This window comes from Argiope bruennichi, chromosome 2, assembly GCF_947563725.1.
Source record: "Argiope bruennichi chromosome 2, qqArgBrue1.1, whole genome shotgun sequence".
Taxonomy (NCBI): domain Eukaryota; kingdom Metazoa; phylum Arthropoda; class Arachnida; order Araneae; family Araneidae; genus Argiope; species Argiope bruennichi.
In genome coordinates, this window is record NC_079152.1 from 37,403,239 (window position 1) to 37,475,327 (window position 72,089).

Genomic DNA, 72,089 nt, shown 5'->3' on the forward strand with positions numbered 1-72,089 from the left:
ATATTGAAAAATACGGTTAATGAGTTTTAATTAATGAAACCAGAGTTTTGCCATAAATATCCTAAAAATTTCATCCAAAAAATAAATATTAAGATATTTTTACCTTCCATTGCTTTATTTTTATTTTTCAAACCAAAGACTTTAAATCATCTCAAACTATTTCTCAGATAAAAGTAGATTTTTAGTTCAAAAAAAGTTATCTATTTATAGATTCATTTTAAAAGTACTCCTGCAAATTTTGCGCATTCTTTTAAAAAGTTCTGCATCTATTTTTAAAAAGTGCTTTTACTTTCTTTCGAATATTGATTATACTTTCTCTGTCAAAGCTATCTAGTTGACTCACTCGATATAAGAATTTCTGAGTCTTTTCGAAGAATGCAACAGAATTTTGGGTACAGAATTTCCACTCATCCTCGGGGGAATCCAATCAGAAGATAAAAATTTGAAAGCAAGAACTCCAACTCGAAACAACAACGGTGACAAACGAAGGATCTCCTCGGAATCCGATTGGGACACGAACTTCCTCCTCGAATTCTTGTGAAAGGGACGATTTCCTGGAAAGTCGTTTTGAGAGAACTTCTTCGCAGAAAAGGGACTTTCATTTTCTAAACATAAGAAATAAAATGTAAATGATAAATTTAGGGAAATGAAGGAATTGGCTCGGATTTATTTAAAATCAGTCTTTATATCGTAAAATAGATGAAATAGATGGCAACAAATATTTTCGGGAAAAGAATTTTTTTGTTTATTTGGTTCGAGCAAATTTTACCCGCTACAAAAGAATAAATGGGAATTAAAAATAAAATGGACTATAGGGGACCATAAAATATTAAGCAGAAAAAAGGCAGAGTTATGAAAAAATATTAAACAAAAAAGGTTAAAAAAATTTAAAAAAAAATCTGGTGGAAAGCAAAACAAAAAATCATGCACTCGATTTCAAAATACACTCAATGATAATGTATAGAACGCAGTTACGTGGTTTTCAAATAGGATGTTATTATTCAAATAGGATGTTATTCTCAAGTAAGTAATTGTAATAGAGTAATTTTTTAGTAATTGAGTAATTTTTTTTTCACATTCTTGGGCATGTATCTTTTGCCAAGTGCCAATTTTTATTGTGTAACGTAATATTTTGGAACATAGCATAGAAATCCTCAACCGCCTTTTTTTCTTTATAATTCATATATAAAAAAATGTAATTTTTTCAAAAATTCTGGAAAAAATTATACGTTTACATACACACACACATACATACACTACTGTATATATATATATATATATATATATATATATATATATATATATATATATAAGGAACCAATCTAATGTAGGAAATATTTTGAAAACGAAACTGAAATGAAAACGAAACGAAATAGTTTCGGAATCGCAACTAAAAATTACTTCTTATTCAAACTAAAACCAAAAAAGGAACAGGAAAAACTTCATAGTATTATGAGAGCGCAAATGCAGCTACTTCTAAAACACGGATGAATTGAGACAAAAGTATTAAAATCAAGTTAATAGGAAAATCAAATAAACCAAATGCAATAAGAATCCGGCCTGAACTCCTTTTTCAAGGGTCACCCTCAGGCAGGGATTCAAAAAAAGGGATTTTTTCTGTGAGGGAATGCAGACAAGAAAGTCTAATAATGATTCTTCGTGACCCGAAAATCCCCTGAAATTAGGTCTAAGTGATATACCATTTTAACAAAAAGGACAATAGAAAACAACAAATTAGAAGTAAATAACCACTAATAAGTAAAAATACAATAACAAAATAACAATAAACACTAAAAGACTTAAACCACTAAAGAAAAAACAAACCCTTTATCAAAAGAGAAAATCAACAAGAATACAGACAAATGCAGAGCAAAATACAAAATTTCTCACATCGAAACGAGAGTATTCAATAACTGAAATTGTACAATTGGAAAGGAAAAGAAATAGGATTGAAATAAGACTTTCAAAATACACACACACACACACACACACACACACACACACACACACACACACACACACACACAAACACCACCAGCTATTATAATATCTTTAACCATGATGATTTCAGTTACACAATAGGTATATCATGTCTTCTAATGGCAATATTTGGAATATTTTTGAAAATCACAAAAAAAGTGTTAATTAATAGCAATTAATGATCCGAAAGAAAAGTTCAGAAGTGATGAATCCAATCAACGGTTTTCTTAAATATTTAGTCATTATTAATCATAGTGCTTTTAGTTTTTTCAAAATTATTTTCTCTGATTAAACCACCTTGTATCTTACAAGTAAGTTTAATTATGTTAACGCCCCGTTTTAAAGCAAAACTAGGGCTATTTTGGAACGGACCTCGTCATTTTGAACCGCGATTGGATGAAGGACTATACCTGAGCTGTCATCCCTTCTCCAACCTTCCACACCAGTGGGTGGACGTTCAGCCCCGAATGATTCAACGTGCAAAAGACAAGCTTACGAGACGGTTCTTTAGTGTAATCAAGAACCTGAAACCATCCACTTTCTATGCCGAAACGTTACCACCCGGCTCTCTTCTGTTTAACAATGGGGGCTAGTGTTTGAAAAACTTGGTTCTTTACATGTATTCGACCAGGGCCTTGTAATTTTGTTTATTTTACTCAATATTCACATTTATTTGGCCATTGCAACGCTTTAGAAATTACGAAAAGAGTGACAATTTGCAAAATGGAGCATATACATATAATGATGCGCTGAACACAGTTAAATAATATAAAGAATAAATATTATATTAATACTATTATTTTTAGCTCGTCAGTGGGCTTGTAAAAGTGCCCCAAGTAACAACAAAACAACATTATTTTTTTAAAATTTTTACTTCCAATCACAGTAAGTATGGAAAAGAGTATTATTAGTTATTAAACAATAGGAATAAGCTTAGTTATCTGGATGATTGCAAATTTCAATTGCCAAAAATCAATACGATAAATTTAGATACTGTTTCTATTTCCATGTCTTCACGTATCGCAAACATTTATGTAAAAAATTTCTAATTTAAATGCCACTATTGCATTAAAACATCCTAAGCAAAATGATGATAAGTTTTTCTGTGCATGTTCAGTATCCACAAGTCATTAAACTTCGTAATCAGCTTCAAAGCAAAAATCTGCGGGTATTTGATGATGAAAATTTACGAATAACATGTTGGCATCAATTTTCTTTTGCACGTTGACATTTGCAGATTTTTTTAAAGTGAGATAAACTAAACTAGTCTTGCAGCCTGGGAATATGATCCCATCCATCTTTATGAAAACTTAAGCACGTGTGAACTGAAAAAGGAAAGATGATTACGTTTATTTTCCTCTCAAAGCAAAATAAAAATGAATCGAGTTCGTACGTTCTTGACGTCAGAAAGAGTTTCACTTTTCCATTAGTTCGTTATGATGTTTTTCTAGCTGAAATTATTTTTTTTAACAAAATTTCGTTTAATTTATATCCTTTGTATGTGGAAAAACTTATTTCCTGTTATTAGAATATGGATATTTTTCCGTTTGCAAGTATGTTTTCTTTCATCTACGTTGAATTCTCGAGTTCAAGAATTTTTTAGTTAGTTTAAAGACGGTTTCAGCTTATAGTTTATGATGATATTAGGTTATGATTTGTAATGGTTTTAGGTTTTTCTATCTTGTATTTTGTGGCATTGGCAATAAACCTGACAATTGTCAAATACTTTATTATGAGGGAAAGTATGTGAACAAAAGGATTAAACTTCGTTAATGGGTATGTCTCTACCTCCATAAATGACCCCCCCAGGGGGCAACTCAAATTGAGGATGAGATGCTTCCGGCACGGTGGTTGAATCTCGCCATCTTGAAGGTTTCACGAAAAGGTGGGATCATGCGTTGGTGGAGCTCAAGCGTTTGCTGAATTGAGCTGTGTGCCGAGTCCTGGAATTTATTGTAGTCGTAACATCGGCTTGGCCTGAAACCCGATTCCATTAAAGATTCGTTGCATATGTAAATCTGCTGCAAGATAAATATGTTGGAAATAAACAAATGTTTTCCTGTTGTTATGATGAAATCTTGGAGAAAGGAGTGAGTGCTCTACTGATGTACTTATCCTCTGAACACAATTCCAAATTGCGAGGTCATCCGAAAATAGCTTTTGTATTGTTTAAAAACTGGGCTTTAATATAACTAAACCATGATAAGGCCACATTTTGGTTTTGTTAGTTGCCCCTGCAATTCCCCGGGGGGCAACTCGAATTGAGGATGAGAGGCTTCCAGTATGGTGGTTGGATCTCGCCTCCCTGGAGGGTACACAAAAAGGTGGGGGGCTGGCTCCTCCCATCGATGACTAGATGTATTTCCTTAGGGAATGGTTGTACCGTGATCGCTGATGGCATTTAGGACTCAACCACAGCTCCCGCCAGTATTGCTGTTTCGGCGGTCCGGTCATTCATTATTTTTTATCAGTGTGCTTTCTGACGGGTCGAAGAGTCAATGATACGACTTACCACTATAAATGAACATACATTTTTTTGAAGTAGTTTATTGCAAAACTTAACTAATTTATATAATAATTTGATTAATACAAACAAAATTATGAATGAAATTATAAAACTGCACTCTTAAGTCACATTCTTGCTTAACAGGAAGTAAATAAGAACAATAATCCTCGATAGGAGGATTTCATCTCTGGTTTAGCACATGAGTATCTATCCCGAGGACCAGCTTGAAAGAAAACCCAGTTTTGAATTGAGGGGTTTTCTTGTTCGTCCTCCTCCTCTCCCAAACTCAAGGTGACTGGAGCTGCAAGTGAGCTTAACTCTGGAGAAGAAAGAAAATGTATAGAAAAAAAAATACTTTCTCTGTTTGTTTTTTTCCTCATTTTTAAAATTAATGAGTGCAACTTCTTAGTTTTCTGTTACTTTTTATTAATCATATAATCGATGAAAAAGCAAACCACTCATATGTGTTTAATTCAACGATATGAATTCGTCTTTTATAATTTAAAGTAGTATCGATTATACAGAATACAGACAGTAGGTGGTTCATTATTCCACCCTTTCACTCCAACTTACGGACCCCCCCCCCTTTACTAAAATCCATTCGGTTCATATTTATGTAGCTTTATTAATTGTAATTGAAGGTGTCATATTGTAGCATTTCGTATTTATAGACTTTGGGTAAGTCCGTGAATGCTTTGAATGTTCAAACTTTTATTTTTACACGACATTGAGATTCGTGGTATAGCAAAGAAAACAGATGCTTATGTACCAACTACATGACATTGGAAAAAACGTTTCTAAATATCGATCTGTCGTGAACTTTGGAATTTTTACTGAATCTAGAGTGAGAGTTTTTTTGGGTTCTTTTTTTGTCATTTAAGTACTGATATGTTGTTTTTATATACAAGTATAAAAGAATTTAATATATATTTTGTACGCATTTTCACCAAAAGATTAAACTAAAATTTAACAAAGTACTACAACGTTTGTCACGAAACTGAAAGTAGGCACAAGATCTCATATCAAATTTTATTGATTGATTGATTGAGTTGAGTAATTGCGTTTACATGGATGCAAAAGTAATAACCGACAGTCGACAAGTGTTTTATCAGATTTGTATCCAGATTGATACGGATGTACTTTATTAGATTCCAAATTTGTGCGTTGTATGGTATCTATTTATATCTTTACGTTTTAATTGAATCGGTTTTGTTAATACTGAGACGACAGACACAGTTCCTCTAAATTGAATTCAATCAAAATTTGACAGAAATTTACAGGTGTAAAGATCGTATACCAAATTTCATCCGTCAAGCTCAAAATGTTTTTGAGATATCTTGTTCAAAGATAGACAAACATAATACTAAAAATGTGTTTTTCGGATTTAGATGGGTCTGGAATATGGAGATTCTTAAGAATCTCGAGTTTAAATTTTTGAAGATTACGGTACTTTCACCATGAGTATTTGATATACCAGGAAGAAAAAATGATTTATTAAAAATCCCAGGAATAGGTAATTCTTTCATTTTTCTAGTATAAAACCAAATTTTATTTTTACTTTCTTGTATGCGCATTATTTAAAAAGAAATATTGGTATTGTCAAAAAATCCAAATTTAAGAATTTGATAAATCTTTACGTTTTAGAACTCACTGAGTTCGAGAAACACATTTTTGGAATTATGCCTGTCTGTGAACAGGGTAAGTCACTCTGCTTTGAGCTGGATGAATGAAAATTGGTGTACGGATAGGTCCAGCAGAAAGTGTTGGACCCAATGTTTTTCCCGTGGCATAAAGAAGATGCTGAAAACATGAAAAATTGTTACATCATAAGTCAAAAAACATCACTTTGATAAAGCAATAGCTATGAGCGTAACAAATTCTATTAACGGTAATGCTTTGTAAATATGTGACAAATATTGAAACATAACCAAAAGAAAATGTCTTAAGATAATTTTCTTATAAAAAGCATGCATTATAAATAATAAATTATATTATTATAAATTTATTTCATAATTTTTTTCGGATTGGAATGCATTATCCTAATTTACATGGATTACAAGGAAAGCCTTTCCCCTTAAAAATTGCTTTCCATTGTGAATAAGATTCCTCAACAAATTATATTTTTAAGTGAATGAAAGTTAAATATACTATGAAATGCTAATGGAATAAAACTTTAAATTGTTATTAGCAGCATTTGATGGCTGCTGTTATTTAGACAATCAGTTGTTGAATTTCTTTCATTAAGATGCGATTATATGTTGGGGACTTAGTTAAAAGAGTCATTATTATATAACTTGCCATAAACAAATAATTTAAAGAGCTTTCACCTAATGGTTTACTTCATTCTTTAAAAAACTGTAAAAAATTTTACAAAATATAAAGACGATGTTTTTTCGCTCGTCATGTTTGAAATTAATTATAAATTAATTATTGCAGGAAACTTGCGGTTCCTTTTATATAACTGAGGCTCAGTTGTCTGTTATCATGTTAATATGTGGTAAAATATCGATATCAGAAACAAGTTCTCGCATGTGTGACTGTGTCTTGAAAAAAAGAAACGATTTTTAAAACGATCCTATAATTGCAGGTGACATGCAAAATAATGCATACATCGGCAACCTTAGAATGAGTCAACAAAACTCGTGTCACGAGATGTGTTTTGAAAGCAGATAATGGGATTATGATATTGGATGGCAACATAATTTGTTTTGAAAAAATTTTAAAAGGATAAATATTCAGGAAAAGTGATGACGTTGTTATATTAACGATACAAATATTGGCTAAATCCTAGGAACGGGTACCGCCAAATTTGGAGCCAAACTTTAAAGATAAAGTTGCCAGCGTCTCTTGAAAATAGTCATAATATTAAGAAATAAAATTATGAAGATTACAGCGTTCGCGGGCTTGGAGAGAAAAATTTGGCGGAAAATCGCCAAATGGTACCTGTCCCTAGAACTGTACCCAAATATTTATAAACATAATATAATTTTAGTCCATTAAACATAATAATTTGGATTTAAAAAATAATAATTTGTAAAAATAATAATTTGGATCCTGAAATTATTATCCCTTCTTCTTTAATAAAAGGTATATGTTTTTACATTTATCGTTATTGATGAAAATCGAATAATTATATTAAAATAATTGTAAGCAAAATAAATTTTATTTACTTTAGAAATGTAATTTCAGAACTTCTTTAGACAAGAAGAATTAAATTATATTTATTCTAATTTTTATCTAATTACTTATCATAATTTTCATTCCATTTCTTACGGGGAACCTAGGCCTGTTTGTTTTCTTGATGATAAGCGAAGAATGTGGTATTTGTCATACTCCAGCTTGTAATAAATACATTCACTGTTGCAACTAATTAGGTATATTTTTCCGAGGACGAAATTTAGTGCTGTATTCATGAAATACGAATAAAAAAAATTATCAACACAAGCAATTCTAGCCATTCAAAACAAACCATTTTTCTTAATTATTTCTTATCTAATCTAGCAAAGACCGCTTCCATGAAAGACACGACGTTCTGTAACCATCATAATTGCCACTTGGTAAGAAAAAAAATCATTGTCTTTAATAGTGAATATTTTGAGTAAGATAAAAAACAAATTTTTAGAAAAGACATGCTCTTTAGACTATTCAAAAAGAGCAATATAGTTGATCTTAAAAATAGCTTTAGTCTTAAAGAGCATGATAACAATTCTAATAAATTGAAAATATTACACAAAATTATCTCTTATTAAATATGTAGACGTAATAATGTATAAAGCATAACAATTCTTAAAGCAAATAAATATATAATTTCATTGTATAACTTTTAAAATAGTTACATTGGTGACCATTTTGATAGTATATCATAATTATGAACCACATTTGTCAAAGAATTTTATGTTGAAGTACAAAATTTAACTTATTGTAAGTTTAATTGTATTGTATTGTAAAATTTGCTACGATATTTGAGGGCAAATTTATAGATTATCTTTTTCACATCTCTAACCAGTAACTGAACGTGTATATGATGAAAAATTATTAAAGTAGTCGAACTAGAAAATAATAACTTATTTATTAAGCTTCATTAAATTAAAAAAAAAGAGGCTTTAAGTACTTAAAAACTTGATCACACATGTGATCGATTGCATCACTTGTGACTAAAATAGAGGCTTCTTGAATTCTCGACAAAGATCTGAAAAACATATGTTGCTAAAACCAATTCATCCCTTAATTCAAATATAATGTCAACTAAAGCTAATTAAATATATCGATCACTATTGAGCATATTGTTATGCGAAATGGAACCAAACAAGAGATTCTGAAAACGCCACATAACTTATTAACAGAAAATTGCCATAGAGGACAACTCTAGTCCAAAGAATGGAATTTTTTACCGTTCTGAAAGTGATAAGTTTGAATATTAATGATACTTTCTCTATTAAACAGACATTCGTTGGTTCAAATTACAATTTTGTGGAAAGAAGCATTTAATTTCACCTGAAATGGGACCCTATTGTGGAATTCTAGATTTCAATCGTGCAATTAAACATATAATGTTTAACAGACCATGGACTCAAAAAATACTATATGAAGTTATTATTATTGAAATATTCTTTTCACTGTTAGATTTGAAGTATTGAACTCTGGCTTGATTGCCCTTACATTAGGAATAACTTGAAAAATCAGCTCAAACATCTATTTTTGTATCACGCCTGTTTTCCCGGGAAAGAAAGGAACCTTTAATTGTAATAGTTTAACCGTTCTGTAAATACACTTCCTGGATGCCGGAAATTTGAAAAAAGATGTTTATATTCCTCTATAACTGTTCAATGCTGTATAAATATTTGCTTATGACAATTTATGGTATTACTTGCATCATAAATTGTCAGCAGATTCAAACATTCCCTGTTATTGAAATTTGTCACTGTTTTTAAAAAGCACATAAGTGCTAACAAAGAATTTTGTTTTTTAGCTCTGCATGCAGGTACATCTCGAAGATATCTCAAAAGTTCAGTTTCTCAAATTTCTCTTCCCTTCGTTATAATATTGAAGCTGCAACTGCTGATCAATAAGAGTACACAATATTAAGCATGATCAGAAAATTTCTTTGAAATTATTATGATTGGATAACGCACGGATAGACAAATATTTTCCTATGACAATTTTTTTTGTATTACTTAAATCTGCGTTTCTGAAATAACTATTTCCATCTAAATTCGTGAGAAGTCAGTTTAAATTTAAAAATAAGAATGTTTATAGATATAAATGTGAAATTTGTATGCGCATAGATGAATGTAAAATAAACCCTTTTATTAATCAATACTTTTACACAATTGGATGTTAAAAGATGTGTAAAACGTTTTACTATTAGCTGCCATAGTAACCAGGTGACATTTTACAATTGCCTTTACTTTTGTGAACTTAAGAAGCGGAAGTATATGCTAGGTACAATATTTAGAGAAATAAAAGTTTGCTCCACTTTTTTGGAACATTCAATGTATCGATTTGGAAATAAGACTGTAAATCTATTTTAAGGAAGCGATGCATATTAGTAAGAATGAATATCTTTAGAGGTAGGGGAGGGGGTGAGTTTGGCTAAGAAGTGGTTTCACTTAAGAGACAGATTCTCTCTTTCCATGGGCGGGGGGAGGTGCCATCGCTATAAAGCTCACACTTCGATTACTTCAATACTATAATTGTAGTTAAGTCATCGGCGATGACAGAACAATGAATAGGGCAATAACGGCTATTTTGTAGCAGACCTCAATACTTTTATATCTATTTAGGGTGACCTAGTTATTCAGATTCAGTTAAAGGCCTAGACCGTTGTTTTAGCGAATTTGATGCATATTCTTTTGTTTATTTGTAGTAGGTAATGTGTGAAATGAGTAATAAAAGCAATCGACCAGAAGGAAAACGATAAAGTTTAATTTTATTTCTGATTTTGAGGTATCAGAACCATCTGTTTACTCGATGTATTTACTTTTGGTACATTAACATATATTTATAATACAAAAAAGAATCAAGAAAGTCTCTTTTGGTTTTATAAGTCTTATATAATTCTTAATCCATTTTTTTATTTGATAAGCCAACATTTCAGAACAATCTCTTTTAATATTATCCGAATCGTAGAGTTTATTTAAATCAAAAACACTGAAAAAAAAACTGAAGAAAAAGAAAGACAAGTTATGTAAAGATTTTCATCAATATTCTCCGAGGAAAAAAAGTTATTCTGATTGAAATTATCATCAAAATGAATTAATATAAAAATTTGCATGATTTCTTCGTTTAATTATAAGATTATAGTTTTAGTCTTTAAATAATATATGAAAAAGTAAATAACAAAAGTATTCTATGCAAATCTTCTTGAAGTATATTTTGATAAACAAAATCTATTTCAGAGTGGAAAAGACATATCTCAGAAATTTATTTTGCAGAGAATGCACCGCACTCCTGCATTTTGATACGGCTTCTATTCTCATAAAAAGTTACTTCAAATAGAACAGAAATAATCTTACAGTATTTGCTCGACGAGTTACATTTTCGGCGATCGAATTTTTCAAATAGTTAAAATATCAGCAATAGTTTCGATGAAGTTGTAATTCTAAAAATGCAACTTATTATAAAGAAGAAATGGAGAAAAATTGAAGGAACATTGGTACATAATTTTCTTTATTCCACTTTATGAGAGAGCATACGATTTTTTTATATTTCATACAAAAACAGGAATTCGCTTTAAGAAATAATATTGAATTACAAAGAGAGCAAACAAATGTGAAACATGTAGTCAAGAAGACCTTTTCACGAGATCATTTCTTATTCCTATATATTCGGCAGAAGCATAAGGTTTCTATTTGTATTTTAAAAAAGCGTAAGGAAAAATAAGGAAGGTATGGTATTTTTGTGTTTTTTATTTAATTCTTTTTAAATGGAATTTTTTAAATTTTGATTGCCAGTTGCCAGAGAAGTCTTTATTTTTCTCTAAAGAAACGATTCCATACAAGCTTTTCCAATTAACGCTCTAAAACTTAAGGAATGAGTTGATTATTCTACGATGAAATGTCCAACAAATTAAGTAGCGAATAACCACACTTTAATCTACACGAAAACACAAAACACAGGGAATAAAATACAAAAGTGCACGCGAAACTGCACCCACAGAAATCAATAACATATAAATAGCAAATTGTTACTAAACAACTGCAACAACACTAAGGGCACAGAAACACCTCGCTGGAGAGACTTCGCTTAATTACTCACTTGGATTCAACTCAACGGATTCTTCCCTTTTTCGATTAGGCTATTCCTCTCTCCAGCTACGTCTCTTGGTATTTTATTATTTCATAAAATCTTATGATAGAATATCGAATCTTCGTTCTAATTGAAATATCGCCAAAATTGCAACAGTTTCATGAATTTTCCGTTTTTTTTTTTACCTAAATTTCCAAATTTGATGCTAAAAGGTTACCAAATTTATAACAAAAGTCAGGGGTCTTTCGTGCAATAAATCGATTCAGAAGCCATTAAAGCCATCTGTAAATCTGCTATATATGAAGAAATCATATCAGACCATATCAGGAAATCTACTGCCATGGGAAACAATATTACAAATTTTTAACGGTATGCATAGAAAGAGAAAGCGTTAAAAATTTTCAATTAAAATTTGTTAAAAATTTTGGTATTGATTAATCCCAATTTTGATATTCTTAACCACGCTCATATTCCTAAAATACATATTATTAAAAACTTGTTAGAAATCAGCCTTTATCTTCGTTTATGTTCCTTGGTGATGAGTTAAAAGGCGAAACAAGCCATTCAGTGGAAATTTGATATTCCGTGCTAACGTATAATTTATAAATCTTTATAAAAATTTGTTTTAAATTTTCCTGAGTGAAATCTGTTTTTCTCTTGTCAGTGAGCACGATAGGTTTGCTTAATTTAATAATATTAAAATTTATTTTAGAAATAATATGAGAGCGCTTCAGGGAATGATTTTGTAGTTTTGAATCGTGTTCTTATGTCGAAGACGATATTTAAGCCCCTACTTCTCCCTCTAAAATTCAACATCACATCAACGATAGTATAAAAACGCGGCTGACTAGACTAATGAAATTTGTAAATGATCGTGTTACCTAAATTATAGACATGTTTAAATTTTCAATCAAGATTATTTCTAATGAAATATAAGAATTAAATTTATTGAGTGCAACACACACAACGAGAGGTCAAACTATTTTTTCGATGTTGTGCTTCAACTAGTTCACTGAAAAACAACGAAATTAAACTGAAAGGAAATGAAATTTCTTATTTTATTATAGAAAGAATTTATTAAATATATTTCTTTTTTTTTTCCCTTAAAAATTTTTACGACTTGAGGTCAAAAAAAAAAAATACCGTTTATTACCATTGTCATCTTCAAACTGCATGATCCAAATGTTTCTTTGAAATAACATGTAAAATTTCTTTGCTTCTGAATGCAACATTAGCTACGTTTATAAATAACAGAGGCATTTATATTCTAATAATATGTTATTCATTTTTTGGAAACATTCTTTTCCACTCTCGGAGGATGTTATTGAAATAAATAGAATATTAAAAAAATCTAAATAAAAAAAGTATCGAATCGGCAAAAAAAAAATCAATGCAATATTCTTTTCTTTTGCAGTTCACATTTGGTTGAGTTTTCATAATGAATGCGATATGATTTTTAATCCCCAGACTTATTTCTTCCTTGCTTAAAAAAAGAAATATTAGATTATCAACATACAAATGAAATTCAATACAAACCTGTTATGTATGGATTCTCATTTTTAAATATACATCAGTTTTTATTTTGCAACTAAATCTGAAATTAAACGAGTTAGGTATACTTACGATCAAGTAAACAAATTAATATTCATTCAGCTATAAATGCCTTTAAAAGTTTCATATTTCTAAGAAATGTGAAATATATTTATTAAAACTAATTTTTCTTCACTTAAATATATTCACAGAACTTTTATTTTACATATAAGACTAAAAAAAAATCTTCCTATTTAGCAATTCGCAATCAGTCTGCGAAATCTGATTAAAATCTATGTATTCGGATGTGTTTTATTGACATTTAGGACGATTCTTTGCAAAGGAAAGCATGAATAAACCAAAACACATAAATCTAAAATTAAAGAAAATCGTTTACAAATTTGAAATCTTAGATTTCGGTTAGAACAGCGTTAGATAAGCCATATACTTTTTGCAGAACTATATCGAGAGATAATTCATCTTCTAAAAGCTGATAATCCCTTCAAACGATCATTTTGAAACGGAAACAGTCAAGAGAGAAAGGGGCATCACAAAGATAAAGGATTGATTTCTTTGAGAAGTCTCAAGGTGTAATCTATTGATTTTAGAATGGATTCCGAACTAATGGAGGCTTTTGTAGAAGATGAAGTCCTAGTATTAGGCAGGCAGTAACACTTGTAGTAAATATTTATCAACCCATAAAAGCTTACTGAATTTATTAATTTTCAACAACCTTACTGGTCTAAAGAACGAGACATGTCGAGACGAACCATATAAAATGGATTTCATCAGTGTGGGTTATATGAATACAAACATTCTGTTAGCCTTCTTTTAACCAAAAGATAAGGATTTTTGATTGGATTAGCCTAAGATTGAGATTCTTGATTGGATTAGCCTAAAATTCCTTGCGAGTTTTTGAACATAGACGATCCGATATTGTGCTGTATCCCAGTTGAAAGTCGTATTATCATGTAATAAAAAAATGGTAAGATAATTAAATCGTATTCTATGCGTAAAAGATCACAAAGTAGACCTGATGGTTTGGGCAAACGAACAGATTTGGTTGTCATCCTAATGGTAACTAAAAGAATCAGTGAATAGACATTTGAAATCTTTGCTTTACTTTATACAGGAATCAGCATCTATATGCTAATTTTGGAGAACAATACGTTCATTTAGTAAAAAACTGGTAAGAGAATTAAATCATATTCTATGCGTAAAAGAGCACAAAGTAGAGCTGATGGTTTGGGCAGGTACAAGCATTAATGAACGAACAGATTTGACAATCATCCAAATGGCAACTAAAAGAGTCAGTGAAGAGACGTTTGAAATTTTTGCTTTATATTATACAGGAATCAGCATCTATATGTTGATTTTGGAGAACAATACGCTCATTTAGTAAAAAATGGCAAGATAATTAAATCGTATTCTATGCGTAAAAGATCACAAAGTAGACCTGATGGTTTGGGCAAACCAACAGATTTGGTTGTCATCCAAATGGCAACTAAAAGAATCAGTGAAGAGACATTTGAAATTTATGCTTTACATTATACAGGAATCAGCATCTATATTTTAATTTTGGAGAACAATGCCGTTCGTTGTCTCAGAGCTCGTTTGGTGAATATTAGTCTTTGGAATAAGATATTGAGCTTATGGGACGATTATCGTGTACAGGTTCTTTCAGTCAAGGCTTCCTCAGACAATTTGAGAGCTAAGGACTAATCTTAAAGAGAACTGAGGAAAGATGTTTCAGATTTTGAAGATCATTTTATAAATTCTATGCAAAGTCAATGTTCAATAATTTTAACAACTTGAAGTTATTATATGTTCTATTGATATTAAATTAAATTCTAAAAAAAACAATGTAATTATATTACTTTTAACAAATATCGCTTTTAAAAATCACTTCAAGAGGTTGAGAAAACTGCTTATTACTTAAACTCAAAAATAATTTTATAAGCCAACTTTTATTAAACTTTCCTCATAAGTTTTAATTTCTTTTTCTAAAAATGAGGACGAGGAAGTTTGCATTTATTAAGAAAGAATATAGTGCAGTTTAATTTTTGCATAACTGATTATATCAATACCAGTTATAGAGCAGTATATAACTGATATTGATTTTTGACTTCTTGAAAACAATCCAAGAACCAGATGTATTTTCATTGTTCAATAATAATGCGTTTCACCATGGTTACTGTTATGCAAAACATAAAAATTCATGGGAGGATAAATAATAAATAATTTTCTTATCAAGTTAATTCTCTAGCTATCATTATGCTATTGAACAACATTTTGCAGATGGACATTCTGACATACACTTTTTAAACCTGATTGATGGCAAAATCGCCTTTGTTGCTAAAATAAAAATGGTGTTTCAAGAAAATGATCGAAAAATTACAAACTGGATTGAATAGTTTTGATCAATATTACGTTTAGCATCAAAGCGGGAGATATATTTGAAATTGATTATTTTGAATATTTGAATCTAAATTTAATCTAATTTTATATATATAATCTCATCCTAATTTTATATCTCATTATTGTGTAAAGTTGAAAGCAGAGAAATTATATGTCAAATTATTATATCTTTATCTATTATATTCATTATTTTTATCTTTATATAATTATAAGTCAAATCTTTATATATAGTATTTTTTTTTATTCAAACTCAGTCCAGAAATTTTAACTCAATCATAACACATTGTAGAATTGCAAGTTTGAAAATTTGTTTCTGAAAATTGCTATATTTCTATTCAATAATTTTTTATTAAATAATTTTTCTCATTCCATTTTCTCATTAATCTTTTGAAATACACATTTTCATACCTCCAAAAATAATGCTTATTTTTATTTACTATTTTTATTTCTTCATATGTGAAGTATACAAAGAATGACAAACTAGGCAATAATGAAAGTAGATAGATTAGGCAGCTTCCTAGAGCTACTAGGTATTATAGACCGCAAGCAGGTCTATTAAAAATTTATTTTCGTAGTCATCAAATAAATAATTTTTTAAAACATACAAAGTTTCTAAATGGTAAAATATTAGGCTAACATTAGCACTTTATCAAGAATAACTCAACGTATTACTTTATATTTCATTTTTGCCTAGTTATTAGAATAGTTTTATAACCGAACATCTGTTTCAATAGTATTGTATACAGAAATAGATACCAAGCAGTATGGAATCATGTTAGATGAATGAAAACAATTATATTCAGAATGTCAATGAAATAAAGAAATGCTAATTTGGAATAAACTTTTCAAAATTTGCTGAATTGTCTATCTTAATGGAAAACGGGCCACGTTATGTGCACTGCATAAGCCCGCAAAATACTGAAATCAGTTCTGCATGTAAAGAGAAAATATTATATTTTCTAAATATTCTACTTACACCTTTGATGGGAACTCCTCATTTCTGACTTCTTTGAGTTTGTATAGTTTTAAAAAAATGCTGGTCTGTCTGCTTACCAGATAAACAAATTTGCGGGAATGGTCTCCTTAAAGCTTTCTCGCATACTTTCTAATAAAAGGGAAAATGTGTTTCAGAAGCGTTTTTTCCAAATCTCTTTAAATCAATATTTGATACAAAACTGCAGTTACTGTCATAAAATACATATCAAATTCGATATATTTAAGTAATTTCGTTTCTGATATCGTGTTTACATACTTTTGAAAGTACAGACCGACAGACATTCAACTCTTTGTTGGGTTTGGTTCAAAATTTGATAGATGCCTATAATATACATGTTAAGTATATGTGAACCAAATTTTTTTTCCATTAACACTCTCCATTTTGTAGTTATCGTGTTAAATTAAATTCGAATAAAGGACAGATAGATTTCATTTGAATAGATTTTGCTGAAAATTTGATAAAGATCAACAAAGTTGAAGTAAAGGTCAAATACCAAATTTCATCCGTTTAGCACAAAGCCTTTTTGAATGATTTTTGTCACCAACAGACATTTTCTAAAAATGTGTTTTTCGAACTCAGGGAAAATTCAAGAGTTTTCTAAAACATGATGATGCGGCAAAATTTCAAGTTAGAATGTTTTGGTGATTGCAATATATAATTTATGTATTCTGCGGCGTCCTGACATAGGGGCAGCGCGTCTTCCCTGTGATCTGGGCGTCCCGGGTTCGTGTCTCGGCTCGAGCATGGTTGTTCTTCTTTTGTATTCTATCTGTGAGGTGTGTGAATGTTCCCCCTTGAAAAAAGGGGTTGTGCGAGCGAATGTGACTCATGAAGTAGCTAAGTCGCACTCTTAGACCTAATTGGCGCTACCGAAAAAACAGGTGACGCACTCGGCTTAAATCGATGACAGATAACTGTCAGCGGGTTTGTAAAGGGCCATAAGTCGCAACAACATTTATGTATTTAATATTTTACTAATATTAATTATAAGTTGTCTTAAGCTTTCTTAATAAAAATTGCCTTTATTCTGAATATATTCTTATCTTTTATTTTTTTTAATAGAAAAGAGGGGTATCAATAAAAATTTGTAAAAGCATGAGATTTTGATATAAATACTCTAAGTTAGCTAAAATTTTTAATAAGATTTATAATGTATTTTAACTATTGATGAAAAATTGGCCATTTCAACCGTGTTTTTCATTCCCTCTTGATTTTTTTTTATAATTGTGCTACATTTTCGATGGAAATTTTTATATCCTACGTTTTATTTTACTAATATAAGACATTTAAAAACTCTTTCAATTTAATTATTTTATATTTTTACTTTTTAATGCATCTCATCATCTATGATTATAAATATTATAAAATATAAACATTAATATTTCACAAATTAATTACTAAATGATGTCGCCTCTGTGAAATCAATTTTTAGATAAATTAATGTGTCAATTGATAAGCAAGAGTTACAGGTTCAGCTCTCTAGTGAATGAGGAATCGAACGCAAAATCGATTGCAGATTTGATTTGATTTCCGTATTTTCTGAATTTCCTTTTTTATTACGGAACATTCAAAGTGAAGCAAAAATGAGTAATAAAAAGTCAACAATGGAAACTGCAGTTAGTTAAAATGATTGACGAATGAATATTGTTTTAGTAAATATGCCAAAATCCGTAAGTCGAACATTTGTGTCTGGAGATACTTGTACCATCACTATTCTTGAGCGCTATATTCCTAGTACGTCAGCTCACATCCATTAATAGAGTATATATCACTCTTGATCTGTTTGGGGAGGATGTGAAGTGAAATAAGGAAGTCTCTCACAGTCAGTGTACAGCGTATGAGCAAAATCTATAAAGTGCTTGCATGGGAACTAATAATGATTATACTGTTTATCGCATTACATTACTAAATGCTGTTGACGAGCAGCTGGTTCATTAGGAATATAGATTGTGTTTGCTTTCATCAAATCCTTTACTCATGAATTAATACAAACTTTAAATATAAATACAACTAAGTTTTAATTTTTTTAAATAAAAGATTACCTTATGTTGATAATAATGATTATGATATCCATCACATTACATTGCTAGACGCTTTTGGCGAGCAGATGATTCATCGGCAATATAGGTTGCATTTATTTTAAATCAAATCTTTTACTCGGGAATTAATACAAACTTTAAATGTATATATACAACTAAGTTTAAATTTTTTTTTATAAAAAACACCTTATGTTAATAATAATGATTATGATGTCCATCGCATTACATTACTAGATGCCTTTATTGAGCAGTTGATTATTCGGGAATATAGGTTGAATTTACTTTAAATATATATACAACTAAGTTTAATCTTTTAAAATAAAAGAATACCTTATATTGATAATAATGATTATGATGTCCATCGCATTACATTTTTAGAATGCTTTTGGCGAGCAGATGATTCATCGGGAATATAGTTTGCATTTACCTTAAATCAAATCTTTTACTCATAAATTAATACACACTTTAAATATAAATACAACTAAGTTTAATTTTTTTAAATAAAAGTTTACCTTATATTGATAATAATGATTATGATGTCCATATCATTACATTTTTAGAATGCTTTTGGCGAGCAGATGATTCATCGGGAATATAGTTTGCATTTACTTTAAATCAAATCTTTTACTCATAAATTAATACACACTTTAAATATAAATACAACTAAGTTTAATTTTTTTAAATAAAAGTATACCTTATATTGATAATAATGATTATGATGTTCATCGCATTACATTTTTAGAATGCTTTTGGCGAGCAGATGATTCATCGGGAATATAGTTTGCATTTACTTTAAATCAAATCTTTTACTCATAAATTAATACACACGTTAAATATAAATACAACTAAGTTTAATTTTTTTAAATAAAAGTATACCTTATATTGATAATAATGATTATGATGTCCATCGCATTACATTTTTAGAATGCTTTTGGCGAGCAGATGATTCATCGGGAATATAGTTTGCATTTACTTTAAATCAAATCTTTTACTCATAAATTAATACACACTTTAAATATAATTACAACTAAGTTTAATTTTTTTAAATAAAAGAATACCTTATATTGATAATAATGATTATGATGTCCATCGCATTACATTTTTAGAATGCTTTTGACGAGCAGATGATTCATCGGGAATATAGTTTGCATTTGCTTTAAATCAAATCTTTTACTCATAAATTAATACGCACTTTAAATATAAATACAACTAAGTTTTAATATTTTTTTAATAAAAGAATACCTTATGTTGATAATAACGATTATGATGTCCATCGCATTACATTGCTAGAATGCTTTTGGTGAGCAGATGATTCATCGGGAATATAGTTTGCATTTACTTTAAATCAAATCTTTTACTGATGAATGAATGCAAATCTAAAATATAAATAAAACTAAGTTAAATCTTTTTTTTTATAAAAAAGTACCTTATACTGAATACCAAATACTGATATTTTATAAAAGAATATCTTATGCCTTGCTTAAGCTCAATCTTCATATCTTTATTATTAGTAATTGAAAAAATGTTAAGGTGAAATATTAGTACTTTCAGTAAAATTTATTTTAATTTCAATTCAATAATGAAATATATTACTGTGAAATACGCTTAAAATATTTTCCAAATATTTATTAACTGTAGAATAGGACAAAAATTGGTATCATTAAAAAATTTCAAAAATGATAATTTTTTAAGAAAGTTTAAAAATATTTCTTTTAATATTCGTGTAAATCATCTCGAATTATTCCCGAAATTTTGAATAATTCTTAATCAATTCGAAAATAATCTCTCCTAGCTGTATATTTCCACATACAAAATATATATGTGGCAGTTTTGGCAGATAAGAGTCAAACGATCTCATCTCTAGAGGTTATAACACATACATTTATCTTTATTATTAATAAGGATTTACATTAAAGAATGTCAATGAAGAAATTAAGTGGACTTCTGTGAATAGTTTGGGTCTAGTGATGAATAATTAAAACAAGAGTATTTCTTCTTTCGGGAATCCGTCAGAAGATAGTTTAGCTGTACTTTGGTAGAGTCATCCACAGTGGAGAATAGTATCCTAGAATGTTTTTGCTTGAGTCTCAGTTTACCTCCGATATTCTTGTTTTTCTTGGTTTGTGGCTTCTATGCTTTTGGTATTTAGCTCAAATACTTCAATACATGCCGGCGTCCTGGCATAGGGGTAGCGCGTCTTCCCCGTGATCTGGGCGTCCCGGGTTCGAGTCCCGGTTTGGGCATGGTTGTTCTTCTGTTGTTCTATCTGTGAGATGTGTGAATGTGCCCTCCTGCAAAAAGGGGTTGTGCAAGCGAATGAGTGATGCGTGAGTGGCAAAGTCGTACTCTTGGCCCTAGTTGGCGCTGCTATAAAAAATAAGAGACGTTCCCCTCAGGCTTAAATCGCTGTCTTCGTAACAGTGGGCTTGTCAGTGGCAAGTGCCATAAGAAACAAACAAACAAACAAACAACTTCAATACATAGAAAAGTCGAAGACGTAAAAGCATTTCATGATAGGAATGGATGAATATCCATGAATAGCATGAAGTGATAGACTGTGAAATAATATAACTTTTAAAGAACAATAAGTTTGAAACACAACTTAGTGAAGTTAGAACTGCAAGAACGACTCATAACGATGGATTAAATACTATTGAAATATGTTTAAAAGGCATTGAAATGAAATGCATTAAAATGAGAAGCTACAAATACCAATGGGATGCTTTTCTAGAGATGTTTCGGTATAGCAATTTGAAAATTTCAATAACAGTAATTTTTTGCTGCTTTGTATCAGTATCAGTCATTTGTTTCTTATATCAAGTCTGATTAAAACATTATTCAAAACACTTTACTGAGTAGAGTGTTACAGCAGCAGAATTGTTGTGTAGTTTTGGGTAGTAGAAGCTTATTGAGGAAGGACCTTTTAAAAGTTTCTAATTAAAATTAATAGAAATGTTATTGTTTTACCTCAATAACTTCTGAGCATATTATTGTATAAGACCTTTTATTATTTCTCTTTAAAATTAAAGAAGTTTGTTTTATATTGATAACAATTTTGTTTCTACGCCATGTATTCTATGATCTAAAAAAATCTTACAAACTATTTTTAGGTATGTTTTGTAATACATTTAATTGTTTTAGTCAATGCATTCATATGTCTATACGTTATAACTGCAATAAATTAATTTTTTGTGAATATGTAATCGTTACTTTAACCCTTTATTTACCGAATTATTTTACTATCAATTTTTCAACTTTATTTGTGCACCAGTAGTTAAGTTTCTTTGCAGAATAATTCCATGGAATCTAAGGAAAATTTTTTAATTATCGAAATATCATAATTAATTTAATTAATAATTAAATATTTTAAATTTCTACTTTTATCTTATATTAACTACATGCTAACTGGGTTACATTTTCCCTGTTATTTTGAATACCATCAGAAAAAAATTAATCATATTAGGAAGATAAAAGCCAAATTTAAATGACACTTTTAAGTACCGTCTGCAAGTAAAGGGTAAAGTACAAGTAAATTTTTTAAAAAATCATTAAGATAGATGAATTAGTCCTAATCATTAATTACGCTGTTATGTTTCAGTTAAAGACCGGAATCTCTTTAACCCCTATTAAAGAACTATTTAAATTAGCTAATCAAAAAAGCTAAAATAGAACAGCCTAAAAAAGTTAAATTTTAACTAAACTAAAAAAAAAATCTTATTGGGTTGGAATGTAAGACATTGATGATGTTGATTAATCTTTAAATATTATTTATCAATATCTTATTCTATGTAAAGGTTTAAAAGCAATCACTCTACATTTATTATCAAAATTACTGCTTTATTTCACAACCAACAACATCGCGGATGTCGGTGACATCTACTCTTCTTGTATTCCTCCTTGTTCTCTGAGAGGCGGCAATGCTGAGTCATGCTGCGCGTCAATGCGATTGGATGATTAACTAGGGGCTGGGGTAGATTGGTTGGTAGGGCGTTGGATTCGCGACCCTTGGGTTACGAGCTTGAACCCCACCGGCCGGAAACTCCTTGTGTGTGTGGTGGCTGGCGCACGTATAAATCTGCCGTAGTCACAAAGTCCTTCATGTCGAGAGTAATACCACTGGGGTATTGAATCAGGGGTGATCGTTCTCTGATGCAGGTCTTAATTACGATCTGTGAATGAAATGCATGAATGAAGTCCGTCCCGTAAAAAAAGTTGTGACGTGTGCTTAGCTAAGTCGTACTCTTGGCCCTAGATGGCGCTAAAGAAAAAACAAGAGACGCACCCTTGACTTAAAATCACTAACTTCTAAAGTCAGTGAGCTTGTCTATGACAAGTGCCATTAGGAACAACAACAACAACAACAACGGAGACGAAACACACATCTCATTTTGGGCTCTCTCTCCGAGAGAATTAGAACGATCCCTACAAGATGGAGCATTTCTTGTAAGGAAAAGGTGGATTATCTCACAAAAAAGATAACATAGTCGATTCCATTTTATTCTTTACTCTATGACTAAAAGTAAAACAAGAAGAGGACGTAATAAAAACAAGTGTAATTACCTTGATGGCTATTACTGCGGTCTCATTAAATATATTTGGACTAGAAAGCAGTAACTGACACTACTAAAACCAAAGAAAAGATATTGATGAAGTTCTCTTTAAACTATTTGAAATATTGAAATAATAGAACAAATACATGATACAAACATAATCTTAATCACAAATTAATACCGTCTATAAAAAGGTTTCTCCAAAATATAATATTTAATAAGTGTCACCTGCAAATTTTTCCGATCATTAAATATATTTGATGTGCTATATTAATTTTGACTATTCCTTGACTTTAGAGAATATATTTTTTTATTAAAGTTTCCAACCAATATATTTAAAAATTTATCCATTGTCTGAACCTTAAGAATTTTCAAGTTGCTTTCTCTTGGTACAGTTAATCTTTTGAAATTTAATCGTTTAAAAGTGCCACAATGGATTTAGAAACTCCATGTTTCTTCCATGGCTAATTATGCAAAGAGATTATAGTGCGGGGAAGGGGAAATTCAAAGAAATTTTTACAAATATACGCTAAACACTGAATTTAAAAGTGATTTTTATTCGCATTCTTTGCCGGCGTCCTGGCATAGGGGTAGCGCGTCTTCCCCGTGATCTGGGCGTCCCGGGTTCGACTCCCGGTTTGGGCATGGTTGTTCTTCTGTTGTTCTATCTGTGAGATGTGTGAATGTGCCCTCCTGTAAAAAGGGGTTGTGCAAGCGAATGAGTGATGCGTGAGTAGCAAAGTCGTACTCTTGGCCCTAGTTGGCGCTGCTGTAAAAAATAAGAGACGTCCCCCTCAGGCTTAAATCGCTGTCTTCGTAACAGCGGGCTTGTCAGTGGCAAGTGCCATAAGAAACAAACAACAAACAATTCGCATTCTTTAGAATAATAATTAATAATGTTGAAACCTCTTATGGGCTGAATATATTCCATTAAAACTCTGTGACTTAGAAGTATATGTGTTTTGCACTTTCTTAGGTACAAATGAAACATATTATTTTATTTTAGCTATATTAACGTCCCGTTTTAAAGCAACGCTAGGGCTATTTTGGGGCGACCTCGTAATTTTGAACCGCGGTTAGATGACGAGGCTGACACCTGAGCTGGTACCCCCTCTCCAAACTTCCATATCACACCAATGGGAGGACGTTTGGCCCCGACGCATTTAGCATGCACCAGACCCGCTTACACGATTGTTTTTTCGCTGGAATGGGGTCACCGGTTCAGAAGCCGAGACCATACCAACATGCCACCATGAAACACAGGCAAAATAGCGTGTATGAGGTTAGTATTAAATAGTTCTTTTATTTTGGTGAGTTGTATTTCATCAAAATTTGTCGACGTGACTGTATTAATGGCATTAATTTGGCAAAATACTGCCAAAGACGCCAAGATTAATGATATTCATTTAGTCATGTCAATTAACTTTGAATAACTGTATCTTATCCCAACAAAAATAAAATAAAAGAATTGTTAAAGGAAAAACCAAACTGAATAATAATGATAGAGAATGGTGATTGGAAAATAATATTTCAAGAAGGAAAGATTTAATAATAATATTTCAAGGCATATTGGCGAAATCCTACCAACTGTCAAGGCTGGCAGTTGTGTCAAAGTTACATTCTGCAAAATCTCCAAAATCAATAAAAAACGATAGAAGACTGATGATGACATAGCAAATGCTCATGAGCATTAATATGTTAATTTTGTTCATGAGCATAAATGCGTTATGTTCATGGCCATACATATACATACGAAGTAACATTTTTTGAAATTGGCTCTTTGCAGGGGCCATATGATTGATTCATTAGTTTTCCATTATTTTATTTTAATTTTTATTCCATTATTTTAAGTATTTAAATAAAAATATAAAAAAGACAAATCTTCATCTGAACTCATATAATCTGAGTAAGCCATTATATAATTCATGTAAAATTATATATCCAAAGCTTCAAAAAATATTTCACTTCCAAGATACTATACAGAATATATTAAACAAAAAAAATGGATGTACTTAGTTTTTCTTATATTATGTTTATATCAGGAAAAAAAATTAGTAAATCATGGAAAAGTCATAATGCAATAAAAATTAATAATTTTAAAATTAAAACGATTGAGTTGGCTGATTTTAACGCTTTATTTCATAATTGTTTATTACTTAAATGATAAATTAGTTTGAGTTTTTGAAAATATCTAATTTTCCACCCTTCGAACACATATTGAAAATTATATATTTAAAAAAGAATCATGACTAAAAATTTTTTGACTCTCAATAAATAACTATCAAGTCTCGAGATAGAGACTTATTAAATTGTAGACTTTCATAATATCTAAAAATATCGATATAGTAAAATTAGTTCCTGATTAACTATCTAATTCAAACTGAAATTAAAAAACATTATTCGCATTAATTTAAAAACAAATAATTATCTAAAGACGGAGGCGTTTATTATTTATTCAGATATTATTTCAATAACTGTATGAACCCTTTTTGCTAAAAACTTTTTGCGAATATTTGAAGTAAATTGAAAAGAAAAAAAAAGAGCTAGACAGAAAGAGTATAAATAATATAAAAGATAAATTTCTAAAAAAAGTCTTTTTCATTACATCCTATCTCTTTAGGCATTAAACATAATGTTTTGAAACATTATCTTTCTACCCCTTTTCAATTTTGTTAATTGAGCTTTCTATCTCTTTCTTTCTTTTTAATTCTTGAATATATTTAATAGTTAAAATTATTTCTTTTGCTGTATCAAAGAAATTATTATTCCATCAAAGATTTCACTTTGTCTTTTTTGTTGACTCTAGTCGTCTGCAAAGGGGCTTTTTTTATTTATTCATTTCTTTCATCACTCAGAGCTTTTTGATTTTTGAACAAAATGTGTAAGAGTCATGTTACATATTTTATGATTAACATAGATGCAAATATGAAAAGCGAAGTATTCTTGTTCATCATTAGAGTTTTTTACTAAGTATCAAATGGAAAAATTTCTAATGAGACTTTATAAAAATTATATCTGTAACCAAATCCGAAAAAACTGTGTGTACAATATATATCCAAATTTACAAAATTTTACATTAAATGCCTTTTAACTGTCAATTTTAACATTATTAAAAATTTCCTGCTAAAAAAAGTTCTATACCTACATAAGAAATTCTAAGCTGTGATAAGCAGTTTTATATCATATACGAGTTTCATAATATTTAAGAACTTTATACAATCGAAATTACATATTTTCATATACCGAATACATTACGAATCTCGTACCTTGAAATTTTAATAACGAATTTACATAGAAACTATTGTAATCAACAACAACAACAATAAAAAAAAAAATCGATTTCGAGATTTCGTGACTGTACACCTCCATGAGTTTAAAAAACCTACTTTTTGTCTGTCCTTCCGTCTCTTTGTGATTCATGGTATTTGAAATTTCAGAAATTTTCTTTCTTACTTTGTGTAATATAGTAAATCTGTTAATACTTAAAGGTGCTGCGGTGGCCTGGTAACAAGGTCTCTGTTTCGAAACCGAAGGGTTTCAGGTTTGAGACCCGATTCCACTTAAGAGTCGTCGTGTAAGGGGGTCTGGTGCATGCTAAATCAGTCGGAATCAAATGTGTTACCACCGGTGCTATGTGGGAGCTTGAAGAGGGGGTGCGTGGCAACTCAGGTACTGTCCTTATCATCTGACAGCGGTTTCAATTGCAATATCCTTACTAAAATAGCCCTAGTGTTGCCTTAAAAACGGGACGTTAATATAACTAAACTAAATTCTCTGGCACAGATAATTAAAAAATACGACAGATGAAATTTGGTATGTAGTTTTTATGCCAAATTCGTAGATTGTTATAACCGTTATTAGCGAGATCTATTCAGAGAATCTATCCTGCTGTTTGAATATAAGTTAACACAATGATTAAAAAATGAAGTGACTAAATGGATAAAATCAGTGCACAGATCTCTAGTCTAGACTAGTAAATTTTGAGGTAATTCTACCTAGTGGTTGGCCATTTGTCGATCTGTACTTTCAGAAGCATGTCAATGCAATGACTTGAACTATGAAATTCGGTATGTGATTCCGTGACTATAATTATAATTCTGTGATGACTTTTGGTAATAATGGGTTAGAAACAACGAGTCTGATACACAAATTAGTTTTTCGGTTAATGTTAACCGTATGCTAAGTATTAATCTCTACTAACTCTCCAATTATCACATAATAGTTTCAATAAAAATGCAAAATTAGCGCCAAAGGTTAATATTTCTTAATTGTTGTACAAAAGTTAATATTTCTTAATTGTTGTAAAAGAGTTAATATTTCTTAATTGTTGTACAAGAGTTAATATTTCTTAATTGTTGACAAAAGTTAATATTTCTTAACTATTGTCATGCAAGACATTTTCTACTGAACTCAAAGTCCATATTTTTTCCCTAGAATATGGGGATAGTATTTCTTTCAGAGACTTTACGAGAAAGATTGGGGAAGGCTACTCCCGTTGATTTAAAATATATGTGCCATATTGAAGATTGAACTCTTTTTAGATTAAGCTGTTTTATGCATAATTTTGATTTATAAAATTGTAAGTGCTTTAAAATTATTTATACGTTTTAATTATTAAAATTTTACAGCCATTAACGAATGACACTCTTTTCATATCTCTCTTTTTAACCAATAATTCTCAATCTTTAAGTAAGGCAATAAAAAAATTGGTAAAATCACTTTCAGGAATAGGACAGCGACATTCATTAAAAGGAGTCAATCAGTATACACAGTAGTATAAAGTAGTATCAGTATTAAAATACTTCTTTTTATATACAACCGACCACCTCGGCATAACTGAACGAAACAGTATCGACAGATAAAGCATTTAAAGTACTCATGGGATAATTGTATTTAGCGCCATTTTGAATATAACATCGTGGCAGAAACTCTTTCTCTTTCTTTCCACTGAAAATTTTGGTTTTTAATTCAGAATAAATGATATAGACATATTTAATCCACAATCCATCTGCCCTTGTGCAAAGCAGTTTGTTTAATTTAAATAAAAAATGATTTTCTTATTTAAATGTATCATTTACTGTCTTCATTTCTTTATATTTCTAATGGCATGCTTATGGATTTTATTGCAATCGTTTAGATTAAAAATCAATTACAGATGAAATAAAATTCAATAGCCTATTGTTTATAATTTCTTCGGACGAAGATTTCACGGTCAAAGTTTCCAGAAAATGGTCTCTTCATTTTGAAGTCGAAGAGCCAGTTCGTGTCCTAGTTGATTCCGAGGATCTCCTTTGTTTGTTTCTGTTGTAGTCTAGAGTTGGTAGAGTTCTTACTTTTGAAATTTTTAATCCCTGATTGTATTCCATCGAGGATGAATAGAAATTTTATGTCTGAATTCTGTTTCATTCTTTGGAAAAGTCAGATATTCTTAAGACGAGTGAAGCTATTAGATAGCTTTGAATAAAAATGCATAATGCATTTTAGAGAGAAAGAAAATGTATTTAAAAAAACTAATGTAGAGCTTTCTTACAGGAGTGTGTTAAGAATAGTACGGATATCTTTAAAAAGACCTATAAATAAATGAACTTTTTCATATCAAAATTTTTATTAAATGTTGAAAAAAGTATTGGCTGATTAAAGTTGTTTGAAAAGGAAAGTGTTTTGTATCATATTTAAAGTACGACAATAAAAGAAAAACGTTTTTTATACAGATAAATAAAATTCATTTTTGAGATATTTCAAACGTAAATTCTGGTTGAAAGAGTAAAAATTTCTAAATTATTTTTTGCCACTTGTTATGCCTAATTAAATTAAAACAATATTTGTTTCAAATTTTTTGCTATATTAGAAGAAATATGATATAATACAGACATCAGAAAATGTGGAAGACAGTGAAAATATCATGATGGTATCGAACAATATCTTGATCTACTAGTGAAAATGTCATGATAATATTTATCATTATCCTGATCTACTAGTGAAAATATCATGATAATATTGATCTACTAGACTTTTAAAATATTTAAATTATATTACTTTAAATCATTCAGTTTTCTAAGAAAAACTCTTTAAGAATTACAAAAAAATGTTGGAAAATAATTTATTTTTATTAAAAATAATTTCTGTGATATTATTTACAGTTGATTTAATATTCTGTTAAGCATCTAATAATTTAATCGAACCATTTTATCCTGGCCAATGTTTGGTGGATTTTAGGAAATAAATTCTACAAAAATTATATTTCTCATTTTAATTTAATATTGCATTTTTCCCCACAATTATTCAAATAATTCTTAAAAACAACATAATTTGAATTAGTCATTGAAAAGTGAGCAATAATTTACTATAACGCTTTTTTTCGGTTGAGGAATTCGTAAATAAAATTTAATTCAAAACTTGTTACTAACGGTAGATTTTAAATACTTCCTTCTGTTGTTTTCGACTTTCATTAATTTTAAATACCGAAAATAATGTTAGAATATGAATATCAAAATACAAAACAGAATAACAAATATAAATTTGAGTAAAAAAAAAAAAAAACTAAGCATTTTAGCAATACTAAAAAACAATGACTCACCAACAATAAAAAAAATTATAAATAACTGGTATTTTATGGAATTATTTATTATTATTATTTCATTATTTGATATAATAAAATAGACCATAAAGAGAGAAATGAAATTGTGATGCCATGCATAGTTTAGCAACTATCTCACAATCTGACAAAATTATATTCGATCAAATATCCAGAGTTTTGTTTTTAAATAAGAAATGTTATATCTCGGACCTGGTTATAGGAATAACATGATACAAATTCCCATTTAAATCTTTATAACTCAATTTTGGTTAGGAATAGAAAAATGAAAGGTCACAAAAAATAAGTCGGCCTGTATTATGTAAATACTAAAATCACTTCGTAATAGTACTAAAAAGTGTCGTGAGGCAAAATGTAATATTTGTAAAATTAACTTTTTAATGTTGAAATTAGATAAATAATTCTATTCAACACAGTACGCATTTCTTTCAAACAACAGGCTAAACTAAGCAATCATTGGGTGATATCCATATTAAAAACAAAAACTTCCAAACTTTGTCATTAGTTTCAGAGTGGGAAAGTGGTCAAAGTACAATAGGCCGAAAAATCCATACTCTCCATTATTATTTGCAAATTATATCCAGATTTTTAAATCATTTTTAATACTATGCCTCGAGAATATTCTCTGACATTTGGAAAAATAAATTTCCAATGTAATATATAATTAGAATTCTTATTTCGCTACTTCTAGCGGTAGACTTAAACATGATCAATAATCTTTCTTAGAACAAAATGCTCATATTAACGATTGAAAAGAATACTCGTGTAAAGAGATGGATTGCTTATTTGATATAATAGCATTGGTAGAAACAATTCCTAAATAACCTAAATAAATTGTTTTTCGTTTAAACCACTAGTTATTTTGAATGGGTTTCTCCAAAACTTTGTATCTTAGGATTTTTTATGATACAAAACAATTTAAAAAGCGAAAAATTGGGAAATATGAGGACGATGCAAATAAAAATACATAAATTGCACCATTGCAGTTCGTATCTTTTTAAAGAAGGCCTATTTCGAAATTGAATGAAATATTTTCCGTGAATTAAACTTAATTCACGGATAATATTTTCCGTGAATTAAATTGAGAGCAATGAGAAGTGGTCGGATAGTCTTTTGATGCATAAGCAAAACTCTTATTTCCCAACTTACCATGCTAAAACCTATTTATTTTATTATTTGACAACGAACGAAATGCAATCGAAATCCACATAGCAAATCTGGCAGTTTTGCTTGCAACAAAGGGGGGGGGGAAGAACCCATAAGATCATAACATTTCCGAATTCTTAGAAGGAACTCAGAAAGCAAAAATAAGCCTTTCTAACAGCAGAGATGTAAAATATTTGTTTCAGAGAGCGCAGGGGATAAGTACTGCTTCATTCTTCGGGAGACAGACGAAAAAAAAAAAAGAATCAAAAGCTTTCTTTTGGTGGAAAATTTCAACGAAAAACGTCTTTTCGTACATTCCCACCTTCAAATGAAATGAAAATGCCCCAGTGGATATAAGAACGGTGCTCTTATCTCTCACCAAGATCATCGTAAATCTGAACGAATATGAAGTCATATGCTCGAAAAATGTATTTTCCTCTAATGCTTGAACAGGATGCAACAGGAAAAGAGTTGCAGACAGAGAAGAGTAAAAAAAGCTTTTTTTCTTGTAATCTTTTTTATTTGCTTTTGTTTAAATAAAGCTGTTTCTCAGTCAACCGCTTATCCGAATTTTATACGATCATTTGTGGAATTGGATACTAACCTATTTCATTTGATTCAGATGACTGTTAAGCCTTTTCCCCCGATTTCCAGGAAGAAAATGTAATAGTTGAACTGTTCAAAAGCTGGTATTTTCATTTGAAAGTTTTTAGGATGCAGTTTTGACGTTTTCTTACCTCTTCTTCTCTTTTTATATAAACTTTTGTTGTTACATTTCTTTTTTTTACAAACTCATCTGTATGACTGATTTTCCAGAAATATTGGTTTTCAAATTCTTTACTTAAAATTTCGACTTTTTATGCGAATTTGCTGTACCTGAAGAGATAAGATAACTATGAGTTATCTCCTCTGAATGCATCCAAAGTGAAATGAATGATCGAACCGTTCCGACAACATAGGTAATAAGATGAACTCAATGGAGCTTTGACCCCATTATACCTCACAAAGGAGGTACGACTAGATATTGGAATTGAAACAGCTCAGCCCCATGTCACTTTTATAATATACCAGAGAAGCGAGAACCCGCTTACTTAAACAGAAACTTTTCATCAAGCGAGAACCTACTTATTAAGCTACAACTTTTCAACTCCTTTTTCAAGTTCTCTCTTACTCTAATGGGAATCGTTGATAAGTAGATTTTTCTCTTTAAAATTGAGACATCAGACTTAACCGAGTAACGTGATAATAATTCTTGAATTATCATCCTATTTGCAAGATAAACAAAAAATAAAATTGATTACGTTTTAATAAATTATAATTAAAAGATGATGATGACATGTTAATATGAGCAGAAAATTTTTCACTCATATTCAAGCAAAAGGTAAATTTTCAAAACTTAATAATATTTTTGAATTTCTCTCACTCTTTTTACTTTCTTAAATACGAAATACGTAATTAGAACATGTAATGTCCAAAAATTTTGACTCGGAGATATTAATAACATGTGCATTTTAGAATTCCCGGAATTCGCAAAAATATTTTAGGGAACTGTGTTTTACTATTAGTCGGTTTCAGAATGTGATAATCTAGAAACTAATTCAGTTATACATATGCAATTTAGTATATATTTTTGTACATAAATTATGAATCTGTATCAGATTTGGATCAAATACTTCAACATTTTGAATGTTTGGTGATCTGTATGATGGGATTATTCAAGAAATGTGAGGATCTACAGAATCTTTAGTCTTGTTGCCAACAATTTTAAATTTGCATGCAATTTACTCGCTATGAGATAATCACACAAAGCTATTCCGCTTCCCCCCCTATTCTTAAGGCATGCGGATTTCAGTTGAATGACCAATCATATTCGAACAGCATTAGCGGGAACTAAGGTTGAGTCCAAAGATCCATCACCGGCTGTTGAAAATGTATTAATATTTTATTTTATTTATTTGTTTATTTTAGAATGGCAACGTTATTTAAGAAATATTTTTTGCTGTCTCATTTTGTAGATGGCAACTTGTAGATCAATCCCAAGATGGAATAAACAAAGTTTGAATTTTTTACCGGTGGGATATCGTTTTTCTATTTTAATATAAAAAGCGAAAGAAAACGGTGTTTTTCTTAGGCAGCTTTAACATTTTTTGGCGTCCGCGACAGGACTTTCTCGAAACAAAATAAATCAAGATGTTTCAAGCAATAAAAGGTTTTAAAAAAGAAGATCTGAAATACGTTGCGTCTGAAATTGGAGAAGCCGTATCAGAAAATATTACGATAGTTGGATTAAAAGATCTTATTTTAAAAAGTTGTGAATATAAGAATGATCCAGAATTCGTTCAAGAACTTTTAAGTAATGTTATTTCGGAAAGGAAATTAAAAGAGGAAACCGAAAAAGAAGATAAAAGATTGCAGCTTGAAGCTGAAAAGGAAGATAAAAGATTGCAGCTTGAAGCTGAAAAGGAAGATAGAAGATTGCAGCTTGAAGCTGAAAAGGAAGATAGAAGATTGCAGCTTGAAATTGAAAAAGAAATAGAATTGGCAAGAATACAATCTCAAAATAGAGGTGAGTCATTTTCTGCTAATTCTACTGCTAATTTAAATAATTATAAGAGAAAGTTTACACTGCCTAGATTAGAATTTAGACAATTTGGCGACGATATTAAAGATTGGCTCCCATTTTGGAGTCAATTTGAGCAAATACATAAAGATGAGGATATCGCACCAGAAGACAAATTTCAGTACCTAGTTCAAGCAACAATTTCTGGTTCTCGTGCTAGAGAGGTTGTTGAAAGTTTTCCGCCAACTGGCGCCAACTATCAAAAGGCTATTGATGGTTTAAAATCGCGTTTTGGTAGAGAAGATATTTTAGTGGAAGTATATGTGAGAGAATTATTAAAATTAATTATTTCTGTGCAAACAAAAGAAACATTTTCATTAACTTCTTTGTATGATAAGCTTGAATCATATTTACGAGCATTAGAAACACTAGGTGTAACCACAGATAAATGTGCATCCATTTTGTATCCTATGGTTGAATCGTGTTTCCCAGCTGAATTTTTAAAGGCTTGGAATCGTAGTAATATTTCCAGTATTAACTCTGACGCGAAAGGAAGATTGGATAATTTGATGCAATTTTTGAAAACGGAAGTTGAAGGAGAAGAAAGAATATGTTTGGCTGTAGCCGGTTTTGGTTTAGGAAAGGGCCAAGAATACAGACCTTTGAAAAAGAAACAATATAGCTCGGAGAATTTGAGAAATAAAGTACCTACAGCTATAGGTTTGTTAACGACTGCTGCAGATAAAGATGTAAAGAAATCTTGCGTTTTTTGCGGTGGTAAACATTCAAGTTCAGATTGCTTTACGGCTCAAAAAATGACTCTATCGGAAAGACAAAAAATAGTCAAGGAAAAACGATGCTGCTTTGCATGTTTATCGCCATTTCACGCAGTTAAAAGATGCCGAGCAGTTTTAAAATGCCTGATATGTTCTAAAAAACATTTTCCTATAATGTGTGATTTGCTTGATTCGCAAAAGATGTCTGTAGAGGGAAAAGAAGATAAACCCGCACTAGATGTTAATATGGCTAATTTTAATAAACACAGCCCTAAGATATTTCTTCAAACTCTCAAAGCTAAAGTGGTATCGGATAATAAACAGAAAATTGTGAGGTTACTTTTTGATTCTGCATCACACAAATCTTACACTTTGAAAAGTGTAGCTGAAGAAATGAATTATACACCCGTTCGATGTGAAAAATTGGTACATTCTCTTTTTGGTGGCGTTATCACTAATGAATTTAAACATAATTGTTATAAAGTAAAATTGAGAAATTTGATTGGAGATTTCGGCTGTAATTTTGAAGTTCTGGATCAATCTATCATTTGTGACAATATTAGACCGGTTTTTAAAGGTCCCTGGATAAAAGAATTAGAGGAAAATCAGATTAATCTAACTGATATTAGCGATACTTGTGAAGGCATTGATATTCTAATTGGAGCTGACGTTATGGGGAAAATGTTAACTGGCAAAAGAAAAGTCTTATCTTCAGGTCTTGTCGCTGTAGAAACTTTCTTAGGATGGACCTTAATGGGTAAGGTACCACAGGAAGAATCTTCGGAAGAAAACCTGGCTTTAACAGTGCTGTCCTTATTTGTAAATGAAGCTGAAATCACAAATTTATGGAAATTAGATTCAATCGGAATCAATGATCCTGTTGAAAAAAAATCTAAGAACGAGATTAATCTTCGGACCAAGGAGCATTTTCTAGAAACGGTAACAATTAATAAAGATGGTCGATATGAGGTTTGTTTACCATGGTCTGATGATAAGTCACCTTTGCCCGACAACTTGGATTTGGCGAGGAAAAGGCTCGACTACGCTACCTCAAAACTTATAGCTATGAATATGTATGAGAAATATGAAAATATTCTTCTAAATTGGTTAGATGAAGACATAATAGAGGAAGTTCCTACCAACGAAATGAACTCTTATGGTAATTATTTACCTCACCGTGCAGTGATAAAACTAAGCAGCAGCACTACTCCAATTCGTCCGGTGTTTGACGCTTCAGCGAGATTAGCAAATTATCCATCTTTGAATCAGTGCTTGGAATGTGGTCCTAATCTCATTGAGCTTATTCCAAATATTCTTCTTCGATTCAGAGAGGGACAGCTTGGCGTTATAGCTGACATCAGGAAAGCTTTTCTGCAAATTAGTATTCGTAAAGAGGATAGAGACTTCCTTCGGTTTTTGTGGTGGGAAAATAGAGAAGAAAAGAAATTGAGAGTTTTTCGTCACACAAGAGTTGTTTTTGGGGTAAAATGTAGCCCTTTTCTTTTAGCTTCAGTAATTGAGTACCATATTCAAAAATGTGAAGGATTTGAAAAATCTTTGAAGAAAAGACTTTTGGAGAGTTTCTACATTGATAATGTCGTTACTAGTGTCGACAGTAAAGACCAATTAGATCGATTCATTGACAATTCTAAAACCTTGATGGCAAAAGGTGGTTTTGATCTTAGAGAATGGGAATGGTCTGGCGACTGTGAAACTAATTCAAAGGAAGAAACTCAGGTATTAGGTCTTATTTGGAATAAGAAATTAGACACTTTGAAAATTAACATGAAATGGCTAGATGGCATTAATGTGGAAAAAGTAACTAAAAGGAGTATGTTATCTACAGTACATAAAGTATTTGATCCTTTTGGATTCACTGCACCAGTGATGCTCTGTCCAAAAATAATGCTACAAAAGGCATGGACATTAGGTACAAGTTGGGATGAAGAAGTAACTGGTGAGCTTCGTAAAGAATTTCTACAGTGGTTTCAAGAACTTAAGCATTTGTCTGACATACAGATTCCTAGGTGTGTTCAAGCATCTTCAAAAGATATAAGCAACTGCACTATTCATACGTTTGTTGATGGAAGCAAAGATGCATATGCTGCTGTTACATTCCTTAGAATAGAAAATAATGGTCGAATCGAGCTATTTCTACTTGCAGCGAAATCTCGAGTGGCTCCTTTAAGAGGCACAACTATCCCAAGAATGGAACTTCTTGCGGCGGTGATTGGAGCGAGGCTAGCGAATTCAGTTGTTGAAGCTCTTGGTTGGAAAAATGTTACGATATATTACTGGAGTGATTCTACAACAGTGCTTGCATGGATATTACGAGAAGAAAATTGGTCTGTCTTCGTTAGGAACAGAGTCCAAGAGATAAGGAAGTTGAGTAATCCTACATCATGGAGACACATACCTGGTGATAAGAATCCGGCAGATTTACCTTCCAGGGGCTGCAAGGCAAAACATCTAGTCTCCCTAAGATGGTGGGAGGGTCCACAATGGATGAAAAATGCTTTTGAATTTCAAAACATTATGGGTTCCACCAACCATGATTGGAATGAAGAAGAGATTAGAAAGGAAAAGTCTAAGACGACTTTTATATTATCAAATAATGAAGCCTGTGGTGTTGCAAACTGGTACTACAGATATTTTTCGAACTATGATAGAATAGTTCGTCTTGTTGCATGGACCCTCCGCTTCATGAACAACTGCAAAAATATAACTGAGAAGAAGCATGATGAATTAACCGCTACAGAATTTCAGGAAGCAGAAATGAAGGTTTTATTTATGATACAGAATGAGTCTTTTCTCCCAGAAGAAGAAAAGAGATTAAAAACCCTACAAGTATTTAAAGACGATCTTGGCATCATCCGTTTGAAAACTAAAATTATTTATCGCAAGGACAGTGAAGATTTTCTTAAACCTATTGTTCTTCCTCCGAATCATGAAGTGGTAAAGCGGTTAATCTATAATGCTCACGTTAAGAACTGTCATGCTGGAGTCCAGATACTATTGAATGCACTTAGAGAAAAGTACTGGATCCTAAATGGAAGAAAAGCGGTGAAACATGTGGTGGCCAATTGCATTACGTGTAAAAGATATAGCTCAAAGAGCATAGAAGTTATAAGTCCCCCCCTTCCAGAAAATAGAGTAAAGGATGCTGCGGTGTTTCAGATAACTGGCGTTGATATGGCTGGACCTTTATTCCTTAAAGACAAGAAGAGCTGGGTTCTAATTTTTACTTGTGCAGTGTACAGAGCAGTTCATTTCGAGCTTGTTACTGCTGCATCGACCGATGTTTTTTTAATGGCCTTTAGGAGATTTGTTTCTCGCAGGGGAAGATGCACAACAATATACTGCGATAATGGCTCCAATTTTGTTGGAGCAGCCAACTATTTAAAACAACTGGATTGGAACCGCATCCAAAAATATGGAGCAATAAACTCTATTGACTGGAAGTTTAATCCTCCAACTGCTGCCTGGTGGGGCGGATGGTGGGAGAGATTAATTAGAATTTTAAAAGATCTTTTGAAGAAAGTGTTAGGACATGCACGTCTCAATTATGAGGAGATGATAACGGTTTTGGCAGACTGCGAGCGTGTAATCAACTCAAGACCTCTAACTTACATTTGCGAAGAGGAAGCTATAAAACCAATTTCTCCATCGATGTTCATACAAGATGTGCATGAATGCAATCTTCCTGATATAGATGCTGTAGAGCAAAATTCTGTGAGCAATAGATTCAAATACAGACAAGCAGTGCTTAAAGACTTAAGAAATCGTTTCAGATCTGAGTATTTGGGTGCTCTCATACAGCGGAGAAATAAAAAATCAAGAAAATGTACAGTTACTGTTGGTGACATTGTTATGGTGGGAGCAGATAATAAAAAGAGACTTGTCTGGCCTTTAGGTCGTATCACAGAAATCATACCAGGTAAAGATGGACATGTACGACTTGTTCGAGTGCAAACTTCACAGCAGAATTTCCTGCGACCAATTCAAAGAATATATCCATTAGAGTTAACATCCTCTGATGACTTCTCCACTTCGATGACACCAGATGATTTGAATAAGTCAAATGACATCACCAAAACTTCTGACAGTACTTCTGGCAACGAGATGAAATTTAGTAGAGCCGGAAGAAGAATTAAATTGCCAGAGAGACTGAACTTGTGATTTATTTTGTTTTTGATTGGACATTTTCACATTAATTTTCATTTTTATATTTAAATATTAATTGAAAATTTGTAAAACGTTGCCATTTATTGAATCTCTTAACTGTGTTTAACTAATAGTATTATATTTTGATTATTATTTATAATCAAAAGGTGGGAGGATGTTGAAAATGTATTAATATTTTATTTTATTTATTTGTTTATTTTAGAATGGCAACGTTATTTAAGAAATATTTTTTGCTGTCTCATTTTGTAGATGGCAACTTGTAGATCAATCCCAAGATGGAATAAACAAAGTTTGAATTTTTTACCGGTGGGATATCGTTTTTCTATTTTAATATAAAAAGCGAAAGAAAACGGTGTTTTTCTTAGGCAGCTTTAACACCGGCCACGGTAAAACCCTTCCCGTGGGAAGTACGTCCTACCATCGATAGGAAGTAGCAGAGCACCGCCATTTCTGTACCGACTCGAGTGGCGAGAACCAACCACCGCAACGGAAGATTCTCATCATCATATCTGAGGTGACTTCGGTGGGACTCTCTATGAGATAAAAAGAAGGAATTCAAAATACATAATTATTTTTTACTACTATATTAAGAAGTACAAAGTGTAGGGAGTAGGGGTTGGTGGCAAGGTCTCGATTTCCTCCCGTTGGTGGTATGTGAAAGTTTGGAGAAGGGGTGTGAGCTCAGATGTTGGTCTCGTCTTCTGACCGTGCTTCAAAATTGCGAGGTCCGTCCCAAAATAGCCCTAGTGTTTCTTTAAAACGGGAAGTTAATATGTATATACTAAAAAAAAAAATGTATGATTTGTGATGGGATACAAGAATGCCAAGTGATTATTCTCTTCGACTTTCATCACTTTTGTAGATGAAATAAATGTATTTATTAACTTCATATGGAAAAGAATATTTAATTCATATTAAAAATTAGGTTAATATTTTCAAGATTAAGAATCGCAACCATTTCTCTATAAATTACCAAAACATTTAGAAGTATTTTAGAAATTGGTTTTATCTCCAAACCTACTTTAATTGGTCTCATTAGTGAAATCTCAAATGCAAAGGTTTAATTTGATTTTAGAATTCCTTTTCAATTCCAAACTCTGAACAAAATATTTCTCCTGATGTTCATAACTGTGCCAAGACGGTAAACATTCTTATTATCAATTTTCTATTTATTTAAACTTATTTAAAAAAACGCATATGCAGCTTATCACCATCAACTCATGAGTGCTGTTGGTGCTTTCTTAGAACTCATTAAATATAATTCCTTTTTTTTAATTAATATATTTCTAATTTGAAAAATAAAAACCACTTAAAATTTTTAATTAGAATGCTTTCGTTTTCTTAAATACATTTGTTTTTAAAAACTCAAGTAATGTGCTTTTAAAGCTTGCAAACTCAATAAATATCTTCATTGGTTTCTTAAGAAATCAGTTAAAGCTAAAATATCTATTTGCTTATAGTTTCTGGTAAAGTGATATAAGCTATATAATTTCTAATGTTCATAAAGATGAACAATGTTTTTCTGTTCTATTAATGGTAATTAAAAATAACAATTCTGTAATTACAGTTCATAAAAAAATAAACAAAATTTTAATTAATATTATTTTTTGGTTTAATAAAAAAACAATGAAAAATTTATTTTAATTAATATTATTTTTTGGCTATGGAAACTTGGTTTTTAGCGGAAAAATAAATGCAAGTAGCCACGAGGCATTAAAAGGAAATTAAATATCCAATAATTTTGATAATTTCTTGGATGGAACTAATTTTGAAGATTTTTTTCTCTTTATCTCCTTTAGAAGCAATTGTATTCTAAAATAGAAATTGTAAAAATATGCCATTTAAATCAATTATAATTCTTGATATAATAATGTGGTAAGTATTATTAGAGGAAGAAGTTATGTAAATAATTTTGCCAAACAAAGCAATTACATGAAATGAATCTTAACTTCAACGTGTAGTTAAACTGTAAAACTTAGTTAAATTAATTTTCCGATTTTAAGATACATGGACGTTATCTTCAGACTGATTTTGTAATTTTGGACAATGGTTTAATGACGAGGATGACACCGTTTTCGAATGAAGGCATTTTGCAATCTCATGGCCGTACAACTTCTAGTGCGTTCCAAGTGTGAATATTTATATGGCGATAATTCCTTCTTATAGAATATATTTTCTCCATAGATTTGTATTTATTGACTTAAAACATCTTCTACATTTAATTGCTTATCAAATTTTTTAGAATTGTTTTTCTGTAGTTGACTTTCTTTCAGATCCTATCTCTTATAAAGTTCAATTGAAACTTGATATCTCAATTAATGAAGATAAACTTTTAATTTGAGTATCATCGAATATTTCCGAATGGGCAGTTGGAATATTTTGGAAGAATTTTAAATGATTCAGATATATTTTAACAGTCAACCAATGCTATCAAAGTGGAAGTATAGTGACTGAAATATTTTTCTGAAATATGTTTATTTACACTAATTAACGGATGCATTTATATAAAATATATTTAATGTTATAGTAAAAATACCAGATCAATTTATTCCAACTACTGCAAAAATAATTTGCGGTTGAATTATAACCCAACGCATATATTTCTCTGGCATTTTTTTCTGACTTTTACCTGTATTTCCAAGATGTTTTGATGACTCCCTTCGCAACACTTAAGATAACTAAAGCTGGTAAGACAAGCCTCATGTAAGAAAAAAATAGATGACATATTGAGATACTAAATGTTATACTAATATGAAACATGATACAACACAGCTTTATCTCATGAGTTATAATTCTTCGCAGTGAATATTTTACTCGTTGAAAAGCTAGTTTTTTTCGTATGAACTTCATATTTGTTACAAGCACGTGGACACGTTTTCCTTTTTTCTTTCCAACGCTATCTCAAGTTTCATGATTTACAAACAGCCGACAAACTGTAGCATCTTGAAATTTATTATTCTAAACAAAACAACCTTCCCCCTCCTTTTATTATTGTTTTTGATGCACACGTGGCTGTTTGTAAAATATTTTAGTAGGAAAATTTGCCTTGAATATTAAGTTAGATTATATTTGAGTCGATACTTCTATAAAGAATTGGAATTATTTGGATTTTATATTGTCAAAAACCAGCTTTTATGTAAAAAAATGCAAAATTTTTAGATTCAGTTTTTTTTGACACCAAGCAATATTTGGTTTTTCGTAAAATATTTTAAGTAAAAGAACTTTCTTGAATATTAGGCTAGAGGTTCTTTTGATTGATTGATACTTCTACGAAGAAGTGGAAGTATTTGGATTTCATATTTTCAAAAACTGCTTTTATGTAAAAAAAAAAAAAAAAAAAAAAAAAAAAAAATGCAAATGCTTTAGATTCAGTTATTTTTTTTATATCAAGCAATATTTGGTTGTTCGTAAAATATTTTAAGTAGAAATTTTTGCTTGAATGTTAGGTTAGATAATATATTACTGATTGATTGATACTTCTACCAAAAATGGGAGTTAATTGGTTTTTATATTTTCAAAAACAGGCTTTTATGTAAAACAAATTTTTCAGATTCAAATACTAAACAATATTTGGTTACTTAAAAATATTTTAAGCAGAAATTTTTGCTTGAATATTACGCTAGATTAGATTTAAATTGATACAAAGAATTGGAGGTATTTGGTTCATATTTTCAAAAACCTACTTTTATTTAAAAGAAATGCAAATTTTTTAGATTCAGTTATTTTTTTAAATATCACTCAATATTTAGTTGTTCTTAAAATATTTTTAGAAATTTTTGCTTAAATATTAAGCGAGATTACATTAGCCTGGTTGGATTAGCGTTCCCTGGATTGCGAGTTCAAACCCCGCCGGCCGAAGACTCCTCGTATGTGTAGAGGCTGGCGCACGTATAAATCTGTCGTGTGCACATAGGTCTCCATGTCGATAGAAATACCACTGGGGTAGTGGATCAGGAGTGATCGTTCTCTGATTCAGGTCTAAGTTACATCTGTGGATGAGTGAACGAAATGCATGAATGAAGTCCGCCCCATAAAAAGGTTATGACGTGTGCTTAGCTGAGTCGTATTCTTGTCCCTAGATGGCGCTACTGAAAAAACAAGGGACGCAACCTTGGTTTAAAATCACCGCCTTCTAAAATCAGTGGACTTGTCTACGACAAGTGCCAATAAAAACAACAACAACAACGGAGACGAAACACACACTACGAGAGAATTACAACGATCGCTACGACAAGGGGCATTTCTTGGAAGGAAAAGATGGATTATATTACAAAAATGATAACATAGTTGATTCCATTTTATTCTTTACTCTATGACTGAAAGTAGAACAAGAAGAGGACATAATAAAAAAAAGTGTAATTACTCTGATTTCTATTTCTCTGGTCCCATTAAATATATTTGGACTAGAATAACAGTCATTGACACTCCTAAAACCAAAGGAAAGATATTGATCAAGTTCTCTTTAAACTGTTTGAAATATTGAAATGATAGAACAAATACATGGTACAATACATGGTAATATTAATACCGTCTATCAAAATGTTTCTCCAAAAAATAATATTTAATAAGTGTATAGACAGCAAAATAAGCGATGCAAAATGCAGCTCATTATGCTTATGATTAAACACTTATAAACACATAAAATTAATTATTAGATGACCATAATCGATTAAGAAAATAAAATTAGGTTCAGAAAGATTTGCAAGGCCATCTCCACCCTTTTTAAATTTCAAAATGCATTCTAAATTGCCGTTTACACATGTGATGAATTTATTGCTTTTTTTATATTTAAAAATGATGCGTTGTATTTTTTTTTGTATGTGCTTAGTCTTAAAACAATGATAATTCTTTTAAATTTTAATATTTTTTTTTCTGATTTATATTATTATAAACCGGATTATAAATTGCTGTTTGGAATAAATAAGTTCTAATTTAATGATATCAAATTCCAATTCTGTCTTCAGCATTTCAAATTTTATTCCATTATGCTTATTAATTTGATTATTCTCTGCTGACCTGCAAAGTGCCAAATAGTCTTTAAGTATTTGGAACTGAAGTGAGAAAAATAAAAAATAATTCTAATCAACTAAATGGTAAGAAATTTATGAAATATTTTTGAAATACGATTTTTACACTACGCGCTGTAGTAGCGCTTTTCCCGATTTCAAAAAATATCTCTGCAAATAATTTTACTAAAATACATATCTGCATGAGCAGAAAACGCGTGTTTCTCTGATTCTGCAATTTTTACTTGATTCTAACCCATAAGAAATATTTCTTTGAACTTTCATTTCCTTTTATACTCCTTTTAGTTGAGTAGAAATAGATAACAGCTAGACTGTATCATAAATATTCATTTTTGCGAATCTAACATTCCTTCAGGATTTAGCTTCTGCAAGCGCTCATTATGCTCTAGCAAAAATTCAAGAAAGAAGAAACTTTCCCGTCAAATATCCATCGTAAAAACAAGCCCTTCTGATTTCATTACTTTGATCAGGGTTTTACAGTGGAACACATAAGATGTAATTGGCAAGAGGGTCGAATATCACAACGAAGTCTTTGTCGTAGGAATTACCAATCGAGGTGGCTCTAGAAAAACTTTGGCGCTTGAGTTGCACCAACGCACAAAGCGGCGAATCGTCTAGGGAAAGAAATAATTAAAAAGAGCTATAAAAATACACTGAGTGTCTCGGGTGTGACGCTTGTCAATCACTCTTTGGATAGGATTTCTCGTTAAAAGTAGTGCCTTTTCGATGACGTTCTACTGAAACTGAAGTCCACCGCTGACACATTTGACAAGTGGAACGAATCGGAGGTTTGAACCGAAAGAGAGTTTTTTTTGTTTCTTTTGCCTTTCGAATGATATTCCTTGTCAATGTGTTTCGTGGAAACAGTTGTCAATGTGTTGTGTTGCGGTAGTTGTAGTACGATGTCGTCTGCAAGTCTGTCACAACCAGGAACTTTCTAAAATAGTTGTCAAAAATGCTAACTAAGGCAGTGTTCACTCGTCAACTTAGAACTGTGTGAGACATTTTTGGAATTAGATATCAGTGACGCAACAATAGAAAGGCAATCACCTCCTGCTATCTTTCTTATCAGTTTCAAATTTGAAGGAATTTTGCTTTAAATGAATGAAGGAATTAAACGAATTAATTTTCTTGAACATTTAAGATATTTAACAAAATGACGCCATTGTACCCTTTCCACGTTCTTATATTTTAAACTAACAAGGGGAGGGCACGAGGTTGAAAATTCAGTTCGGAATGAGATTTAGTATAAAGGTATTATACATTTAGAATGCTCATTCATGAAAATACTAAAGCGCAACGGCCAGTCAATTTCAAGAAAATGGTCCTCAAACTTTCTGCCTAGCTTATGTACTAATAATATGCCGTAGCTGGCGAAGCTTGAATAGTTTAGTGATTACGGCACTGGTGTAGCAAAAGGGAGATCTCGGTTCGGTCCTGCGCTAATAATTTCTGCTTTCTTTATATTAATTATTTATTATTTAAATGTTTAAATTTAAATATTCATTTAAATATATTTTTAAAATTTAAATACTTAAATTATTTATTAATTAAATGAAAAATATTGATGTTCATATATATTGTTCCTGAATTATAACTATAATTTAATTTTTAAGTGTTAAAATAATCGATACTTATAATAAAGCTCAATGTGTGTGTGTGTGTGTGTGTGTTGGCGCTCTACAGACCAGACCGTTTGACATACAGCTACCAAATTTGGTACATGTATACCTTGGAGGTTGGGAATGTGCACCTGGGGTTCCTTTTTTCGAATTTTTAATTAGAATTTTAATTATTAATTAAAAACTAACTTTCCCGCCAAAAAAATCTTCCATTTTCCCCACCGCCAAACGAGAAAGGCTTCAGTTTTTTTTTCTCCCAACAGTAATGAGGCTAGGGTTAAAATTTTTCGGCGGATTATTTCAATCGGTTCTGTTTATTTTCTTAATGTTTGATGCATTTAAAATTAAACATTGTTAATGAATCGATCTTTCAGATTCATTCTGAAGTACTTTTGATTTAAAATAAAACAGAATAAAGGAAATTAAAAAATTCTAATTACCCCAACTGGCGTAGAAAAAATCACGTATTTGCGTTACCTAACCGGCTAAGAAAATTCACGCATGCGCATTCTGTTCTGATTGTTGCCATGACAACGTTATCAATGGATGATTTAAATTATTTTTGGGTTAGTTGCATGCTTTTGTAAGTAAATTGTATTTATTTTAGTTATATATTTTTTGTATATGCTTATAGTTTTAAGTACATCGTTTTTTAAGTAGTTTTTTTTAAAACCTGTTTTCAATCGTTTATTTTAAACGATTCGTTTTATTTTCTTAGTGTTTGATGCATTTAAATTTAAACATTGTTAATGAATCGATCTGCTCATAATGAATCTAAGAAATTTTGTTGACCAACTCTTGAGATATTACATAAATTAAAAAAGATATTCTTTAGTGCCCATAAATTTTAAACGCTCAGTGACTCGGTTTTCAGTAATCAGATTATAAAAAAATGCTTTGTTTCAGTAAAAAATATTATTATATTAATTGAAGATTAATTCTTTCCACTTTAATTTAAAGCATAAATTCTACGGGTGCTAACAGAAAATGAGAGAGATACATATTACGTTATGACTGAAGGCCTTTATAATATTATGAATGAATTATATGATAATCAAAATTTGAAGTTTTAAAATATTTTGATGAAGAAGCTATTAAAGTAGAAATTGCATAAAATATTTAATTATTAAAATTTAAACGAACATTAAGATTGGCGAACCGGCTGGTCGCCAAAGGCGGCTAGTTATAAATATAATCCTAATTATAAAAATATTTCAAAAGAACTATTTTTATCTTAAAATCTCTAAAAGTTTTAAATTTTTGGAGTTAAATGAAGATAAATTATTTATAATAACTCAACGAAGCTGTATTTATATTGGGAGTTAAAGAGAGCAGCTGAAATAAATAAAATTTTATCTGCAGACATTCAAAATGTTGCTAATCGAAAAGAAAAAAGTAGAAAGTAGGTGTTAAGTTATGGAATTCAACATTTTTAGTAACATACGATATGCTTTGTGTACTGCCTGATTTTTTGAAGAAAAACCAATATTTTTTGAAATTATTTTTTTATCTATTCTGTAAGTCTTCTCTTGTGAATAATCATTATTTATGAATTTTGCAAGGTATCAAAATATATCTATCTTGTTTGAAATGTTTTTACGATAATTACCATTCTATCTCTTACATGTAATAAAAAAATAATGAAATATTTTTATGATGTCAGTAATTTAATTAACATTTATCATGATTTAAGTTATATGTGTAATTTTTTTTACCTGTTTAAACATAAAGTTATAATTCAATGTTTATTTTTAAGGGAGATTTATTTTTAAAATATTCATATCTTAATTTTTTTAAAAAAAATTATAATTTAAGTTTTAAGTGAAAATACATTTATTTTTTCATATAAAAGTTGATATCGTATTAATTGAAATTAGCTTTAAAATGTTAATTTAATTTAAGTAATTCTGAATATTTAAAAAATACATTCATACTTATAGCTATTTTCATTCTAAAAATTAAATTGTAATCCGCGTATTAGGAAAATAAATATTTATTTTTGTATAAAAAAATACGAAACATATTAGTTAAAACTGTTTTTAAATTGCTAAATTAATTTGAAATAAATTGGAGAAAAGATAAATAAAAAAAAGCAAAAAAATTCACCCTTATTCTATTTTTAGCTCAATTGAATGGATTTACTCTGTAACTTTCTGTTTTGTGACCTTTAATACAAGTGCACTTTTTCAATTGATTTCAGCGAATGCTTTTTAAAATAATTCAGTTATTTCTTTGAGCGCGGTTTCTAAGACCGCACCCCCCTGTTAGTCTCCAAGTGATAAACAAGGTTTAGCAGATGGCGCTAAAACTTGGCCCCGAAATTTCATCCAATTTACTGATCCTATTATAAAGTAGTGCTCCAGACACTTTTAAATGAAGCAGAAAGTGATTTTAGTGATAAAAATAATTGTACAGAAGAGTTTTTCGATGAAAGTTCGGATTCAACTGATTCTGATATGTATGTTCAAACATAATTAATTTTTCTAGTGATAATGTATTTTGAAAAATTTATAAAATATATTTATATACCAAGAGATATATATATATATATATATATACAGAATTTATAGTTGATTTTTATTCTAGTTCTTAACCTGTATGTTTAAAATGTCCTAGGAAACCGTGCTATGAAAGTCACAGGAGCCGATAAAAATCGGGCCAATTTTACCCATTGTAATTTTTTTTTTATTTTTCATATAAATGTTGAATTTTACATTATATTGTCTTCTATACACTTTCATATACTATAAAAAGTAAAATGCTTTTTCAAGAATATTATTTATTGTAACATGTAATTTGAGAAGAAAATGTATGTTCCAACGCATTTACTTTTTTCAATGATAATATATTTTGAAAAATTTCTAAAACATATCTATATTTCAAGAAAAATATTTGTAAAATATATTGGCAGTTTTTCATACTAATACATTCATTAGAAAATTTAATTTGAGTCTAAATGAAATGCGGTTTCATAGGCCGCACCTCCCCAGTTAAGGGTTAACAACAATACTATTCGCGTCTCGGTAGCGGCGACACATTATTAGTATATAAGCTATGCAGAAAGTTTGAGCAAAAAAAGCTAGGAAAAAAAAAGTAAATATTGAAAATGGATGAGGAGAAATACGAATGATTTTTCAAAGGTCAGTTTGTTGTGAAAAGCAATTTTAAAATATATCTAATACTATAAACTGCAATTATTCATGTAAGTTTCTCTAATTTAATAAGTTCCTTCAACTAAAGGAAAATCAAACGCAAAATGATCAGCGTAATTCTTGATTGTCGCAGATGATTTGCTTAGAACCACAGAATAAGAATCTAAAATGTGTCTGTAAAATTATTTAATAATTAAAAATTATGAAGGAAAAAATAGTGAGAATTTAATGTCTAAATCTCAGAAAATCACGGCACTCATAGTAGATTTATGCGTCTCTGTTTGAAGAAAATTGAATGGACTACTGTCTGGGATGCATATATTACAATTCAGCAAATCTTCTCATGTCTACTGTTCGATATTTCCACACAATAAGGACATTTAGATCATAATGTAATCAATATACCTATATAATCTATATGATAAATGAATGCTGGAGATCTCAGTTTAAATTTAGCATGGTAAATTTCAATTCATTTTAACATCTGACATTTAAATAACATTTAATGTCATTTAACATTTTAAATAAAACATTTAACATTTTAAAACATTTTAACATTTTAAATAAAAAACATTTACAGCTAACTTTTTAAAATAAAAAAAATAACATACAAATTTAGAGTGCAATAGTTTTGTCTAATTAAATTAATAATAAATTATTAATTATTAAGCAGCGTCACAAAATGTCAGTTAACTTAAATATTAAAATAGCGGATCGAAGAGGCATGTTGAATTTAAGGAAGGATAACCTGGGATAAGAGTTACACTGATTTAATTTAGTTAGAAACTTCTACCTTTGACCTTTAGAAAGCAATTTAGCGAAGAAAACTGATAGTGAATTTTCTTATGAAACGAATGCTTTCAGTTAGTTTTAGTGACTATATGTTATCGTTAAACTCAGTTTTTGAAACTTTTCCTGTTAAACGGCATCAGATTTTATTCTATTCAAACTCTATGTGAAGGAAAAAAAAATTGAAACTGTGAGAATATTCTGTGAAAAATGCTATTAAGTTTGTAAGAGGGTATAAAATTATTTAAGGAATTCTATTAGAGAAGAAATTACATTAAATAGGGAATGTTAAATGCTTGAAGATTTCCTATCTAGTGATAATCAAATAATGTATGCTCTGATGCAAATAATGCATTAATTGATAAGTTTACCGTATAGAGAAATTCAGATGAAATATTTATTAAATAATCTGATAAATATTTCTGACAACTTCTAAAAGTAGTTAGCATTTTTAATTTTAGTAGTTTATTTTGTAATTTTTCTTGAATAAATATTAGAATATCAATTGACACATTTTACCATTGAATGTTAATTGCTGATTATTATTTCGTAAAACGGAAAGAAAGAAAAAGTTTATTGTTGAATCGTTCCCAGAAATAAATTTTATAGAAGTGCAGCAAAACGAAGCATCAGTAGCATTCCCGGTAGCTCTGATAACACACTAAACTATGATTTTCTTAGTTTTCGGGTTCGAATCCCGGCCCCAGTAATCAAAGCATTTTAATTCAAAATATTTTCTACTGGTTATTTATATTTTATGCGATTCTATATTTTTCTTTAATATTCTGGATAATCATTCGTAAATTTTCTTTAAACATACGCATATACAAGCACGCGCACACAAGCATATACATATATACACGCACGCCCATGCATGCGCACACACGTCCACGCGCACACAAGCACGCACGTACACACACTGAATATATTGAGTGTTTCAATTTGTAGGTATTTTCTCTGTCTCCATATGAGTTTCTTCAAATAATTTACTCATTAAAACCAAATTATTTATTAATTTAATTAATTCTAAATGCATTAGTGCTAAATCGTATTTTATGATTCCTCGCACCTTTCTAACAATATATTAAAAATTAAAAATTTCTAACTTTTGCACACTTGAAAAAGAAATATTTATTAATTTACTCATTGTAAAACTTTGATTACAGTGAAGTTAATTTTCCTCAATTAATTTTGGATAAAAGTGTATTTTTAAATTCAAAAAATAATATTATTTTTGATTATTATATAAACTTATGCATATTATCAAAATATTTCATCTCATTGAAGAAGCTAAGAAATATTTGTTTGGAATTTGTTTTATTTCTCAAAATTACTTATACGGTTCATTTTTAAAAAAAAATTCTTTGAAGTCCAGATGAAATATGTCTTTATTTTCTAAAACAAGGAGCATTGAGTTGTTACCTCAGGTTTTCTTCTGAGAGTAAACATTTTAAAGATAACACCTGTCAAAATAAAGAAGAAAGTTTTGACAAAAGAAAATTGAGTAGAACGTTTGTGAGGACAACACAATATGTACAAAAGGCAGTGTGGGGGAAATGTTTCATATTTGAAATATAAACAAAAGTGAAACTTGTCACACGTGCCATTGGCATCTGAACCGATTCTATTTGTTTGATTCATTTTTCTTTTTAAGAGAAGTGTAACTTTTCTTCCATGGAAAGTGAACAGATTCCTCTTTTCTTTACTGACAATTTTACTGGGAATTGATTGTTTTGTTTTTTATTGTTAAAATATTTAAATAATAAGCTTGATTAAAGATTTTGAATCGCATACAATTTAATCATAGAAAAACCTTTCTTTTATCTTAAAAATATCTACTTCTTTTTAAAGTATTGTTTGTTGTAATATAAATGAAAAATATCAATTAAGTACTGTACTTTTACTTTTATTACAACGTTTTTATTTTTGTAAAATTTAAATGCAGTTTCACTTAGCAAATTAGGAAGTCAGCACAGCATCTGAGTAACTGAAAAAATTGATAAACCTTAATATTATCAACCAAGTACTAGACCTGTTTACTTGAAAAAATGCATATGAAAAAAAAACTTTATTTAAATAATGATATAATAAAGTAAATATTATTTTTGCTGTAACAATAAAATAACTAAATATTTAACAAACATATAAGAGTTTTACAAAGAAATTTTTCAGAAATATATATCATAGTGCAATAAAAAATAGCAAAAATTAATCAGGAAATGTTTTTTAAAATCATTATAGAATAAAATGAAAGAAAATTTCATTACTAAAATACGTGGTATATATTTGAAATATTTGTCTAATAAAGTTGATATAAGAAAAAAATCATTTATTATATTTTAATATGCATGAGTAGATTCATCAGTAGAAACAATACTTTAAAAGTCAGCGAATTCTAATTATTGGCTGCTTTTTTTTCTGCATCAGTATATAATATGAACATACATATCAAATGAATAAAATTTTATTAATTTTTATATGTGATAAGCGTATCATGTTATGCCACATATAAGAATATTTTATTAACTTTCAACAATTACTTAATGCTAAATCCCAAGTTAATGAGTTTTGAAAACTTCAAATTGATTAAGTTTAATATTAAATTTTTTATTCATTACATTCTGAATTTATCAGAACTTTGATTAATCATACATTTTAAAAGTAATTTTCTCATCATAAATATTTTTTAAAATATTATGTAATTCTGTCGATATTTTTTGAATGCAAGCACCAATGAGATAGACCCTCCTTTCGTATTTCTTTGACAATAGATGATTGCAACTCATTAAGTTCATTTAACTGATGCTCTTTGATATACTACTATCATCCAAGAAGCTTCATACAAATAGAATTATATAAAATACTGAATATGTATTGTTAAAACAGCATAAACTCTATTTAAAATTTAGCATCTGAAAGCATTTCTAAATGGAATTCAAATTATAAAAAAAGAACATTAAATATATATTTAAATTAAATATATATTTTATGCAAAAGAAACTTTTTTTCATATTGAAATGCTACTTGAAATAATTTTTAAATGAATTTTATAAAAATACTTTTTAGAAACATAACCCATAAGCTACTAAAAAGAAGAATAAAGTTTTCTATTTTCTTATCTTGAATTAATAATTCATGTAGTGTTTTTAATTGATAATTTATTAATATTTTCTTCAATAATTCTTTTATTCCTGTATTTAATTAATAATTTATAAATTTTGCATAATCTTGAAATCAATTTTTCTCAAATTCGCTGCTAGTAGCAATTCACATAGACATCAAAATCTCTTTAAATTAATTCGTTAACAGATAATTAAATTTTTAAAATCTCAAAATATGTCCTCATTTGCAACTCAGAAGCATAAAAAATTTCAATTTTCTACAACATTAGAGTGAGAAATTTTACAATATGATTCTTCATTTGCCGAATGAATTTTTCATATAATAAGAATTTAACACTCATTGAATTATGAAAATTTTCAAATTAAAAATAAATTATTTAAAGTTATTGAGCTGAGCACTAAAGAAAATCATTATTTCCATATTTAACTTTATAACATTTTTCATTGTCTTATTCTTCTGATTCTATTTATTAATAAAAAATAATTATTTATATTCATAAATTATTATCTATGATGAAGTATTAGTTATAGTTTTACGAAAATTGTGCTGATATTTCTACGCAACAAAAGCAGTTTTTTTTGTATTATTTACTTTGCTTAAGAGAAATAATAGATTATTTATAAAATATTTTAAGGTGATTTGAATGATATTTTATAAATTATAAAGAGCAGAAACAATATCTTTTTTTACAAACACTAAAACAGTGTTTTGTCTACATCGGAGCGTTGTCTTAATTGGAAGTTATGTCTGAATAAATAATTTATATATATAAGTATTAAAATTTTTTTTGTATTGGTTTTAAATGAATCAACAAAGACTAATTTTTTAAATGAAAAATAACATTTTATATTTAAAAAATGCTATTTTTCTTTAAATTAAAACACAGAAAATACATTACCGCTTTTTGAAATATTAAGTAAAAGACCAAAAAAACATTTCTTCCTTTTAAAGTATTAAGTAAAAGACTGAAAAACATTTCTGCCTTTTAAAATATTAAATAAAAATCATTTCTGTCTTTTAAATACTTTAAAAGACAGAAAATTTTTCCGAAAGTGCATTTACTTGAATATATAAACAATACTGTGCGTTGAATAAATTAATGTATTTATAAAAAAAATTATATGCTCAGAAAATAACTTTTTAAATTTGTATTTTGATTTTTAAAATAATGTTCGTTTTGATGATCTTCATATTTTAAACTGTATTTTCTTATCTCTGAAGAATGATGTTGAGTAAATAATACTAAATTTCTAACTTGCATAACTTACATTTTAACACCTACGTGCAATCTAAGAATGAGTAATATTTTGTGGGAAATATTTTAACAGCTGCCATTTTGTTTCATCTGCAACATTAGTCATGAGAATGCTTCATATTTTTTCCAGACGTCTGGTAAATACGTCTTAGCATATTTCTTTAAGTATTAAATTTTACATTCGTTTCTTTCGTCAGGGGTTTGAGAAGGCACACTAATTCCATATATTTAATGTCTTCTACATGACTTTGCTACTAGATTGGTACCAAAAAGGCTGTAAAATTTTAATATTAGCATTTTTATATTTTATCAGCAACGCTTTAAATTAGATATTTAGTAATATATTTCTTTAGACTGTAGGTTTTCATTATTATTAAGGAAATGAAGTATTGCTTAGAATGTGTATTTTTTACAATTGAAAGATTTGGTCTAAAATTCTTCATATATCTAAACTTGAAATATGAAGACTGCATGCAAAGTTTCATCCTGTTTTCTACGTGTTAAAAATATGTTCAAAATAAATATAAATTTGAAAACAGCTTCTGATTTAAGGACTAAAAAAATGTCAAAATATCAAAATCTAAACTAAGTCAAATCAACGTTTATAAAATCCAAATCAACGTTTATGAAATCCAAATCAACGTTTATCAAATCCAAATCAACGTTTATCACGAAAAGAACATCAACGTTTATCAGAATTTGTTCTGCAAATCTTTTAAAATTAATTATATATATTCGAATTACTATACAGTATTTTTTCATCTATGAAACATTAATGGAGAAAATATTGAATATAAATAAAAAATTTCAGTGCATGTTGATATTCTGTATGTTCATATTTTAATGCTTTTTTATAAGAAACATTAAAGATTGGTGATTTAATACTCAATTGGTCTTCCTCAAGTCTTCTCTTAAGAGCAGTTTAAATACAGTAATGCTGACCCACGAAGTTGCTCTATGTGAGAATAATAGAATATTATGCACAAAATACGTAAAATATCTGGAGCTTTTCCAAGAAATAAAAAAAAATCCAAGTACCTAATGGTGAAAACACAAAATAATTCACTATATTTAAAACTTTAAAGAATTTTCTTTTGACTTGTATTAACTTTTCTTTTAAAAATAATTCATTATGTCTGGGAAGTGAAATTGAACTCACTTGCATAAAGCAAAATAATGTCGTCTTTTTATTAAAACTACATGGTTCAATGTCCTCTAATCGAATATGTCCTTACAGTTTTAAAATCAATTTTTTTTCCATTTTTGCTGTAGACGAGTAAAACAAAAAATGCCTTGAAAGATAAGAAGCCAAAATCGAGAGCAAATTGATTGCATTTTCTTAATCTAAGTAATAAAATAGCGTTTTAATGAGGCTTGATGAAAATGAAAAGCGTAAGAATCCTCTCTTAATTTGACATTATTCAGATGGTGTTAAGATGTGACGTGCTGCAATGTATTTTTCGCTCCAACTGACAAAATTGATTTCAAACTGATGAATGAAATAAACACATTTGCAATTATCTTATCAGATTGTAAATAATAGAAAATAATTATTCCGAAAAATCGAGATTCTATGTGGTTTGTAATAGTAAATAGCAAACAAGTAATAGTAAATAGATAATAAATCAACTAACTATTCAGGTTTGATCAGTCAAGTCTTTGTTAAAGTTTGATTAGACTTTGGGTGCCTTTTCTTACAGCATAAAAGGTATGCTTTGTTAAATTGCACAAAACGTTTGTAAACTAAAATAATAAATAAAAACTCGACTAATACAAAGATGTATAAAAATTAAATAATATTGAACTAATAGTAAACTTTTTCCAAAATGGATAAACTTTGGATTGCAGCTAGGCGAAATCTAATCTTTAAAATAGGAGTTTTATGATAAAAAAAATAGGAAAATAATTTCTTATCTTTACAATATGGTATACTATTTTAAGATCAAACTAGCAAGAGTAGGGCGTTTTCCCCTTGATCTGGGCGTCACGAGTTCGAGTCCCGGTTTGGGCATGGTTGCTTGTATTCTGTGTTCTATCTGTGAGGTGTGTGAATGTGCCCCCCATGTAAAAAGAGGTTGTGCAAGCAAATGTGATGAACTAAGTAGTACTCTTGGTCCTAATTAGCCGTACTGAAAATACAAGAGACGCTCACTCGGCTTAAATCGCTGACAGATCTGTCAGCGGCCTTGCAAAATGCTATAAGTAACAACAAGATCAAATTAAGATCTTTCAGATACCTTGTGATATTATTCATGTTTCACTTCTCAATATTAGCTATTTATGAATAAAGAATTTTGTTTTATTTGCAGTTGGTTTTGCATGCCACCAGTGGTTACATGTGGAATGGTGATGAAAATTAAACTGGGAAATAAAGTTCTGTATGCTGCCAACTTGGCAATTCTCTTAAACAATCTTATTTGAAAAAGGAAAGAGAAATATGACCGATATCAGCTTTAACAACAAATTGCTTTTAGCGCTAGGATTGGCTATTTCATTTGTTACCCTTCAAATGAAGCGAAATATGGATCAAATTTATCTAAGCGACGAAACGGATCCAGTATTTCAACATTGTGTTAGACGAATTTGTAGTTATCATAAGTTCAATAGAATGACAATCTAACCCTTCCCTTCCAAAAAAATTGACTGAAATAAAATGTGGTAATACTCATCTCTCATAATACATATTAATTATATTTCGTTTCGAAAGTTTATTTGAAGCATGAACTGCAATATTTCTACAAGAATTTTTATATTTCTGCATACATTGGAAATTGCTCTCAAATATGGAAAGCCCAAAGTTGATAATCGTGAAGCGCAAGTTAAAAACTACTTTTGTTTGCAATCTAAGTTAGGCCTGTTACCTAAGACTGCAAATCGTGATAATTTTAAAAAATTACAATTCTATCTGACCTAAGGAGACCAATGAACAACTGAAAAATCCATGTTAATTTCAACAAATACAATTTATTAAATTTTAAATAGAAGTGAAATTTTCCCAAATTTAATGATATCAACTTTTATCAATATAAATCACTAAAACTTAAAACACTTGCCATGATATTTCAACAAATTAATATATTTAATAGTAGAAGAGGCGGAAATCAGTTAAGAGCATTTTAATTAGATTAATGTTGAGTTTTGAAGATCTTCGTTGACCTTATCGACACTGAGGACCTCTCTCGGGAACAATAGAAACCCTTAGACGAGGCTTCTCTAAAATTCTGTAATACATCACTGCGAATAGTTGATCTATAGCTCAACTTTATATTTTAAATTACAAGCTATCTTTGAATTTTTCCTTCTCCAAATCTTTACTAAAATGATAAACGCTCGTTAGGAAAATCAACTGCAAAAATCTTAAATCATATCGGGAATCCTCTAGAAAATGTTGAATTACAGACTATTCTAATAAATAATGGAAAACCAAATTAATATTTACACAAATGAAAAAGCAGCATTGATTTGACCGTTAGAACTGTAGAGTTACAGTAAATTCAGAAATTACTTTAAAAGCGTGTTGCACTTTCAGATATTACTTATATAGTTATCAGTTTTTAAATTTTGTTTCGATATTTTTTCCGCATTTAGAATTCGAAGAACAGGAGAAATGAAAGAAAAATATGGTAGAAACAAAGAAAGAAAATGAATAAAAAAGTAGGTTGTTATAAGTTGCATGAATTGGTCTTGAAAAATTGTTTGCATGAGTTGCCAATTGTTGCCAAAAAAGCAGTGCAGTTCGCTCACTGTGCAATAGCAGAAGGCAAGCCCAAATACTCTTTTCACTGTTTGACTGCGGTTTGGTTTACTAGTCTTGGCAACTGTGCCATATTCTTTTCTTATTTTCTTCAAATTAAAGTTTCACTTTTGCTCACTTATTTTGTTATTATCAGCGTTTTATCATTAGTTATTACTGAATTCTGCTTTTCGTTTTCACACTCAGCTGCTTTATTACACTATTGTTCTTTCTTGTTATAAGTCATTAAAAAAAGTGTTTATCGATTACTCTCCAAAATAAAATTCAGATATTTACAATTAAAAACTCTAAGCTACTTAAAAAAACACTATTTTTTTTTTACAAATAATATTTAATATAGTCTCTTTTTGCAATTTTTTTTGCAGCATTTTTGTTTCTGTACTATTGAGAAGTCACAAGACAAATGACATACCACACCATTGCTATTTTCTATTAGAACATCCTTTTTTGAAAGGAAGTAAAACATAAAGAGAAAAGAATGTTCGATGGATTTTTAAAATTTGCCTCATCTGATATTTTCCCACCATTAGATTAGATTTTTTGATATGCACAAATCTATATGCTGTATATCAAAAAATCTGAAATTACCATCATCATTTATAAGCTTTACATCTAGAACAGCAACCCAAATACTGACTCTCTTTCAGAAACAGTGTATTAAATTCGAAAGTAAAAGTACATTTATACAAAATAAAGGTACAGTTATGTCACATCGTTACAAACTACTTTTAACAGTGTCTTCCACAGGCAAACTCCTCATCCTCTTCAAAATCGAATTTTTTTCCATTTCCGCGGTTGACGGCATCAAGGAATAATGAGTCTTTCTCTAAAACAAAAGATGTCTCCAAAAGGTAAGAAACAAAAAGCGAGAGTAAATTGATTGCCCTCTCTCAATCTCGGTGATAAAATAACGTCTCAGCGGGTCGCAATGAAAATGAAAAGCGAAGATCCCGCTCTCGGCCCGGCATTACTCACGTGATGATGGGAGGCGACACGCTGGAACACATGATGGATTGATCAGTTCTTTTCGGGCAGAATCCCTCGCAGTGTTGGACGTATTTGCGATGATGACCGAAGATTCCAAATGGAAGAGCCTGACGATTTGAAAAATAGGGACTTTGGGCTGAGTGGTAAGGTCTCGGCTCTGGAATCGGAGGGATTCAGGTTAGAGACCACATTCCACCGAATAACCATCATATAAGCTAATCTGGTGCACGTTAAATCCGTCGGGGCAAAAACTCCTTCCGCTGGTGTGGAAGTTTGAAGACGGAATGCCAGCTCGGGTATCATTCTCGCCATCTGAACACGGTTCAACATTTCGAGGTCAGTCATAGAATTGCCCTAGTGTTACTTTAAGACGGGACGTTAATGTAATTAAACTAACCTATAGCAAAATTGTAAAATAATAAGGAATTAATAACAGCTATTTGTTAAATACCTTTTCTCGTCTAAGCTTTATTACTGTATACATTTTAAATTTAACCAAAATTAACAATGTCTTCTCTAAGAAAGGAAAAGGTAAATCAAGAATTACATTGTCAACCAAATAAGATGAACTTAAATCTCATCGGTCTTAAATCCAATTTTTATAACTGATTCAGTGCAATGCGTTATCTTAACCCTTATCGTGGCAAGATTGCTTGACGGTTATTTTTCACAACTGATTTAAAATTATTACAGATAAACTACTATTTTTATTTTTGAAATATAAATAAACGTCTAGAAATGTCACGTGTTTAATAAAACTAAGTTAAAAATTATTATATAGTGGTAGTATATTTTTATAAAGTTGTATGTATGGTATACTATACAAAATGAACATAAGGGTTAATAATGACTTAAAATTTCAACAAATAAAATTAGCAAATTAAAATTTATCTGAAGAGTTGTGTGCTTATTTTATCGAGCACGCACGGTTTTGCTGTTGAACTTCCTTTTAGAATGTTTTGTCTAGAATAAATCGGTAAAAGTCGTTGCAGAATATCAACCAATTAACCTAGTTATTTTTATCGTAACATTAAATGCCATTTTGTAACCATCCGGGAGCTTAAAATTATGTGCTATTCATCAAATTGATAATAAATAAAGAAAATACTGGCTTTATTAAGATATTTTGCAAACAATACAATTAATGGATGAGAAATAGCGTTGCGAACGAAAATCTATACCATCACCCATCAAGTGTCAAACAATCTGCTTTAGGCGAAACGCTTTATCTTAGAAAAGCTAATGCAAGTCCCGAAGAAAATTGTCAATATTTTATTTACATCCAGCATAGCAGTATCGATTTCCTGGCAAGATCTGATACATAATTACATATTAATGAATTAAAAATTATTCAATGCTTTAATTATTATATATTAAGGAAAAAGATCGGATATTTCCATGAATATAATCAAGCTTATACATATTTCATAAATATTTAATTGTTTACTAAACGCAAATGTTCAGTTAGCCAGCAAAACAAAGTTTAATTGTTCTTGTTTTAATAATTAATGAAATCATATTTCCATAAATTGTAATGATGGTATGATGCTGTTATGTTGTAGTTATATATATATATTTTATAAACAATACATTTTGTATAATATGATTTGCAATTCTACGATTTATTTTTTATATCTACCATAATATATTAATAGTTCTAATTTATAAGTGACTGAATTTTCATTTCTTGCCTAAAACTCTGTGAATTTATAAATTCTCAAGATAAAAATCCAAATCAGCTGCTTCATACTTATATTCGTTCAAATATGTCTTCGAAATTTATTTAATATTTTATTTTGAGGATTCGTAGATTAACTAAATAAATTATTCTGAATACTTAAATTATTTTCTGTAATAAATCAGTAAGGGGTCCTATAAAGTGATTAAAATTTAATATAACCATAATCTCAGATTCGCTTTGAACTTTTGCCCTAAATTGTCCAGGATTTAAATAAATACTCCTTTGTTAGGTTACATTAAGAATTTCTACTCCACTACGATTTTTAAAATAATTCCTTTTTGATTACAATATATATGCTGTGAAAATATTATTACAAAATAATGCATTTTATATAAATGTAGTTTCCATGTTAAAAATTGTATATATGAAAAGATTTTAATTCCAGAGAACGCTGGGTATATAACCAATTTGCATTATAAATCAACATAATTCAAAAATTTATATTTTAAAATTGATTCTTTACTGTATATATATGGGCAATCATAAGCATATATTATATATTGAAAATTAAAAAAAAAGAAAGAAAAGGATTAGACAGATTTCATTCAAAATCAGTTTCTTTCTATGAAATATTTCTTTCCACTTTTGCTATACACACAATACGGCATTCTAAAGGGTGTCCCGAAATTAACGCCAGATTTGAATTTTCCAACTTTCTTGCAGTAAAGGGTTGGTTTATTTTTTTTTATAAAATCCAATTTCTAACCAAAATATACGATATTTACAGTTTTTCTTTGATAAAATGTTATAAAAACTAAAAAAAAAAATACTCTCTAAATACTCGAAGAAATATGATTACTTTTAGTTAAAAAATTTTAAATAATTTTAGCTGCGTATGCAGGAAATATGACATATATTTCTTGTAAAAATTCCCAAGCCACGTATAAATGACAACTTATATATAAAAATTTCTTTTGAGTACCATGAAGATTCAGAAAAATATTGATATTGCAATAAGCTGAATTTCAGACACTCTAAAGGAGAATCTAAATTGAGAGATTTTCCACGATGTGTCATTCTCCAATCTTCAATCTTCAAATTGTTACATTAAATTTTATTAAGTAATATTAATATATTAAATATCCTATTATATTTGTGAATTAAATACTGAGATTTCAATAAGTTAGGCATCATAAATAACAAAAAACTGTTATACGCAATTATTTACATAATTATACACAATTATTTGCATTGCATTACAGACACTTTTATCCAGCAAATATGCAAATTATAAATATGAATTGGGGGCTACTGTTTGTTACAAAGAGTAACTCTTCGAAGAAGGCACAATTTTCTTTTTGTGAATGAGGAAAAATTTGCTGATATGAGTGTTCATCTGGATTTGTTGATATGGAGAGTCTGGATCTCAATCCCTTAGATTACCTGTGGAATAAATTAGAGCGTCAAATCCGAGTTAAACAGCAACTACCCAGTTCAATTATTAACTTTCTTTTAAAAAAATGCAGTACAATGCTCACAAAAAATAATGGATAACATTTCTCATTGAGTAGTAGTTATTTCTGCACCAACTAATGATCTGACCTCATTTGAATGAGGTGAGGATCAAAGGTTTTTATTTCATCTAGCTTGCTCCGGATGGTTTTCTTAACAAAGCATATTAAACTAAAACTAACATAAAAATTTTGATAGATATGTAACAAAAGTTAATTAAAATGTTTTAGAAGCCTTATTTCGTTTTGGTCATTGGGTTTTGCATCTTAAACAATTTTCTATCATCTTCTAAAATCGAACTTTAATTTGAAATGGGAAAAGATTACATATCAACTAGTATAAAAACTTGCGCGATGAAACTGGATTTTCATCAAACATTTCAATTAAGAATGCACTTAAAAAATTCACTATTCATTATTTTCGATAATAAATTTTAATGTAAGCACAGCAAAATGTTTATTAAAAGTATTTTTAAAATGGAAATCTATTCGTCACAAGAAAATAAATCGTATCTTCATACCGTCATTAATAATTACCTAAGAAATTTCCAGGATTAAATCTAAGTAGAAATAACGAAAAATATATTAGTTTCTTTACGATAACGAAATGCATTAAGAACTAAATCAGAAAAAATCTAATTAATGAAAAAATCTAATTAAAAACTAAAAAAAAGCTTATAGCAATTCGATCGATATCATTGATAAAGATATTCGTTTGAATTTTAAGATCTGTAAAATCGATTTTTTTGTAATATAATATATTTGGTAATTATGGTTGAAAAAATAAAACTTTCACTTAAATTTTGATCAATAAAATTTTAAAAAATCGTCCCGAGGAGCTCATTCTTACGTTCCAAAATATTTTTCTACCAAATTTTGAGGTTGTGAATTAAATAATCTGACTTTTAGAGAGCCCACAAATAAACAAACTTATTATTTTAGGAGAAAGATTATATTACACTATAAGCTTTCGGACTTGCATAGTTTTCAATTTTCATTCCAATTCGAAGAACAAGCTTATCCATTTTTTCCACTATTAATCACTTTTTATCATGTGAGTGCATAATGTTGTTTTGGTTAGGGGGTTTAAAAGCTCGAAATAGCTTAGGCAATGAATATTGAGAGCTCGAAATCACGTAGGCAATGAATAAAGCATAAATGTCAATTTTCATCATCATCTTTTAATCGCATATATTTTTTTTACCTGCTTTTACCAGTATTGTATTATCATTGCGAATGCTTCTTTGACAGCAGATGTGTTTTTAAAAGGTTGACGTAGAACAATGACATCATAGCTGTTCTTTCATTTCAAACCGGTTTAAGCTGGTTAATGACTTAAATTAATTAAGACAAATAATGACTTAAAAATAATAATATTCTCATATGATAAATTGAAATTTGTAATCGTAGATTTCATTTTAATTTTTATATTAAATTCTTTTATTTTGTTTTTTCTACCATTAGCAACAAACACTATTTCGTTTAAAAAGTTCACCACTGATTCCCAGAGTACATTCAACATAGGATAAGAATCTTTTATTCTAAATCAACTTTTACTTTTTCGTATACGAATTATTGAGAAAGTATTGATAAGCGTCAAAAAATTTTACTCGATTTTGACAAATCTGCACGTTTTACCCCCCCCCCCCCCCAGTCATAAAAATACATTTTTTGGAAAATTGTATGTGTCTATTTGTCTTTGACAAAGATAACTCAAAAATGTTTTGATCCAACTGAAATTTGGTGTATAGTCTTTACATCAAATTTGTAGATTTCTATCAGATTTTTAACAAAATCTATTTGTCTTTCCTGCTGTTCGAATTCACGTAATACGATAATTACAAAATAATTACTAAATGGATAACATTCGAAGTACAAATTCAACATCTACGGTATAGACATGTGCCAAATCCAACCACGGGTTGATTGTTTGTCGCTCTGTAGTTTCAGAAATATGTAAAAGTTTTAATTTAAAAACACGACTTAAAAAATATCAAATTATGCGATTATGGTATGCGATTTTGTGACTACAATTGTAATTTTGTATCAAAGTTTGGTTTCAATGGGTTGGAAAGAATGTGCCAGAAACATAAATTCGATTTTTATATGTTATTGACCCCATGTTAGGCTTGTATAGGCTAAATTCGGTTAAATTAATTGATTCAATAAAAACGTTAACCCTTTAAAGGACCATTTTTTTTTAGTCATATTATGTTAAAATATTTCTAGTCTTGGAATTAGAATAAGAAAAAGGATTCATTTAGCTAATTAGATAAATTTAATTTGATTAATTAATTAAATTGGTTAATTAATAATTAAGTAACAAATCAAGCCACATCATTTTGTGTAAGATAAAGAGCTGAATCATCTTCTGTCTTTCTAAAAAATTTGTCAGAACTGATGCCAAACTACATAATTTCATACAAAGATTGATAAATTTGGTGGGAAGCATGCTTCCCACGGTCCTAGAAAGGGTTAAACTCACTCCAAACGTTAATATTTCTTAGCTATTCTACCCGAATGCTATACAAGATATTCTTATCCGAGGTCCATTTTCTTTTGCAAGGGAGAGATAGTATTTTTATTAAAGAGTATGCCAGAAAAATTAGAGGGGGGGAGGAGGGAACTACTCCCGCTGGTTTTTACTAATGGAAAATCTGAACTTGCTCAGAAGGAAGGGCTTCTTATTAGCCACTAAACTCCCTAATTCTAAGAAGGAATTAATTAATGTTACTCAACTTACTAAACACACTCTAAATAAATATTTATATCGAACCGTGTATTTATCTTCCCTAGAATTATGCATAAAAAACGCCCGCGGCCAGAGAAAGGGAAAGGAAGACGACCAATAATTCAAGGTCGTAGCAGAAACCACCCAGTTATCGTTCATCATCTTTCGTCAACTATCCTCCTTTTACTTTTCGCAGCGTTTTGAATTCCGACAAAACATCTCTGGTAGTGGGATTCGTCGGATAGGATGTCCTTATTTGTGGAAGAAAACACTACGAACATAACGATAATTATTGAATTAATGATTAAGAATGACAACCTGTTGCTCATTCAATAAACAACATGAATTATTCCTAAAAGAAAAAAAAAATCCAAATAAAAACTAAAACTCCTCCTCCTTTTTCATGTCCCTGAGGCCTTTGTTCTTCGAATGTATATATCAGTGAAAGCTTTCTAAGAAAGCCGATTGACATAGAAAGCTTATGGAAATGGATGCTACTTACAAGTCTACCCACTAGTTTATTAGCAAATTCGATTTGCTTTGTGCGTAAAGGAAAAAATATATACTTGTTACCGTTTATAAAATAAGAAAAATAATCAAATATAGTATCAATACAATTTTTTTGACAAACGGAAATGAGAATTTTTATTTCTTTTTGTCAAAATTAATTTTAATAAAATGCATGCAATCCTTATGCAGAGTAATAAATGCTGAAATATCTTGCAAAAAATATAGGCAGCATAATTTATAAGGGGCAATATTTGTCAAAAACAAACTTAGAAGACTAAACTCATAGTTTGTTATAATGAACTCAATAATGATTCTATTTGAATATTTTGTACAAGATAAGAGTAACATAATTTATAAGGGAGGATATTTGGCGAAATACAAACTTAGAATACTAAATTCATAGTTTGTTATAATGAAGTAATAATTCCTTCTATTTGAATATTTGATTATTTTGTAAAAGATAAGAATGGCATAATTTATAAGAGGTGATATTTATCGAACAACAATTTTAGAAGACAAAACTCACAGTTTGTTATGATGAAACAATAATTCACTTTGTTTGAATATTTGAGCATCTTATACGAGATAAGAGTATTTTAATTTATATATGGTGTGATATTGGTCGAAAAACAGGTTTAGAAGACTAAAACTCTTAATTTGTTGTAATGAAGAAATAACTCACTTTATTGAAATATTTGAGTATTTTATACTAGATAAGAGTAGTTTAATTTATAAGGAGTGATATTTGTCGAACAACAAACTTAGAATACTAAATTCATAGTTCGTTATAATGATGCAAAAATTTATTTTATTTGAATACTTTAATATCTTGTATGGGATAAGAGTAGCAAAATTTATAAAGGGTGATATTTATCGAAACAAATTAAAATATTAAACTCATAGTTCGTTAAAATAAAACCATAATTCACTTTATTTTAATAATCTTCTACTTTTAATAGGCAATGAAATATATAGAATGAAATATAGCGAAATAATTTAAGCACTCCCACACCCATTCTGCTCCTAACTTCATAAACGTTGAAGCTACTTGACTGAAAAGGTGGAAAAAGAATGCAGTTCCTGATAGTTTTCTAGCAAATTATATATACAAACATCGAAAAAAATCGATAAAATGGGGAGGGACTTCGACCATTAGATCTAAGTGATGTCAGTTATTTTCAAAATTTTAGCACAAAAGCTGTTCCTTGTTCTGTAAAGCATTTTAAAAGCTTCAACACTAAAATGGCCATCGTTCAATTGATTGTGATAGAACTACTGTAGTTCCAAATCGATACTATTAATTTAAAGATGGCCCTTCAGGTTCGCTAATGTATATCGCCTGATAAACCATACACGCATGGTGCATTTCTAAGTTTCTCAAATAAGCTTCAGGACAATTCTTCCAAATCAATTACACGGAAATCCAATAGTTTCGTGTGGTTTTTCTGTACAGTAGTATGATGACGTTTCTGTGTTTCTATTGTAATTAGATTGCGTTTTCATTTAGATGGGATTTTATTACTCGAAATAAAACGAATAGGGTTCAGAAAAAAGACCTAAAGAAAACTTAATGTAACTTTGAAAATATCCCGTCACGCTATACCTATTGAATAAGTTCTTCCATTCAATTATTAAAGGGTAGAAAAAACGTCAAAGGAAAGAGCATCTATTGGAGAATCGTTTGTTAATGTTCTGCCATCAGCAGAAAATTTCTGAAAGAAGAAGAAAGAAAAAAAAACCACCCTATTATTCCAGTGAAAAATGATTGCTAACAAATGGATTTTTTTTCATTGAAAAAAGTAATCACTATTTTTCTTTAATCACATGGAGTATGGTACACAGTTTCATTATAAATGATGCTGCGTTTTTTTTTTTTTTTTTTGCGTGTGTACTTTCAAATTTCATTTTTTGATCTGCTTATCGTATCCGGGCTGACGAAAATTAATTTCTTAATCTTTGCTTTGTCATCAGTTTTCAAAATAAAGGCGGAGCGAAAAAAAATTATCACTAATCCCCCGAAATACGTTCCAATCGTATTAATCCTCTGAGCGAAACGTTTTCTTTTTCGAAGAAGCAGTAATTTGAAGACTTAACAAAATTAATACCAGAGTGTCCCCACCACAGTGTCAGAGTGTTGAAAAAAATATCGCACTTTCAACATAAAACTGTTTTTTCGAGATAATTGAGGAACTTCAGAAATTATGAAAGTAAATTTAAAAATTTATAATTACATTCCACGACTCTTTTGTTTTAGATCAAGTCCTATAATATATATATATATATATATATAATATCATATTCTCAATTTGATAATTTGATGATGGATGGGTGCAAGATTATTTTTCTTAATTCAATCGCGAAATCTAGCTTACAAAATTAATCTAGTTATCAAGTAAAATAAATTAAAAATCTTTTTTAAAATCCAAAATGGTTTATAATTGCTTTATAAAAATTGAATTACTAAACATTTTTGAAAAATTTCAAAATTTATGAAATTAAAATTATGTAATGTTTTTGTCTAATTTTTATTCAAATAGGAAGAAAGATTACAAGGAAACGGACAGTTATAGTATAAAATAAACTAAGTAAAATCTTAAAAGTATGAAGATTTACTACGAAGCCTCGCAAACAGAAATATAGTTTATTTAAATATACATTTTTTTTTCAGTTTTAAATCAAATTAAAATACTGACCAATTATACAATCAAACTCTAGCTAGATTTAGACCAAAAAATTGTAATCTACTATCGCAAATTTCAAGTTATCATGTGAGAACATTATTTTTTTTAGTCATATGGTATCAATCCGACAGAAAAACATCATGTTCTTAGATGACTCATATATTGCAGTCACCAACATTTAGAAAATAGATGGGTTTTGGCTATCTCAGTTCTCTCGAAATCAATCGAGTTACAAAATATTTTTTTAAGCCAGATTTTTTTTCTTTAAGGATAATCGAAATCGTCGAAAACCATTTCACAAAGGTATGTGAGGGTGATTTTAAAAACATGTATAACTTGAGACAATTTATATTAAATTAAGTCGTAAACTCATAGAACTAAATTATATTAAATAATTCGTACTTGCCACGAAATTCACTCACTATTTTCAATTCACTATTCTTTTTATAGCGTTGTGCGTCATATGACACTTCAAAGCTAACTGAAATGTGAAAAGATATTGCACTTGATAATCAGTTTTCGAAGCTTCCATATTTTTCGAAGGCAATTTCTATATTATTTCCTTGCATCTGTAATGGCTTATTATTTGTTATGCTTTCATTTTTTCCATTACTTCGCTATCGTTCTACTTAAATATTAATCTGTTTTTGAAGTCCATTCTTATATTTCGAAAGCTATCCTACTCATAAAATATTGTCATCTTCTGAGCAACATATATTTCAATTTTTCAAATTTGGACAAACAGTGTAGAACACATACTGAAATTTCTGCATTCAATAACAAATGTATCTATTTCTTATTAAAATCTGTATAAGAGTTGGACTTATTATTAGTTGCGAAAATTTAATTTCTTATTCTTTCTGAAAAAATTGTAAAATTGAGATATATGGTGTTTAGCGGGGCTGGTTTAGCGATGATATTTTCTCAAAAACAAATAAACACTGTTTATTTTTCTTGTCCTCTTATGAAACTAGAAAAATTCTAAAAAAGCTGAAGTCTCCGTAAGTGTAATTTGGTAGCAAATTAATCAGAAGATTTGTACATTGAATTAATAGATTTTAGTGTTATAAATCTTGGTCAAATGATAAAAAAAATACTTAATCCAGGAACCCAAATTGTTACTCTAGTGTATTGTATGTCAAATATAACTTTTCATAATTGTAGATGAATCAGCAGTTGGGAGTTCGAGATTGTTGATATAACTTCAGCAGTAAGACGGTATTTTATTCCTACAGATAGACAGTAGAATAATACTAGGTAACGGTTAATTCTTTGAACTATATCTTGATTTCTACCTTAAGAACAGATCTTATTACAAAGATTTTGCCACAGCATATTACTCATTAATTAATTATCGATGTAATGTCTATATTCATATTTAACAATCTATATCTATTACATAATAACTTTGTTTTCTCTTAGCTTAAAGCTTTCTATTATGATTATTTACCGAATTATGCTATACCCTTCATAAAGCTACATTTATCTTGTTGAGAATCAATCCTTTCCATTGGGATGTCCATTTTTCTCTATGAATATTGATGTAATTTTTCTTGAAGATTGTATCATTTTCAATAAGTTTTTATGCCTCTTTTCTGATGCATTTGAAGTAAATCCGGGCATGAATGGGATCGTTTTCAGACGAAAGTGTTAGCTTGGATATTTGCTTTTCTGTTCGAAGAATCTTTTCTAGAGGTGTTTCTAAGGCACCAGCTGTACGTCATTAGGGAACATCCCAAGAGAAAGCTAATCTGACTCGTTAGATATTTTTTTTTTATCTAAGTGAGTACTACAAGGAGAAGGTAATGTAAAAGTTGGATTCTGTTTTACCCCTTCATTGCTAAGAAGAATAAATTCGTTGAGCAGAGCTGCGCGAAGAGCATAGAATATTTCACATAGTTTGCATGCAAACTTTCAATGTATATCAAAAGTATGTACAGAAGAAGTAGAAAGCTAATATGACTCATTAGATATAGTTTTTTTCATTTTTTTTTATATAAGTGAGTTCTACAAGGAGAAGGTAATGTAAAAGTTGTATTCTGTTTTACCCCTTCACTGCTAAGAAGAATAAATTCGTTAAGCAGCGCTGTGCAAAGAGCATGGAATATTTCACATAGTTTGCATGCAAACTTTCAATGTATATCAAAAGTATGTACAAAAGAAGTAGAAAGCTAATCTGATTCATTAGATTTTTTTTTGTCTAAGTGAGTTCCACAAGGAGAAGGTAATGTAAAAGTTGGATTCTATTTCACCCCTCATTGTTAATAAGAATAAATTCGTTAAGAAGAATTGTGCAAGAGCAGAATATTTCATAACGTTTGCATAAAAAAGTTCAATGTACTTCAAAAGTATATAAGAATTGTTTGATCTCAAAATAGCATACTTCTAAGTATTAAGAAAAGCATTAAAATTGGACTTTAGTATTGCAAAATTTTTAAATGAGCTAAAGAGGTCTTTAAAACATACTTTTATTAGTACATTAAAAAGTAGAATTGTATTTTTCCGTAATTTTCCTTTAGTAACTAATTTTTCGTTATAAGAACTGTGAAAGATAGAAATCTTTTATGAATTTCATTTAGAGATAACACCACTCGTTAAATAAATTGACATAATAATGATTTACTTTTGAAAACACTGATGTAATACATTATTAGAAAAGCCAATATAAAATTTCAAAACTCTAGCCCATTCATAATTTAAAAAAAATATAGATTGGTATTTATCTTAGATATATATCAATCTATATTTTTAAATATCTATATTTTTACATATCAATTTTTAAATTTCAATATTTCAATCTATATTTATAAAAAATATAGATTATAAATTTTATTTTAGAACAACTCAAATGAAATGGAAAATGCATAGAAGACGGACTAAATACGATAGGGTTCTGCAACTTTTGTAATATTTCCATGACAAATTGTTGAAATTTATATATAGGAATGATGTGATTAAATTCACACAAGATATCAATTTATTGCATTTTTCTATGCTTAAGTAAAATAATTTTAAATATTGCTTAAATGTATTATGTCATTTTTATCTGTGTTATATGAATAATTTATTATAATGGGTTATTCAGTTTTCTCTGAAATTTAATATAAAGTTGCATCATACTTTCCTCTGTGAAAACTTTACGAGCTTTAATTTTTTAAAGAATATTTTCTCTTGTTTTCCCTTTAATAAGTTTTAATTTAATTTTATTTTAAATTAATCACATATTGCAACCATATCACTTGAATTTATACTTATTTTCCAAAGTAATTCATTAAAATCTCTTCTTATTTAAAAAAAATAATACTGATTTCCTGCGAAAGGTAACCTCAGAATTCTGAATCTTTTGAATTTAAACAAACCAAACCGTATTTTTCAAGGTTTTATCGAATTTTTTGTGAACATTTATAACCTAACATTTAATGTGTGATTTTCGAATTTTGTAACCTACTGTATTATATACATGCTAGAGATTATATAATTATACTTTAGACTTTTATATAAAAATAATAATATATACTAAATTATACATTGCTATTTTTATTTGGCATGAAATGTACAAATTACTATAAAATTTTGCATGAAAAATGATAGTAAAATTGCTGAAAATACCTAGAAATGTTGATAGATTTATAATTATTATAAAGAAATTTTCTTTCTATATTTATCATGTTCGCAACAGTGAATTAGCGAATTCACATTTTCTTTTCGCCACACAATATACTATTCTAGGGAATCTATAGAATTTTCAGTCAATTGAATGGGTATACATGGAGAAATTTATTGAGGGGAAAAACAATTTAAGGTTTATATACAAGACAAAAAATATCTTTAGAACAACTATGAAAAACACAAAACAGTTATGAAAAAAGATAAATGGAATTCACACGGTGTTTTTGTGTAGTTTTATAAAAAAAAATTTCATGTTTATAAAGATGGATTTTGAATAAATTTTCTGCTCACATTCTTATGTACAGAGATAAGATTTTGTGTCGCTGAGATTTTTCTAAATATTAAATTTCTCAATTCTTTAATTATCAGTTACTCAGTTAGTTAATTTTTAAAGTTCGCTTCAGAATATGTGAATTTTTTCTTAGATTCCATAACTTCGATCACATATCAACGACAATGCTTGATAGTAAATTTCAGAAAAATTGATTATAGCATTATATAATGTTAATAATAATAAATAAATTTATAAAATAATAAATAAATTTATGTTTTATAAATATCCTTTATAACCAAAGCTGTTTTTTAAAGGGTTTTTTTTTTAATCGTTCAAACACTTAGGATGAAAATATTTTAAGAGTTGCTGAAGCGAATACTTTAATGAAATTATGTCTCAATAAACACGTGAAAAAGTAAATTTCTACAATTTCATTAGATTAAAAGTAATTATAAATATGATTTGAGTTTCAATTTACTGCTAATACTTTTATTATAGGATTAGAATATTTTTATATACATATTTTTTTATCTCTATATGCTGGATAAAATATATTTTTTAATTATACAACTGGATAATAAAAATGTGTGTTTTGAAAAATCTTTATTTTTATGATTAAATATAAATAGGTCGGTTATCATAACTTTATCGATTTCAAAAGGCATTAAATTCTAGTGAATTCATGAAAACATAAAGTCCCTTTTTTTATTGAAAAGCATGAAATCAAAGGCAAATTATTAGTCGCTTTAAGTTTTAATCAATGTTTTCTTTAAAAGTAGTTTGTCTTAATAGG

The 72,089-nt window shown here is 29.4% G+C and overlaps 1 protein-coding gene across 1 annotated transcript; it reads left to right on the top strand.

The window, feature by feature from the left end:
• The first annotated feature begins 24,475 nt into the window (after positions 1–24,475).
• LOC129962165 (uncharacterized) lies at positions 24,476–38,964 on the top strand. The gene is made up of 3 exons (XM_056075903.1): positions 24,476–24,550; positions 35,243–37,126; positions 38,896–38,964. The coding sequence occupies exons 1-3, from the start codon at positions 24,476–24,478 to the stop codon at positions 38,962–38,964; spliced, it is 2,028 nt and encodes a 675-aa protein (XP_055931878.1).
• Positions 38,965–72,089: the final 33,125 nt, after the last annotated feature.

Bases quoted from the DNA above. Each gene is read 5' to 3' on its own strand.
- LOC129962165 (XM_056075903.1), top strand. From the start codon at position 24,476: ATGGGGTCACCGGTTCAGAAGCCGAGACCATACCAACATGCCACCATG. The intron at 24,551-35,242 runs GTTAGTATTAAA...AAAAAATCTAAG, and splicing joins GGCAAAATAGCGTGTATGAG to AACGAGATTAATCTTCGGAC. The intron at 37,127-38,895 runs GTTTTATTTATG...TGTTTTTCTTAG, and splicing joins TTCAGGAAGCAGAAATGAAG to GCAGCTTTAACACCGGCCAC.